Source organism: Anomaloglossus baeobatrachus, chromosome 5 (assembly GCF_048569485.1).
Source record: "Anomaloglossus baeobatrachus isolate aAnoBae1 chromosome 5, aAnoBae1.hap1, whole genome shotgun sequence".
Classification (NCBI taxonomy): Eukaryota; Metazoa; Chordata; class Amphibia; order Anura; family Aromobatidae; genus Anomaloglossus; species Anomaloglossus baeobatrachus.
Window position 1 is genome coordinate 502,565,627 of NC_134357.1, and position 72,089 is coordinate 502,637,715.

Below are 72,089 nucleotides of genomic sequence, written 5' to 3' on the forward strand. Positions count from 1 at the left end.
TTTGCACCGGTCAAATTTTGTTTAAATGCGGCTTGTACATTTTCTGTTACTACAATAAACCTCATTTCAATCCAGAAATATTACTCAGTCAATCAGTTATTAGATATATGAAACTGAAGTAGCTGTTGCAAAAACCCAAATTGTAATAAAGAAAAAAGGTTAACATTAATAGGGGTGCCCAAACTTTTTCATATGACTTATATATATATATATATATATATATATATATATATATATATATTAGTATTTATATTATATACTGTGTATATATATATGATATATATATCATATATTCATATATTTTATATATATATATATATATATATATATATATATATATATATATATATGATATATATATTACTATATCTATCTCAGAATTCCCTGCCTCACCAGCTTTGATAGCAGCTGTTTCTGCGCTAATTAGGCCTGTGACTAGTTGCAGGAGCCGTTGTTTCCCCAGACTAGTCAGCCATCTTTCCATGCGCCGCTGTGCTCACTCGCCCACACGTCCCGGCTACAGAGAGGCGCACTGAGCATGGTCAGAGGAGCAGAGGCTGTTCATCCGATCATGTAGAGTGTGCCTCTCTGAAGCTGAGACGTGTACACCCAACTTCAGATGAAGCTCAATGTGAGAGAACACAGCGGTGCATGCGCAAAATTTCCAGGGGCTGACGATGACACCGGCTTGTGGAAATCATGTTATTATGTCCACAGGGGTGTGATAACCTGGAAAGAGGGCCAACTAGTCTAAGGAAACAATGCCCCTGCGACTAGTCATAGACGTAATTAGCATAGAAACTGCTCAGTTTATAAATCCTCTTTTTCTAAACATTCATTTTAGTGAATAGCATTACACAGGGCTGGTGAGGCAGGGAATTTTAACATAAAGACGTGAATGCTGCTGGAGGGCATAGAGGACCTGACAGCAAGTTTTCCTTTAAAATGAGTTGGATGGTGGGTGAGGATGTTAAGTTCCTCATAGCTTCCGCTCCAAAATTTATTATATGGCCCTGTTATCCTCCTACCCAAACTAAAATTCATTATATAGCCCTGGTTGTGTCTTGTCCCTCCCCAAAATTCATTGTGAAGCTATTATGGACGTATGATAAATTGTAGGGGGAGGTCACATGACAGGGACTAAGGCTTTGTGCACACATTCAGTATTTGCAGCATAAAATTGTGCTGCAATTGCTGATGTATTGGCAGGAAGAAGACTGCATAAAATATGCGTTTTGCTTGCAACTGTAAAACGCTGCGTATTTTCGCTACAAAATTGCAATGTGTGCACATAGCCTTATAATTAATTGAGGGAGTGTCACATAGACTGATTAGTTTATATTTATTAGGCGACAGATTATAGCTAATGGGGGGCACAGTGCAGCTTATTTATCACCTTATATTCTGAATGTTGTGTCGCTCATTGTATAATATATAGTCTGGTGCATATTTATATTTAGGGGCACAGTGTGGGGTAAATGTAAGTATATAATATATGTGACCTTGTTATTTTCAGGGCTGCAGTGATCAATGTGACAAGAACAGTAGTGGCTGTAAGATGGCGACATGAAGGTCTGACCAGATGGAGAAGAACCAACAGAAAATAACTTACCATATGAGACATCAGCGGTAAGTAACTTTCTGAAAACATTTATTCTGTACTGTATGACTTGGAGTATTGCTGTTGTTTGTTAAATCCGTTAGGCCACATTATCACATTTCTGTGACATTTCCGTGTGTTGCCAGACTTTTTTTTATCAGATGGCACACGGACCCCTAGCGTTTCATAGATACATTCACATCTGAGAATGAGATCTGCGAGACTCGGAGCATGTAGTGTTCTGATCTGATTATGAGGAATAGGACAAACTCCATGGGTCTGTGCGGTGTCCGAGAAAAAAAAGTCAGGCAGCACACTGACACTGCACACGGATGCAGGATGCAACCTCATTATTTAGTGTACTCACTATGTAAAGCACCATCCTTAAGTACATCGTTTCTCCTTTTATTATGTATAACACTGTCCCTTATTAGCATCCTCGCTAGTTATGTATGGTGCTGTCCATTATTATATAGTGTCCTCTCTTTTTCTGTATAGCACTATCTCCTATATAGCATATTCTCGTTATTTATGTTACTCACAGCTCCCTCTCTTTATTATATAATCCTCTCTTGATAGATATAAAATGACTGCTGATGGAGCAGCATCTGACCAGAAGACCAGTCCATCAGAAAAGAAGCTTTGCCATGTTCCATCAACAGTCATGTCATTTCATATCTAACAAGAGAAGACGGTATGAAATAAAGACAGAGCTCTATAAATAACAAAAATGACAAGAGAATCCAATATGTAAGGAATGGTTCTGTACATAACAAAAGAGGACACTATGTAATATATGTATATACATATAAATCTGCAGCTTTGTCACCATAATAAAGGGAGGCCCAGGCACAATTTCTTGCACAGCTTTCAGTGTCCGCTCCTGTGCTGGAGGCAGGGGCAGAGCAGGGCTTAGCGTGCAGCGGTGTGATGAAGTCATCACACTGCTGCAGGAAAGCAGAGCCGTGGAGGTGGCGAGGACTCAGCAACCGGCGGAGACAGGTATTCGCTCTGTGAGCCGAAGACAGGTGCGGGACGATCGCTGGGGGTGTTGGAAGGGCCCGCCGACCCCAGTCCCCGCCTTGCTTCAGCTGGATGTGCGTTGGAGAGCGCAAATCCAGCTGAAATGCATTGTGGCTCAGAGAGGACGCCACTCGACTTGGGAGCCAGGGTATACAGTTAGGTCCAGAAATATTTGGACAGTGACACAATTTTCGCGAGTTGGGCTCTGCATGCCACCACATTGGATTTGAAATGAAACCTCTACAACAGAATTCAAGTGCAGATTGTAACGTTTAATTTGAAGGTTTGAACAAAAATATCTGATAGAAATTGTAGGAATTGTACACATTTCTTTACAAACACTCCACATTTTAGGAGGTCAAAAGTAATTGGACAAATAAACCAAACCCAAACAAAATATTTTTATTTTCAATATTTTGTTGCGAATCCTTTGGAGGCAATCACTGCCTTAAGTCTGGAACCCATGGACATCACCAAACGCTGGGTTTCCTCCTTCTTAATGCTTTGCCAGGCCTTTACAGCCGCAGCCTTCAGGTCTTGCTTGTTTGTGGGTCTTTCCGTCTTAAGTCTGGATTTGAGCAAGTGAAATGCATGCTCAATTGGGTTAAGATCTGGTGATTGACTTGGCCATTGCAGAATGTTCCACTTTTTTGCACTCATGAACTCCTGGGTAGCTTTGGCTGTATGCTTGGGGTCATTGTCCATCTGTACTATGAAGCGCCGTCCGATCAACTTTGCGGCATTTGGCTGAATCTGGGCTGAAAGTATATCCCGGTACACTTCAGAATTCATCCGGCTACTCTTGTCTGCTGTTATGTCATCAATAAACACAAGTGACCCAGTGCCATTGAAAGCCATGCATGCCCATGCCATCACGTTGCCTCCACCATGTTTTACAGAGGATGTGGTGTGCCTTGGATCATGTGCCGTTCCCTTTCTTCTCCAAACTTTTTTCTTCCCATCATTCTGGTACAGGTTGATCTTTGTCTCAGCTGTCCATAGAATACTTTTCCAGAACTGAGCTGGCTTCATGAGGTGTTTTTCAGCAAATTTAACTCTGGCCTGTCTATTTTTGGAATTGATGAATGGTTTGCATCTAGATGAAAACACTTTGTATTTACTTTCATGGAGTCTTCTCTTTACTGTTGACTTAGAGACAGATACACCTACTTCACTGAGAGTGTTCTGGACTTCAGTTGATGTTGTGAACGGGTTCTTCTTCACCAAAGAAAGTATGCGGCGATCATCCACCACTGTTGTCATCCGTGGACGCCCAGGCCTTTGCCCAGGCCTTTTTGAGTTCCCAAGCTCACCAGTCAATTCCTTTTTTCTCAGAATGTACCCGACTGTTGATTTTGCTACTCCAAGCATGTCTGCTATCTCTCTGATGGATTTTTTCTTTTTTTTCAGCCTCAGGATGTTCTGCTTCACCTCAATTGAGAGTTCCTTAGACCGCATGTTGTCTGGTCAGAGCAACAGCTTCCAAATGCAAAACCACACACCTGTAATCAACCCCAGACCTTTTAACTACTTCATTGATTACAGGTTAACGAGGGAGACGCCTTCAGAGTTAATTGCAGCCCTTAGAGTCACTTGTCCAATTACTTTTGGTCCCTTGAAAAAGAGGCTATGCATTACAGAGCTATGATTCCTAAACCCTTTCTCCGATTTGGATGTGAAAAGTCTCATATTGCAGCTGGGAGTGTGCACTTTTAGCCCATATTATATATATAATTGTATTTCTGAACATGTTTTTGTAAACAGCTAAAATAACAAAACTTGTGTCACTGTCCAAATATTTCTGGACCTAACTGTATATATATATATATATATATATATATTGTTTTTCCAAGAGTAGTGGCAGACTGCGGAAAGTTTGCGGGGTGGAGGCGGAGCGGGGGTGGAGCCTGGGAGGAGTCTCAAGGAAGCACCATAATTTTGCCATCATAGGGCCCTGAAATTCCTAGTGGCGGCCCTGCCCATAAGTCCGAAACGTAACATCCCAAATAAGACTGTGTCAATTACAATACACTTACCGCTTCTGGACTGCAGAAGTATGGTGATTTTATGACGTCAGGATGGACAATGTTATTATAAAGTCACTGTTTTGTTATCATTTCCAGACCTTCAAGATTCGATATTGTCAGGGAGCTGCATACCTGAAACATGTTCTGTGCATTAAGACTTAAGCAGTTACCAAAGAGAGCAAGAAAGTGTTAAAGTTAACCCCTGTCATGCTGACCAAAAACGTCTCAACACCTGTTTCAAGGATGACAACAGACAGCACACAGGATCCAAGGTGACTAATGTAAATTTCACACTGCACAGATACCAAAAGCTTATGCTATTCTTCTACAATTATGAACTTTGCATCTTTATCGACATTTGATTATGGACTTTGATTAAATATATGGACTTTGCAACAAAGAATAAAGTTTATGGATCTAACAATGATAAATGCAATAAAGGACTGTATCAAATTGATAACCATTCATCTTTTATCAAAGGATCTATTTCAAAGGACTGTGTTTATGCCGGAAATAATTAACAAACATCGGTTGATAAGGAGACACCATCCCAGATGACATCAGATAATGACCGGATCTGTTTTGCATCTTTTTAGATTTAGGAAAGTATAATTATGTATTTTCTATGATTATCAGTCACGGCCTACCATAACATGAATCCACATTATTATATTGTTGAATATACAACATGAATAATGCAAAATTGATTATTATTTACATCATTATCATTGACATTAATCCACTATTTCCAAAGAAGGAAAAAAGATCTGTTATCTTAATGATGTATTAATTTATTTGGAGGGTTTCATGTAAATTTTTCCTCCACAGGGGGGAATTGTAAAAAGTTCACATTTATCAAATAATTTATAATGCAGAACTTATTGATAACAGTACATATAGAAATTAATATTTTGAGTCTGTATTGAATATAGATAGATGCGGAGATAGTCTTGTCTAATATATATATATATATATAATACTCCTTAAATAGCCTTCTGAGCGGCTGCATTGGGCATATATGCCATGACACATTCTGGGGAGGGGGGGTCACCCTTCCTCCGGGGAGTCAAGCTGCAACATGTCAGATGCGCATGAAGACATCTGAGAGAAAGGGGGGGGGTCATCCCTGCACCAGCCGGATGCATCCATCCATCCGTCTGTCCAGGATAAAGTATGGATAATGAAGAAACTTATCTCTACTGATTTGGTAAAAAAAATGGACTATTATTGAACTCCTCACGTAAGCAAACAAAGAATACTATTTTTCATTTCTGTAATTGAACTAATGAACTGTTCTATTTTTGTCAATCATTTTTACTCAATATAAAAAATACATCTAGTTATTTTTACGTTTTTTGAAGTCTATTTCTCATGCGTCATGAGATGGCATGCAGGGCATGGCATGCAGGGCATTTATTTCTTACACTCCTGTGTGTGAATTCTGTGATGATTAACAAGATGTGCTTTCTGATAAAAACATTTCCCACATTCTAAACATGGATATGGTTTCTCCTGTGTGTGATTTCTCTGGTGTACCACAAGATTCGATTTCTTTAGAAAACATTTCCCACATTCTGAACATAAAAATGGCTTTTCTCCTGTGTGAATTCTCTGGTGCACTACAAGATTTGATTTCTTTAGAAAACATTTCCCACATTCTGAACAGAAAAATGGCTTTTCTCCTGTGTGAATTTTCTGATGTCTAACAAAATCTGATTTCCCATTAAAACTTTTCCCACATTCTAAACACGAATATGGTTTCTCCTGTGTGTGATTTCTCTGATGTATAATAAGTTTGGATTTCTCGTTAAAACGTTTCCCACATTCTGAACAAGAAAATGGCTTCTCCCCTGTGTGAATTCTCTGATGTACATTAAGTTTGGATTTCTCATTAAAACGTTTCCCACATTCTGAACATGAAAATGGCTTCTCCCCTGAGTGAATTCTCTGATGTGGAACAAGATGTGATTTCTTACTAAAACATTTTCCACATTCTGAACATGAATATGGGATCTCCTGTATGTGAGACGACTGATGTACAACAAGCTCTGATTGCTGTATAATACATTTCCCACATTCTGAACATGAGTCTAGTTTTTCTCCTGTGAGGGTGTTCTGATTTACAAGTGATTTCTTATTAAAACATTTCCCACATTCTGAGCATAAAAATGGTTTCTCCTCTTTAACAGCTAGTTCACATTCAACAGTTCTATTACTTTTGGGTTGTATATCAGTCATTGACGAAGCAGAAGAAAGGACCTGTTGAAAATTATCAGATGAAAGATTTTTTCGGAGAAGGTCTTGAGGTATATATGGGATATTGGCATGTTCTTCATATGTGTCTAGGGTAATACCATGATCATCTTCTGCAAAATCTGAAAATATCACATATCCGTCTGAGCTCTTACAGTCATCTGCCAAGAATAAAAGTGATTTTATTATTTTTCAATAATACTGCATTGAATTCATATCAACATTATATATTTTAAACATTTTCATACAAATTGTAATACAAATCAATTATCAATTGACTAAAAGTAGAGCACAAAGGAGGGATGATTAGATTAAGATGTTAGACCATCAGGTTGTGCAGTTTCAATTTTACACTTCTATGCTGAAGTCGTCTTCTCCATAGGTTCATGTTTCAATTCGCCTGTCACCAATCGTTACCAGTTATATAAGGGGTGAGGAACCTTTTTTTTCCTGCAAAGGGCCATTTGGATATTTAGGGGCTGTACAAAACTATCAACTTTTATTTGGTCAAACAGTTAATTAACTCACCCCTAGTAGGATGGCTGCAGCTACTTCTTTTTGGTGAAGCATGTGATATAAGGTGGTATTAATTTGTGTCAATCTAGAGTGGAGTCAACTTTATAGGTTTTGAAAGCAACTCAGCAGAAGGTTGTACCGAACACAAAAGTATATAACACTGCATGTCTCCTCACAGTGACAAATTCATAATAGCTCGTGTTACATTTATAGAACGTCAGTATATATCATATAGGAGACACTGACAGTGCCGTTTACATCACATAGGAAAAACCAAAACTGATATATACATTACGTGGGAATCTCCAAAATTGCTATATATATAGTACAGACCAAAAGTTTGGACACACCTTCTCATTCAAAGTTTTCTTTATTTTCATGACTCTGAAAATTGTAGATTCACATTGAAGGCATCAAAACTATGAATTAACATATGTGGAATGAAATACTTAACAAACAAGTGTGTTAACAACTGAAAATATGTCTTATATTCTAGGTTCTTCAAAGTAGCCACCTTTTGCTTTGATTACTGCTTTGAACACTCTTGGCATTCTCTTGATGAGCTTCAGGAGGTAGTTACTGTAAATAGTCTTCCAACAGTCTTGAAGGAGTTCCCAGAGATGCTTAGCACTTGTTGTCCCATTTGCCTTCACTCTGCTGTCCAGCCAAGCCCAAACCATCTCGATTGGGTTCAGGTCTGGTGACTGTAGAGGCCAGGTCATCTAGCGTAGCACCCCATCACTCTCCTTCTTAGTCAAATAGCCCTTACACAGCCTGGAGGTGTGTTTGGGATCATTGTCCTGTTGAAAAATAAATGATGGTCCAACTAAACGCAAACCGGAGAGAAGAGCATGCCACTGCAAGATGCTGTGCTAGCCATGCTGATTTCAGTAAGCCTTCAATTTTGAATAAATCCCCAACAGTGTCACCAGCAAAGCACCCTCACACCATCACACCTCCTCCTCCATGCTTCACGGTGGGAACCAGGCATGTAGAGTCCATCCGTTCACCTTTTCTGCATCACACAAAGACACGGTGGTTGGATCCAAAGATCTCAAATTTGGACTCATAAGACCAAAGCACAGATTTCCACTGGTCTAATGTCCATTCCTTGTGTTCTATAGCCCAAACAAGTCTCTTCTGCTTTTTGCCTGTCCTTAGCAGTGGTTTCCTAGCAGCTATTTTACCATGAAGGCCTGCTGCACAAAGTCTCATCTTAACAGTTGTTCTAGAGATGTGTCTGCTGCTAGAACTCTTTGTGGCATTGACCTGGTCTCTAATCTGAGCTGCTAATACCCTGCGATTTCTGAGGCTGGTGATTCAGATAAACTTGCAAATTTTTTCACACTTTGAATTTTTTTTCTGTTTTCCAGTACACTACATGGTAAAACTAATGGTTTCATTCAAAAGTACAACGCGTCCCGCAAAAAATAAGCCCTTATATGGCAAGATTAACTAAAAGATAAAAAAGTTACGTCTCTCAGAGGAGAGCGAAAAAAGACCCCCTGGAAAAATCGCCCACGAGTGAAGGGGTTAATAAAGTTGAACATATTTTTTTATCAGAAATCCTAACAGCTATTTTTCCTATTGATTATCCATTTTTGGTGGGCCTTGTTTCTCGTAGGGGTCCTTTCCTTGGAGTTTCCACACTTTTTAGGTATTTTGTTGTGTTGTTTTCAGTGCACACATTCGTGCACTGTTAGATTATCATTTTTTCATGTGTTCTGCGCTCACATAGATAGATCTGTACTACTGGTATTTGTGCTTCTTTATATCCATCTGTATAATATTGATCAACCTTTTTTTTTTCTTTTATTTATCCTTAGCATCACCAGATTTTAATATGGATTGGGAGACTAGGGAGCCTCTTGGCGGGCTCAATCTGCCAGTGTTTTTACTAAAGTAGATTCAGCCACTCCCTCTTCTGATAATTATTCTTCTCTTACCCATCAACTAATCTCTGCACATTAAACGGGAGTCTGGTGGAACATACGTGGTCTGGAGGAATACTTGAATGAAGGCTTTTTGCCACGGGGGCTTAGAATATTGATTTTCCCAGCATGGGAGTCCACCACTGCCTTCAGAGACACCTGGGAGCAGAGTATCCTGCGTTGACCCAACATCATTATTAATATGTTGTTGGAGTATGATCGTGACCTCCTAGACAGCACACGGACACATATTAGGGAACTTGAAGGCAAACTAGCCTTACACAAGGATGCCCAGCAGGCCCCCGCTTTCAGCTCTAAATTGAGAAATATCGTTGACAAATTTGAAAATGATGTTATCCAGAAGAAAAGAAAGAAATTTAATATAGAGACCGCAGTGACTTTGACAACAAATCAGCATACAAATGGAAACATTGTGGCAATCAACAATCCGCACGCCCGGAACCACCTGTTTATGAGTCAGGGTGGACTGATGTTACACGCACTGACACTGAGTCGAGTGAAGATTTTTTTATCCAGCGCCAGCAGCGACATGGACATCACACAGGCAAGAAGAAACTTGCAAACAAGAGTTCAGAAGATTACAGACAAAAACTTTGCCTACAGGGGGACTCGCAGACGCAGGTACCCGTAGAGATCATCTCAGCACAGAAAACCCATGGATCTAATGACATCCTGCAAATTATTAATTTCTCTGACAATGTACTTACTCCATGTGAGACACGGGTCCTACAGAAGGGATTAACCTTTTTGCCCACTCATGCTCTGGACAAATTCCTACTTATTAAAGATTTGTTCCTTTTTTGCAGGAAACTCACGCTTCAGGTTATCTATCGGAAACCAGAAATAATTGAGGACATGGAAAATATTTCATTCTCCACCATAACTATTTTCTTTTTGACAGTTCATTTTATAAACAAATATCGGGCGTGGCCATGGGCACACGTAATGCGCCGGCCTATGCCAATTTGTTTTTGGGGTGGAGGAATCCACTATCGTTTATTCTTTACAACAACTCTAGATTGAGCATGTTGTCTATTGGCGTTACTATTCAGACGACATTTTCGTCATCTTGTCGGGCACTGAGCAGGACTACCTCACCTTCTTTGCCACTCTGAACAACAATCCTTTGAATATTCGACTTACACTTGATATATCGGCCAGTTCGGTGGTCTTTCTAGATTTACAGGTTACACTACAGGGAAGTGGGCTGCACATGGACCTCTATCGGAATCTGATAGCCACTAACAATTTCCTCCAATATCAAAGTTTTCACTTGTTACATACTTGGAAAGGCGTTCCAACTGGACAATTTCTCCGTGTTAGGAGAATATGTTTACGGGAGGAGGACCATAGACGACAATTGAAAGGTCTAACTGAACGTCTCATTAACAGGGGTTACCCGTGTATAGTGATAGCTATGGCTTACCAGCAAGCCAAACGGGAGACACAGTTATCGCTGCTTGCATCTCGCATCCGGTCTCGGGATCAGCATACGAGATTTATCACCAACTTGAACAACCAGTGGGGCTAGGTAAGGAATATTCTAAGACTTATACATTCCATAGAAAGCATAGATTCAAAATGGGTGAGAACCTGGTGGAGAAGCCACCACAGGTTTACAGCAGCTCGAGGAGCATTGCAAAAAAGGGAGAACAAGAGCAAAATTGCTGAAAACAGTTCATAAATTTTATTGTACAAGAGTTTCAAAGTGCAATACAATAAATCACATTAATGGTAATACAAAAATGGAGGAGAAATGGGGGGCAGATGGAAACAGACAAAACAGTGGCCTGGTACGGACTCAGGAAAAAGGGAGGGTATTCCAAAATAGGATTGTAGGACCCTTAATCAGTGGCATGTAAACATCCAAATAAATTGGTAGATAGAACATATCCCTAATAGAGGTGCATATCCCTGAATCACTGGCATGTAAACAGGTGGGGATTTTTTACTAGAAAGTCAAATCACGGCTTGGGAAGGCTGGGCAATGATGACCGTGAGAGGGAACAAACTTAGCCCGAGTCTGCATTGGCCAGATACAGACAAACAGGGAAAGAATACTCCCAAACAAAGGTACAAATCCCAGATTTGGTAGCATATGATTGTGACAAATAGGCGTGGAAGAATCCCAAACAGAGATACAGATCCCAAATCACTGGCCAGTAAGCAAATCCCAAAAGGGAAGGTGAGAGAGAAAACAGACCTGTACAAATAGGCCTGCCACAGTAGGTTCTAATATATTATTATAGAGAGTACACAAAAAGTGGACAACCCCATGATCATATAACACATGTCACATGTAGAGAAAACATTAAATGTATGGAGATGGGGCGCCCAGCAGTAAGCGGTGTCCAAAGTCGCACCGTGGCAGGACTATAGGTGTAAGTAATGGCCTTAGATAGAGTACAGGCTAGTTCCAAAAAACGGGTCAAAAATCCAAGTACAAAAGGGTTTTTTTTTTTTTTTAATAAAAGCCCAAATAAGGGAATACAATTTACCTGAGTCCGGTGGTATAAGGAGGCCCGACGTACGTTTTGCGGCTTACAAGCACGTCGCTTGCCGCTTCGTCATGGGGGAAAGTGAAGAGTGGTGCACATGTTCGGTCTGTGCGGCTCATAAATACTTCCGCGGTGATTACACCGCGAATAGGATTCAGAGTTCCAGAGTCAGTCGGCGCATGCGCGGGCCGGCCAGGAACGTCCCCCGTTTCACAACCCCGGCAGTCAAGGAGTCAGGCGCATGCGCGGAAGCCCGAGCAGTGATTGCCCAAACCTCCGCGCACGCGCGGACTCCATCGAGACACCGGAGCGCGGCCAGGGAACGCAAGGCAGGCGCGTGCATGCGCACAAGACTCCGAAAACAGTGAATGGACAAGCAGAGGCGTATAATAGATAAAGAGAGAATGTGTAAGTATCTGGAAATATTATAAATAAAGTAGAACAAAGGTACAGAAGTCATTATCCATAATGAGAGCATATACCATTACAATTAGCTATAAGCCAGATTAATAAGCGGCAGTAAAAATCATCATCAGAGACTATACACAATACAAAAAGATAATAATAGTCATAGAACAAGGAATCCCAAGATGAAAAATGGGTATAATAACGTCAGTGAACATCAATAGATTTCAAGGCTGTCAAGTCCAATCCATTTCGGTAAGAGTCACAGGGGGACATGTAGCAACAATTGGTGAAAAACTAAAAGAAGAGAAAAACATAAAAGAGTATAATTAAAAACAGAAAATTCAAAACCACAAAGACCAGACACCTGTTATTGCGAATGAAACACCAAAGACCAGCATTATTAAGTTATAGTACTCATAACAGAAGTATAGCAGTAGTATACATAAACCTAGGGTGTCATTGTCAAGCTGTAATAAAGCAGAGAAAAGCGCCCACAAAGGCAAGATAACTGAAAAAGGGGGGCCTATAAAAATGAGGCAAAACTCAAAGCTTCATTAAGACCCTTGGGAGCGACTGTGTCCAAAGCCACCATCCATTTTGTTTCTCTTTGGGAAAGCATCTTTTTGATGTTGCCACCCCTTATGCCACTATGAACCACATCAATCCCCCGAACTCTCAGGGATCTCGGGTCGCAGTTGTGGAATTTTTTGAAGTGGCGAGGTAAGGTCTTAAATAAAGAAAAATCGTTCACCGTCCTGGCCGCGCCAATGTCCCGCACATGCTCCCTCACACGTATCCGTAATTCCCTGGATGTGAGTCCTACATAAATAAGAGGACAATTGCAAGTAGCATAATAGATGACATTAGTTGTGCTACAAGAAATCCGATGTCTAATCAGGTAAGTGCGTTGGGAGTCGGAACTAGTGAAGGAGCATGTGCGGAAGACATTGGCGCAGGCAAGACAGTGCCCGCAAGGTATGCATCCCAAAGTGGGGCCGCTCGAAGCAAAAGGATTGGGGCTTTTTGCGATGTAGTGGCTATGGACTAATAAGTCACTCAAATTGCGGGCTCTACGAGCCGTGACCAGAGGAGCAGGAGAAAGAGACCGAGAAAGAACAGGATCTGTTTGGAGAACAGACCTTACCTCGCCACTTCAAAAAATTCCACAACTGCGACCAGAGATCCCTGAGAGTTCGGGGGATTGATGTGGTTCATAGTGGCATAAGGGGTGGCAACATCAAAAAGATGCTTTCCCAAAGAGAAACAAAATGGATTGTGGCTTTGGACACGGTCGCTCCCAAGGGTCTTAATGAAGCTTTGAGTTTTGCCTCATTTTTATAGGCCCCCCTTTTTCAGTTATCTTGCCTTTGTGGGCGCTTTTCTCTGCTTTATTACACCTTGACAATGACACCCTAGGTTTATGTACACTACTGCTATACTTCTGTTATGAGTACTATAACTTAATAATGCTGGTCTTTGGTGTTTCATTCGCAATACCAGGTGTCTGGTCTTTGTGGTTTTGAATTTTCTGTTTTTAATTATACTCTTTTATGTTTTTCTCTTCTTTTAGTTTTTCACCAATTGTTGCTACATGTCCCCCTGTGACTCTTACCGAAATGGATTGGACTTGACAACCTTGAAATCTATTGATGTTCACTGACATTATACCCATTTTTCATCTTGGGATTCCTTGTTCTATGACTATTATTATCTTTTTGTATTGTGTATAGTCTCTGATGATGATTTTTACTGCCGCTTATTAATCTGGCTTATAGCTAATTGTAATGGTATATGCTCTCATTATGGATAATGACTTCTGTACCTTTGTTCTACTTTATTTATAATATTTCCCCCCCTTTTGTACTTGGATTTTTTACCCGTTTTTTGGAACTAGCCTGCACTCTAAGACCATTACTTACACCTATAGTCCTGCCACGGTGCAACTTTGGACACCGCTTACTGCTGGGCGCCCCATCTCCATACATTTCATGTTTTCTCTACATGTGACATGTGTTATATGATGATGGGGTTGTCCACTTTTTGTGTACTCTCTATAATAATATATTAAAACCTACTGTGGCAGGCCTATTTGTACAGGCCTGTTTTCTCTCTCACCTTCCCTTTTGGGATTTGCTTACTGGCCAGTGATTTGGGATCTGTATCTCTGTTTGGGATTCTTCCACGCCTATTTGTCACAATCATATGCTACCAAATCTGGGATTTGTACCTTTGTTTGGGAGTATTCTTTCCCTGTTTGTCTGTATCTGGCCAATGCAGACTCGGGCTAAGTTTGTTCCCTCTCACGGTCATCATTGCCCAGCCTTCCCAAGCCGTGATTTGACTTTCTAGTAAAAAATCCCCACCTGCTTACATGCCAGTGATTCAGGGATATGCACCTCTATTAGGGATATGTTCTATCTACCAATTTATTTGGATGTTTACATGCCACTGATTTAGGGTCCTACAATCCTATTTTGGAATACCCTCCCTTTTTCCTGAGTCCGTACGAGGCCACTGTTTTGTCTGTTTCCATCTGCCCCCCATTTCTCCTCCATTTTTGTATTACCATTAATGTGATTTATTGTATTGCATTTGCACTTTGAAACTCTTGTACAATAAAATTTATGAACTGTTTTCAGCAATTTTGCTCTTGTTCTCCCTTTTTTGCAATGCTCCTCGAGCTGCTGTGAACCTGTGGTGGCTTCTCCACCAGGTTCTCACCCATTTTGAATCTATGCTTTCTATGGAATGTATAAGTCTTCTAACTATTTCTGTGTTTCTCACAGCTTCTTCCATGATGGATTTTAGAGCCCACGATTCTGCGTGGCTCATACATGTTAACAATGTCCTTAAGGAGGATGGGGGTGCACCATCAGAGAATTCTCCCACCAATGAAACACGTGATGCCATTTTTAAATTTAAGGTTCTACTGAAAAAGCGTATTTGCACTTTACTCAATTGTGCTTTTCTGGATAAATACATCCAGAAAAATTTAGTTCCCCGTGGCCTCCGTGTCCAAATTTTTCCCTCGTTTGAGGTGGAGGACACCCAATTCAAGATCAAGTGGGAAGAATTTGCACACGCTTGCTCCACCGGTCTTTTGACCCTTTTACGTGACCATAATAGTTCTACCTTGCTGGAAATCGAGACTGAGATGGACAATCTTTTGTCCACTATAAAGTCCAATTCATCAGAAGATTTCTTACAGCGATTTAACGAGGAGATGGATCTTGAATCACAAAAATGTGAGAAGGAGGTGGTGGAGTACAAGTCCAAAAAGTTCCAAAGAGATCTGGCTGACCAAGCTAACAATCGAGTCTACAGATGGAAATCCAGTGCCGCAAGAGCACGATTCCAGTCCCGTGCGGGTTTTAATACCCGGTCCAGATCAACTTCTTTGAGGTCGGGCAGCTCCATGGACGATACCCGATCTGTTACATCTGAGAGTTCATATAATAAAGATGAGTCCAGGGGTATTACTACCAGGAGTGGCCCTAAGAAACCCGGACCTTCCAAACCTGGCCCTAGCAAGTCTCAGGATGGCAAATCGAAAAATAAACTTCAGGTAATTAACCTATCTAATCATCTTCTCTCGGAGACGCAGATCGAGGTCTTGTCCCTGGGTCTGTCCTTTTCCCCCACCAATTCTTTTCATTATTTCACAGCCCTAAAGGACCTGTACCTCTTTTCGAGGAAACTTGTTCTACAGAAACTTCACAATAAAAGAGACGTTGGTCTGGACACCATGACTGATCTCGAACGGGAAGCTCTTGTGGCTCTTGAAGAGTTATTGTTGGAACAAACTATTGACGCAGGTACGTCTCCCACTTTTCTCCATTCCAGGTCATCAAGGTTCCCCCCCTTGTCAGTCTGCCCGGCCGTTGAAATCTTTACGAAACTTGTTATGGAAGATTTCAGGGCAATCTCTACCCGGCGACATTTTGATAATCTCACGAGGAAACAGAGAGAAGCCCTTGTTGAACTCCAGTCATTTGATGATGTTGTTGTTTTCAAAGCAGCTGACAAGGGGGGTAACATTGTGATCTGGCCCACGGTACAGTATGAGAGAGAAGTATTTAAACAACTGAAAGATAAAGAGATGTACCAAAAATTGGACTTTGACCCCACCACCTCTTTCTCCCTTAAACTCCAACAAATTCTTTCTAAAGCCCATGATTTGGGAATTATATCCAAGAAGATGTTCGATGGTTTGATGGTCAGGTTCCCTAGGGCCCCGACGCTATATCTCCTCCCCAAGATCCATAAGGATGCCGCTAACCCTCCTGGCCGTCCGATCGTGTCTGGCATTGATGGCTTTTGTGAACCAGTTTGTAGATTCATTGATTTTTATTTGAGACCATCAGTGGAATCACTGCCATCTTATGCTAAAGACACGACGGACGTGCTCATGAGGGTTGACGGCATCTCAATGGAGTCTGATTTACTTTTTGTCACAATGGACGTGGAATCATTGTATACCTGTATACGACACGAAGATGGCGTCCGGGCAGCCCGCTTCTTCCTGGAAATGTCCGGTCGGGATCCAGAGCTGAATGAGCTAGTAGTCGAGCTGCTAAACTTTGCCCTGTCACACAATTACTTTACTTTCAAAAACTCCTTCTATCTTCAGATGCGCGGCACTGCGATGGGCGCGGCCTGTGCGCCTTCGTACGCCAACCTGTTCCTGGGATTCTGGGAAAGACAGGTCTTTGGCGACGAGGGTGTGCAGGCCGCTGCCCAGGCGCAGTGCTGGATTAGATATATCGATGACATCTTGATGTTCTGGCAGGGTACGGTGGAGCAGCTCGACTCGTTCATTCAGTATCTTAATTCTAATATATATAACATCAAACTTACTTATAAATATAGCTCGAGTCGTATAGACTTCCTGGATATTGTTCTGGAAGTTGATGGCAACCAACGTGTTCAGACTGATGTTTTTCGTAAATCCACATCAGTCAATGCACTCCTTCACGCCTCCTCGGGACATACAGGGTCTACGATTAGAGCTATTCCGACTGGACAATTTCTACGGATGAGGCGTATCTGCTCATCAGACGCCAAATTCGAAGTACAGGCGGATGACCTTAACACACGTTTTGAGGAGAGGGGATATAGCCGCCGGTGCATCAAAAAGGGTTACCTTAGGGAGAAACACACCCCTAAAATTTCACATATCCATCAGCCATCGAAACGTCCTCTTGGTGATCCAAACCCCCACTTCATCTCTACTTATAATTGTGAGTGGCATAAGATGCGGGATATTTTGGCCCGCCACTGGTCTGTTCTCCAAACAGATCCTGTTCTTTCTCGGTCTCTTTCTCCTGCTCCTCTGGTCACGGCTCGTAGAGCCCGCAATTTGAGTGACTTATTAGTCCATAGCCACTACATCGCAAAAAGCCCAATCCTTTTGGTTCCAGCGGCCCCACTTTGGGATGCATACCTTGCGGGCACTGTCTTGCCTGCTCCAATGTCTTCCGCACATGCTCCTTCACTAGTTCCGACTCCCAACGCACTTACCTGATTAGACATCGGATTTCTTGTAGCACAACTAATGTCATCTATTATGCTACTTGCAATTGTCCTCTTATTTATGTAGGACTCACATCCAGGGAATTACGGATACGTGTGAGGGAGCATGTGCGGGACATTGGCGCGGCCAGGACGGTGAACGATTTTTCTTTATTTAAGACCTTACCTCGCCACTTCAAAAAATTCCACAACTGCGACCCGAGATCCCTGAGAGTTCGGGGGATTGATGTGGTTCATAGTGGCATAAGGGGTGGCAACATCAAAAAGATGCTTTCCCAAAGAGAAACAAAATGGATGGTGGTTTTGGACACAGTCGCTCCCAAGGGTCTTAATGAAGCTTTGAGTTTTGCCTCATTTTTATAGGCCCCCCTTTTTCAGTTATCTTGCCTTTGTGGGCGCTTTTCTCTGCTTTATTACACCTTGACAATGACACCCTAGGTTTATGTATACTACTGCTATACTTCTGTTATGAGTACTATAACTTAATAATGCTGGTCTTTGGTGTTTCATTCGCAATAACAGGTGTCTGGTCTTTGTGGTTTTGAATTTTCTGTTTTTAATTATACTCTTTTATGTTTTTCTCTTCTTTTAGTTTTTCACCAATTGTTGCTACATGTCCCCCTGTGACTCTTACCGAAATGGATTGGACTTGACAGCCTTGAAATCTATTGATGTTCACTGACGTTATTATACCCATTTTTCATCTTGGGATTCCTTATTCTATGACTATTATTATCTTTTTGTATTGTGTATAGTCTCTGATGATGATTTTTACTGCTGCTTATTAATCTGGCTTATAGCTAATTGTAATGGTATATGCTCTCATTATGGATAATGACTTCTGTACCTTTGTTCTACTTTATTTATAATATTTCCAGATACTTACACATTCTCTCTTTATCTATTATACGCCACTGCTTGTCCATTCACTGTTTTCGGAGTCTTGTGCGCATGCGCGCGCCTGCCTTGCGTTCCCTGGCCGCGCTCCGGTGTCTCGATGGAGTCCGCGCGTGCGCGGAGGTTTGGGCAATCACTGCTCGGGCTTCCGCGTATGCGCCTGACTCCTTGACTGCCGGGGTTGCGAAACGGGGGACGTTCCTGGCCGGCCCGCGCATGCGCCGACTGACTCCGGAACTCTGAATCCTATTTGCGGTGTAATCACCGCGGAAGTATTTATGAGCCGCACAGACCGGACATGTGCACCACTCTTCACTTTCCCCCATGAAGAAGCGGCAAGCGACGTGCTTGTAAGCCGCGAAACGTACGTCGGGCCTCCTTATACCACCGGACTCAGGTAAATTGTGTTCCCTTATTTGGGCTTTTATTCAAAAAAAAAAACCCCTTTTGTACTTGGATTTTTGACCCGTTTTTTGGAACTAGCATGTACTCTATCTAAGGCCATTACTTACACCTATAGTCCTGCCACGGTGCGACTTTAGACACCGCTTACTGCTGGGCGCCCCATCTCCATACATTTCATGTTTTCTCTACATGTGACATGTGTTATATGATCATGGGGTTGTCCACTTTTTGTGTACTCTCTATAATAATATATTAGAACCTACTGTGGCAGGCCTATTTGTACAGGCCTGTTTTCTCTCTCACCTTCCCTTTTGGGATTTGCTTACTGGCCAGTGATTTGGGATCTGTATCTCTGTTTGGGATTCTTCCACGCATTTTTGTCACAATCATATGCTACCAAATCTGGGATTTATACCTTTGTTTGGGAGTATTCTTTCCCTGTTTGTCTGTATCTGGCCAATGCAGACTCGGGCTATGTTTGTTCCCTCTCACGGTCATCATTGCCCAGCCTTCCCAAGCCGTGATTTGACTTTCTAGTAACAAATCCCCACCTGCTTACATGCCAGTGATTCAGGGATATGCACCTCTATTAGGGATATGTTCTATCTACCAATTTATTTGGATGTTTACATGCCACTGATTTAGGGTCCAACAATCCTATTTTGGAATACCCTCCCTTTTTCCTGAGTCCATACCAGGCCACTGTTTTGTCTGTTTCCATCTGCCCCCCATTTCTCCATTTTTGTATTACCATTAATTTGATTTATTGTATTGCACTTGCACTTTGAAACTCTTGTACAATAAAATTTATGAACTGTTTTCAGCAATTTTGCTCTTGTTCTCCCTTTTTTGCAAGGAATATTCTAAGTAGACTTTAGGATATCCTTACCCTGGAGACACAGACCAATTCTATTGTTGGTGGCAGGCCTCTGCTTACTGCACGTATAGCACCCAATCTTGGTGATATCCTTACGAGGAGCCATTTTTCTAGGCCTACGTTTAGGCTATATAGGGATCAGGTTCTTCTAAGTTCCTACCCATTTGGCAATTCCAATATATGGAACTTACCAGCCACAGTTTCTGTAAACTCTTGGATTCTTCTGAACACAAGTTGGTCTCTTAGATTAACTGCAAGACCAGTAACGTAATCTATGCGTTTATGTGCCAGTACCAAAAAGGATACGTTGGACAAACATCGCAAGAACTAAGACTAAGAATACAAAAACACATTTCCACCATCAATATATCAACATCTAAATTTAGAGATAGCCTGGCTCCCCAGATTTCCTACTTTATGAAAAGGTTTCATGACTATGTTCATTGCTCATTACTCATACAACTTAGTGCCTGAATGTTTTAAGTTCCATGCTGTACAAGCTTTATTCTGTTAATGTTTGTTTCGTTGTCGTGTATAATGTGTTTATCATAAATTTGTATGTAAAAAATATTTAATAAAAATAATCTGATTTAAAATATTTTTTTAGCGATAGCCACTGAGTGTTCACTGTTAGGTTTGTAAATACAGAAGATACAACCATAAAAGTAGTGTGAAAAGATCTTTTCTTTTTTTTAAACTATTAAATCATTAAGTGTAAAATCCAGATAAAAAAAAACTCTAGAAAATTCAACACATAATTAATTGTACAATCCAGCGACTGAGAAGAATCTGTGACTTCTCTGCATTTAGTATTTACTACTCACCTGTGCAGTTATCTGTAGGAATGTCCACTTTACACCACTCATCACTCCACGCATATGTTTCTGGAGTATTAATATGGGTCAGATCTTTACCCTGAAATAAATATTATTAAAGTCACAGACAGATGGAGAACTTGTATGAAATGATTTTAAAACAGAAACAATAGTAAATGAACATGGCGACTTTAAGGGTGCGTGCCCACGATCAGTGTTTGCTGCATTTTGGACGCAGCAAGCTTCAGCTGTGTCCAAAATGCAGCGTTGTAGTGGATCCCGTATAGTGGACAAGATTTCTTGAAATCCCGTGCCCACTATGCTTGACTTTTTCCGCAGCAAAACACTGACCTGCGGTGCGTCTTTCCAGACCGCAGCATGTCAATTGTTTGCTGCGGATTCGCATGCATCCTTCGTAGGGAGAACACAACGAGGAGACCGCAGCGCACTGAACCATGATCGTGGGTCCTGCGGAGGAGACACGCGGCCCCGCAGATCAGGACTCGCTGCGTCCAGAACGCAGTGAGTCCTGATCGTAGGTACATACCCTAAGAGAACCTACTCCATATTGTCTCTGTGTATTCAACTATTCGCATAACTCTTGGTTCGATCAAATAGCACTACTGTTCAGAGAAGTTTCACATTTTTGTTCACGCCCTTAAGTTCCTATTGCCTACAACTTTTGGCGGGAGGTTTTCTTTGTGTATGTACACTATGCTAAGGCTGGGCTGTATTGATTTCCTGAGGGCTTGTAAAACACATCCTAATATTTAGAGTTCAAAAGGCATAGGGAAGTGTTGATTTCACTCACAGAAATGTACAGTGTTTTTCCAAAAATAAGACCTCCCCCAAAAATAAGCCCTAGCAGGGATTTTCAGCATTTTTGGAGAAAGGCTTAAATATAAGCCCTCCCCCGAAAATAAGCCCTAGTCGCGGATCAATAATGAAGTGTCCATGCAGCTAAAAAAGGTTACAAATACTGCAGGACACTTCATTATAGACAGCGGCACCCGTCAATTACACTCACCCGACACTGAGCGGCAGGACCTGCAGTGATCACACACATCAGCTCTCTCACACACACACACACACACACACACACAATCAGATCTCACACACACACACATCAGATCTCACACACAAACATCGGATTGCACACACAGTCAGATCGCACACATTAACATCGGATCACACGCAAACATCAAATCACACACACAAACATCGGATCACACACACATCGGATCGCATACACACTCACCTCATCCAGCGACACCGATCTCTTCTCGCCGGGAGAATCCTGAGAGGCAGTGCGGTGCAGCGCGATGAACAGGACCTGCGGCCGGACACATGACTTGCTCTCATTCCCTGCTGCCGTAAGTGCTGGATGTGATGTGTGTGTGTGATCTGCTGTGTGTGTGTGTGATCGGCTGTGTGTGTCTGCAATCGGCTGTGTGTGTGTCTGCGATCGGCTGTGTTTTTCTGCGATCGGCTGTGTGTGTCTGCGTTCGGCTGTGTGTATCTGTGATCGGCTGTGTGTGCCTGTGATCGGATGTGTGTATATGTGCTTGGCTGTGTGTGCCTGTGATCGGATGTGTGTATCTGTGATCGGCTGTGTGTGCCTGTGATCGGATGTGTGTATCTGTGATCGGCTGTGTGTGCCTGCGATCGGGTGTGTGTATCTGTGATGGCTGTGTGTATCTGTGATCGGCTCTGTGTGGCTGCGATCTGCTGTATGTGATCTGCTGTATATATCTGCGATCGGCTGTGTGTATCTGTGATCGGCTGTGTGTATCTGTGATCGGCTTTGTGTACCTGCGATCTGCTGTGTGTGATCTGCTGTGTATAGCTGCGATCTGCTGTGTGTGTATGTTCCTGCGATCGGCTGTGTGTATCTGTGATGGCTGTGTGTGCCTGCGATCTGCTGTGTGTGATCTGCTGTGTATATCTGCGATCTGCTGTGTGTGTGTGTGCCTGCGATCGGCTGTGTGTATCTGTGATCGGCTGTGTGTGCCTGCGATCTGCTGTGTGTGATCTGCTGTGTATATCTGCGATATGCTGTGTGTGTGTGATCTGCTGTATATATCTGCGATCTGCTGTGTGTGTGCCTGCGATCGGCTGTGTGTATCTGTGATCGGCTGTGTGTATCTGTGATCGGCTTTGTGTACCTGCGATCTGCTGTGTGTGATCTGCTGTGTATAGCTGCGATCTGCTGTGTGTGTATGTGCCTGCGATCGGCTGTGTGTATCTGTGATGGCTGTGTGTGCCTGCGATCTGCTGTGTGTGATCTGCTGTGTATATCTGCGATCTGCTGTGTGTGTGTGTGCCTGCGATCGGCTGTGTGTATCTGTGATCGGCTGTGTGTGCCTGCGATCTGCTGTGTGTGATCTGCTGTGTATATGTGATCTGCTGTATATGTCTGCGATCTGCTGTGTGTGTGCCTGCGATCGGCTGTGTGTATCTGTGATCGGCTGTGTGTATCTGTGATCGGCTTTGTGTACCTGCGATCTGCTGTGTGTGATCTGCTGTGTATAGCTGCGATCTGCTGTGTGTGTATGTGCCTGCGATCGGCTGTGTGTATCTGTGATGGCTGTGTGTGCCTGCGATCTGCTGTGTGTGATCTGCTGTGTATATCTGCGATCTGCTGTGTGTGTGTGTGCGCCTGCGATCGGCTGTGTGTATCTGTGATCGGCTGTGTGTGCCTGCGATCTGCTGTAAGTGATCTGCTGTGTATATCTGCGATATGCTGTGTGTGTGATCTGCTGTGTGTGTGTGTGTGTGATCTGCTGTGTGTGATCTGCGATCTGCTGTGTGTGTGTGGTGTGTGTGTGTGCCTGCGATCGGATGTGTGTATCTGTGATCGGCTGTGTGTGCCTGCGATCTGCTGTGTGTAATCTGCTATGTATATCTGCGATCTGCTGTGTGTGTGATCTGCAGTGTGTGTGTGTGTGTGTGTGTGTGTGATCTGCTGTGTGTGATCTGCTGTGTGTGTCAGCGTGTCAGCTAGCAGCAGGGTAGGACAGCGTGCAGCACCAACCGGAGATCACAGGAGGACCTGGGAACCACGCAGACGTCCTGGTCTGGTGAGTATGAGTCTCCTGGGAAGTGGGGGGGTCTGCTTTTTGGGGGGGTAAACTTACCCCCAACCGTTTTTCTCCAAGAGTAAGACCTCCTCCAAAAATAAGCCCTAGTGCTTTTTTGGGGGGCAAAAAAAATATAAGACAGTGTCTTATTTTTGGAAAAACACGGTAGCACCCAAACAGGAACCAGAAGCGCATTGTACCACCTGGATCTCAAGTGAGAGTGGGCTCTTCAGGGAAAGTGAATCTAAAAAGCTGCAGCATAATCTAAGAAGCTTATTCTTACATTTTTGCTTCACTTTCACTACGAGTTTTGTCCTTTGCCATTCCAGTGACTTATTTTACATTAAATTGTCTGCTCCACAAACTAAAGAGATACTTATGCCTTTTTTAACTGTTTACTCATGATAGGATTAGTGTGTAAGTGTGAAATATAGTGGTCTTTATATTTGGAGGATTAAGAGTGTTTCTGTGTCTTGTTTGAGTGTTGAGAACGATCGTCTGAACAGAAGGGGTATCTTGTAGTCTTTTTACTGGGATTCATATTATGTAGGGTTTGAAAGTGGATTAGTGCCTACATACACATGAGTCTAGGGTTTGAAAGTGGCTTGGTGGCTACCTACGCAAGAGAAAAGTGATATATTTTTCAAAGGTATTTAGCTAAGGTGGCTTGGAGAGCAATATGGAAATTTGCCTGAGTAGATGGAGACAGAAAACCCAAAAAGACAGCAAAGATAGTGGTCAGAGAATGTGAAAGCAAAACTGGCATAACAGTTTGTTAAATTATGTTGACAAGGCTGAAAATTCCCCAGATGGGGGTCTGAATGTATCTCAGCAGTAGCTGATCATGAGAGAGCAAGAGGTAACAAGAAAAAGTTGAGCAGTAAAAAAAATGTGACTGAGGAAGTGATAAGAATGGGAGGGGTAGCGAAACCACTGGAGGGGATATGTTCTTGCACGACTGTTTTGACAATGGACTGGACAGACTTAGGGCGGCTTTGCACGTTGCAACATCGCACGTGCGATGTCGGTGGGGTCAAATCGAAAGTGACGCACATCCGGCGTCACTTTCGACATCGTAGTGTGTAAATCCTAGATGATACGATTAACGAGCGCAAAAGCGTCGTTATCGTATCATCGGTGTAGGCTCCGACTTTTTCAAAATTACGCTGCCGTGATAGGTCCGATGTTGTTCCTCGTTCCTGCGGCAGCACACATCGCTGTGTATGAAGCCGCAGGAGCAAGGAACATCACCTTACCTGCTGCCGGCGGCTATACGGAAGGAAGAAGGTGGGCGGGATTTTTACATTCTGCTCATCTCCGCCCCTCCGCTTTGATTGGCCACCTGCCGTGTGACGTCGCTGTGACGTTGTACGACTCGCCCCCTTAGGAAGGAGGCGGGACGCCGGCCACAGCGATGTCGCAGGACAGGTGAGTGCATGTGAAGCTGGCGTAGTGATAATGTTCGCTACGCCAGGAATCAGAAGATATCGCTGCTGCGACGGGGGCGGGGACTATCGCGTGCGACATCGCAGCATCGGCTTGCGATGTCGCAACGTGCAAAGCCCGCCTTAATCAAACAGAACCATCACTATCCCCTCCCTATAATAGACTGGGAAGGTGGTCATACAAAATGCAGGATGGAGAGATAGTCAGTCACCCACACCTAAGACCAACACTCAAAGCTATTATAAGGCTTGTGGTGACCAAAATGCATGTAGTACCTGAAGGAGAAAATCTTCTACCACTCCTCACACACACTTGTCGACATGGAGAGAAGATGAGGATAAGGGTAATTCAGTAAGTGAGACTCATGAAGAGCATCCCCAACAACCAACAATGACTGAAGGGAGGAGGGAGGATACAACTGCTACACATCAGACACAAGCGATTTCCTTAAAAGGGTGACTAGTACTCTTATGCATATCAGTATTCAAACACTGGTAAAGAGGTACAGTGGTACCTCGGTTTTTGTTGATCTCGGTTATCGTTGGTTTCGGTTTTCGTTGATTTTTTCCACTAAAAATTTGCCTCAGTTTTCGTTGGTTTCTTGTTTTCGTTTGTTTTTGTCTGCATACCAACTACCAACGTAGCTACGCTGCTAATTTTGCGACAACAAAGGGTGATCCACACATTCTCCTGCTCTGTGTGACATTGTGTGAGTGTCGCCTCGCTCATCAGTTTCAAAATGTAAGATAAAATGAATTTATTTTTTACATTAGTGTTGTATATTAATTTAATATTCATTTTCTATTCATTTCTTATTCATTTTAGTATTAAACACTATCTTCTCTATAAAATGTGTTTTTTTGTATGTATTTTAGTGTCTAAAACAAATTAATTGGATTTACATTGATTCCTATGGAAATAATTGGTTCAGTTTTCGTCGGTTTCAGATTTCATTGATTGTTTTTGGACAGATTATCGACAAAAACTGAGGTATCACTGTAATATAGACTCACCGCAGCCGTACCTGCACATTACTGGTTCCTGTACAGGCTGGTATCCCTAGCTGCACAAGACCCTAATGGTTATTGCACAGACTGGCATATCCCCAGCCATACAACTAGAAACCCACAACTCAGACCTGTCTGCCTGAAAGGCTGTCAAGTTGTTTCTAGTACTTCCTGAGGAAACAGAGAGGAGGTTGCTAACATTAATCGTGCAGTGATGGACAAGGAGCTAAGGTGTGGAAATATAAAACATGTGCACAAGTGGACAAAGAGAAATAATAAATGCAAGCTAGGGTAAACTTCTAACAACCAACCTCACAGAACATAAAAGATTGGTGTAGGAAAGGAAAATAAGAAAACACGAGTCTCTGCCTTAATCTCTTAGCTGCATGACTGGAATTCCTTAGCAGTAATCCACGTAGAAATATAGCCAGCGGAGAAGAAAAGTAGCAGGAGAGAATAAATAACCCCACTTAGGATGTGATAGGACAGAGTAAATAAGCAAGTGAGAAAATGGATAATTGTAAACCAAAAGGAAAAAAAAAACAAAGGCAAAAAACCATCCTGCAGCGCTGGGCTTTGATACAGCAGAGGGAATGATCCGTAAACTTAAATTACATAACTCAGAAGAAAATGTAGAAATATATTGCCCGTTTATAGATGATTTGGATAGGCCTGAGATACTCATACTGGGAATTGCTTTTGTGTAAAGGAAACCTATTAGAGAGGGGATTGTGAAAGTATGTCCTGAGTGGAGAGGGAAGGAATCAAACCTGTTGCAGATGGGGCAGGAATTGATTCAGGCTTGAAGAAAAACAGAGTGGTGCCTTACCAGAGAACAGGGGTGAGAGAAGAAAGCAGGAGGAAAACATCAGCCCCCACTCACTCAGCAGATGGCTGTAAATGATTATTGTTTCCTGACCCTAAAGATGTGGGCAAAGCAATATCTAGCGTGTGTCCAGTTATAGTTTATAATTCTACTGGTCCTACCCCAATGATTAAATTTACTTTGCTTTGATACAAAATTTTAGCTTTCTTAATAAATACTGGGTCAGCAGAGTGTTATTAGAGATGACCGAACCCCAGGTTCAGTGTTCGTTGTTCGTATCAAACACAAACTTTACAAAAAAAAAAAAAGAATAGAGTTCGGGTGCTTTACGTATGCAAACCACTTGCACGAGCATCGCTGTACTCAGAAACACTTGGTACCTTGAGCGGCTCACCCTGGGGGTAACAACAGCGTGATCAGATGTGGTGTTCACCTAACAAAAAAAAAAAAGTAAAATGCCCTAAAACATTACATGACTCAGGACCTTTTTGGGCCTAATTTCCTACTGCAGGCCATGGATACAGTCTGCATCCCAGTTTATGCAGTTCCTGTATGATTGTCTGTCTACACACTGCTTCAATCTGACCGCAGAAGCTGAAGAAAATTTCTTACTTTCTAAAACTTTTAATTACCCCTGCCATAACTTAGGTTACTCAACTATACTACACCATTTTCTTTGTTCTGCACCGAGGTATCGGCCATGTTACTTCAGTACGTATCAAAAACACAAACAATATCAGAGAGCCTTATTATTTAGCCAGATCTTGTCACCAGGGGTGCACCCTCTTGTGTCAGAGCCATTTCTGCTGATCAAGCTATGCTTGATCAGCAAACAGAAATAGCTCTTGATTACAAAGTGACACTTTGCACGCATCACTGTATTCATGGTGTCCTCAATCAGGTACAACCTAGACATATTTCATATTGCCAGCAACTGCAATTTCAATGTGCCCTTCACAGGCCCCCAAATGAAGAAATCAAAAAATGTACAGCTATGCTTTTGTCACAGGATTCAAAAAGAGGGGAAAGATGCAGAATGCGACTTATATTCCCTAATTAAGAAAGAAATATCAGGCATATGTACACCTAATTTTTGCACTGCTCTGGAAACAGCAGAGTTTTATCAAGTCTCAGATGAGCTTATTGCTAATACAGATTGAGTTTTTGCAGATGGATCAAAATATGAAGTTGCTGGTCAATTCTAAATGGAATACATTGTGCATACACAACATGAGGCAATAAAATCCAAAACACTCCCTCCTCACCTGTCAGCACAGGAGGCAAGGCTGGAGGCACTCCCTGAGGCATGTAGAGCGGTAAAAGGGAAGACGGTAAATATGTATGTAGACAGTGCATCTTTCCTAATGTGAAATAGAAAAGCCATGGAAAACAGAGCATACAAGCCATGATGGAGGCTCTACTGTTACCAAATAAGCTTGGCATAGTGAAGATAACAGCTCACACCAATGAAGACAAAGGAAATGCTTGCACAATGCCACCATCAAGAAAGCAGCTGAGAACTTGTTACTAATACAAACCATATTTTCAGTAGCACCTTTGACTTCTAATATTCTTAAATTTTTGGAGAAGTAGGTGGCTCAACAGAGAAACCTAGTAACTGAGGAAGATCTGTGGAAGACAGGCGATAATCTCAGTCCGCGACAAAAAGAGGGCCGGTGTTCCAGCTCCTGGATAAAAGCTCCACTTTATTGAATCATTACAAAATTTATTTCCATCAATGCCTACCCTGTTTCACTGAAAATAAGACCTACCCCAAAAATAAGCCCTAGTAGGATTTTTTGAGTATGCTTAAAATATAAGCCATACTCCAAAAATAAGCTCTAATTGTGATTCCATAAGGAAGTGTCCAAGCAGCTAAAAAGTTAAAGAACACAGCAGGACTCATTATAGAAAGCAGACACTTCCAAAAGACAGCAGTCATCTCATCTCCGCGTGCAAAAAAAAAAAATAAATGTCGCAATCACCATACCCCAAACAATTACAACTGGCAAGTGATAATGGTGGATGGGCTCTCATACAGAGACCTTCATCACTGTTAGGTTCCTCGCCATTCCAGCTGCGTTATACTGCAGCTCTCACAAACAGATCAGGTACTAGCATCACTTCTCAAGAGTGAACTGCTTTCAGTCACCGTGGGAGACGACCTCCGTAGAATGCAGGGCGACCTGACAGTGACACTGATTTGTATGTGAGAGCCCATTCACTTCCCAACTCTAATTGTTTGGGGTCTGGGAAGTGCGATTCTTTTAGGGGGTGTCTGCTTTCTTTTGGAGGTAAACTTAGCAGTACATAGAGAATAATAAATTTAAGCAGGTCATTTAAATCTTTTGTAAGTATAGTATGTACCGACCACTATAGGACTGGTTTAACAGCAGGAGAAGAGCAGATCAGATAAGTAAATGTGCCTCTGAACCAGTTATAGGATTAACACAAAATGTTCATGTTCCAGAAGGTGATGACATGATTATATTTGAATTAATGTTGATTTTTGTTCAAGAATAAATGTGGATTGTTGTTCATGGAAAAATATAAGACATCCCTTGAAAATAAGCCAAAGCGCATCTTTCAGGGCAAAACGTTATACAAGATCCTGTCTTTTTTGGAGGAAACATGGTAGCAGAAAAAAAAAACAAGCTTTCTCTACCATGCACTCTCAGCTCTATGATGGTCCAAGTAACCCATGGACTAACGTATTTGTCAAAAACAGTTATGTGTGCTTTTGTACACAACATATGAGTGGCGCCAAATTTCAGTACCCAGGCAGCCAGGTACACCTAATTCTGCCTGACACAACATAGAAAAAAACTGTAAAGACCCTGCAGAAACACACCCCTCAGACGCTGTACCCATTCCAGAGATTGCAGATTGACTATATACAGCTACCATGAGTAGGTGTATATGAGTTTGCGCTTGTTTATCTTGATCTCTTTTTTTCAGATTGGCCTGAAGAATATCTGGTATCTAAAGCTATAGCTAGTTACAGTACAAAAATTTAAGAAGCATGTGGTATATAGATATGGAGGTAATAAGGTGATAAAAGTACACATCTTACAGAAGAAGTCATGAAGGAAATTTGCAGCCTCTGGGACTTGAGCAGGCTTTCCATACTACTTGCTATTCACAGAGTAGTAATAAGGTGGAAAGGCTGAATGGGACATTAAAGTTAAAAATCTAGAAAGCAATGTCATGAACTTAGTGCTTGTCGTTAGCTCCTGTCTCAATAAGATACATTACAGGTAGATTAACAGGTCTCTATCCATATGACATACTTTTTGATTCAGCACCTAGAACAAGAATTTACTTCCTAAAATTACTTCAGATGCAGCATAATAGCTTGACCAACAAGTCTTACATAATTGACTAAACAGTGTGCAAAAAAACAGGTGTATTCTTCTATTCCAGACCCTGAAGCATATGATCTCAAACCAAAAGATTGACTGATCCTGAAAAGGACACATAAAAAAGAACCTTGAGACAAGATTTGATGGGCTACACCAAATTCTCCTAACTACAGTAGCTTTGGTGAAGCTTCAGGGAAAACCCAAATGAATACTTGCCAGTCACTGCTAGCTAGCACGGCAATGGATATCGCTGCTTCATAGACTCCATACAGATGGTGCCATCTCACCAGCGCTTAACAAATACACAGCGGTGAACACCGCTTTCAATAGAGCCTTATCTTACAGCGCATACCTAATAGCGCTTTGCACATGTTCCCTACTCAAAAAATTTCTATGGTTTGAAGGCATAACTCATTTGTTGGTCATTGGCAAAGGCCATGTTCTGGGCCGAAAACGTATGATACACTAATGCACGCATCACAAGGGACGATCTATCGTGTGATCGCACGAGCGATCGTACCCGCCCCTGTCGTTTGTGCGTCACGGGCAATTAGTTGCCCGTGGCGCACAAAGTCGTTAACCCTCTGTCACACGCACTTACCTCCCGGACGACCTCGCTGTGGGTGGCGAACATCCTCTTCCTGAAGGGGAACGGACATTCGGTGTCACAGCGACGTCACACAGCGTCCGGCCAATAGCAGAGGAGGGGCGGAGATGAGCAGGAAGTAAACATCCCGCCCACCTCCTTCCTTCCGCATTGCTAGCGGGACACAGGTAAGCTGTGTTCATCATTCCAGGGATGTCACACGGAGCGATGTGTGCTGCCTCAGGAATGATGAACAACCGGAGCACAAAAGAAGAAACGACTTTTTGAAAATGAGCGACGTGTCAACGAGCAACGATAAGGTGAGTATTTTTGCTTGTTCATTGTCGCTCGCAGCTGTCACATGCTACGATATATCAAACGATGCCGGATGTGCGTCACTTACAAAGTGACCCCGCCGACATATCGCCCGATATATCGTACCGTGTGACGCCCGCATAAGACTGAATGTTTAATAAATTTATCAAGTTTTTCACTTTAATCTGGGAGTGTCTCTTTTCTATTATTACTGTAAGTAGTCACAACTCTAGATGTTGATGGTCTCAGCTAAATTGTAGTAACTAACCAACACACTAGAGGACCAGGCAATCTCACATCAAAAGAAGGTGGGCTGTCAGATGAGTCCTACCCTGTTGTCACTATATCGACCTTATGCGGAATCTCCAAGTTAGAGCTTATATATAGAAAATAGCAGAATATGAGATTAATGGTTAAAGGAACACAATACAAACCAAGACTAATGGTGGGGAGAAACACTCTCTTTCCTGAACCCAGCCATTTGGTTCAAGGGACTAAGCTGGTAACTTTTAGGGATACAGTTAGGTCCAGAAATATTTGGACAGTGACACAATTTTCGCGAGTTGGGCTCTGCATGCCACCACATTGGATTTGAAATGAAATCTCTACAACAGAATTCAAGTGCAGATTGTAACGTTTAATCTGAAGGTTTGAACAAAAATATCTGATAGAAATTGTAGGAATTGTACACATTTCTTTACAAACACTCCACATTTTAGGAGGTCAAAAGTAATTGGACAAATAAACCAAACCCAAACAAAATATTTTTATTTTCAATATTTTGTTGCGAATCCTTTGGAGGCAATCACTGCCTTAAGTCTGGAACCCATGGACATCACCAAACGCTGGGTTTCCTCCTTCTTAAGCTTTGCCAGGCCTTTACAGCCGCAGCCTTCAGGTCTTGCTTGTTTGTGGGTCTTTCCGTCTTAAGTCTGGATTTGAGCAAGTGAAATGCATGCTCAATTGGGTTAAGATCTGGTGATTGACTTGGCCATTGCAGAATGTTCCACTTTTTTGCACTCATGAACTCCTGGGTAGCTTTGGCTGTATGCTTGGGGTCATTGTCCATCTATACTATGAAGCGCCGTCCGATCAACTTTGTGGCATTTGGCTGAATCTGGGCTGAAAGTATATCCCGGTACACTTCAGAATTCATCCGGCTACTCTTGTCTGCTGTTATGTCATCAATAAACACAAGTGACCCAGTGCCATTGAAAGCCATGCATGCCCATGCCATCACGTTGCCTCCACCATGTTTTACAGAGGATGTGGTGTGCCTTGGATCATGTGCCGTTCCCTTTCTTCTCCAAACTTTTTCTTCCCATCATTCTGGTACAGGTTGATCTTTGTCTCATCTGTCCATAGAATACTTTTCCAGAACTGAGCTGGCTTCATGAGGTGTTTTTCAGCAAATTTAACTCTGGCCTGTCTATTTTTGGAATTGATGAATGGTTTGCATCTAGATGTGAACCCTTTGTATTTACTTTCATGGAGTCTTCTCTTTACTGTTGACTTAGAGACAGCTACACCTACTTCACTGAGAGTGTTCTGGACTTCAGTTGATGTTGTGAACGGGTTCTTCTTCACCAAAGAAAGTATGCGGCGATCATCCACCATTGTTGTCATCCGTGGACGCCCAGGCCTTTTTGAGTTCCCAAGCTCACCAGTCAATTCCTTTTTTCTCAGAATGTACCCGACTGTTGATTTTGCTACTCCAAGCATGTCTGCTATCTCTCTGATGGATTTTTTCTTTTTTTTCAGCCTCAGGATGTTCTGCTTCACCTCAATTGAGAGTTCCTTAGACCGCATGTTGTCTGGTCACAGCAACAACTTCCAAATGCAAAACCACACACCTGTAATCAACCCCAGACCTTTTAACTACTTCATTGATTACAGGTTAACGAGGGAGACGCCTTCAGAGTTAATTGCAGCCCTTAGAGTCCCTTGTCCAATTACTTTTGGTCCCTTGAAAAAGAGGAGGCTATGCATTACAGAGCTATGATTCCTAAACCCTTTCTCCGATTTGGATGTGAAAACTCTCATATTGCAGCTGGGAGTGTGCACTTTCAGCCCATATTATATATATATATGAGCTTCAAGTAAGAAGGAATGGCGGCAACTCACTGGTGAACGTTAACGGCAATTTTTATTGCACAATCTGCAGCATTGTTACAATGTAACCAGGGAGGGGGGAGTGCAGGGGCGCCCCTGCACTCCCCCCTCCCTGGTTACATTGTAACAATGCTGCAGATTGTGCAATAAAAATTGCCGTTAACGTTCACCAGTGAGTTGCCGCCATTCCTTCTTACTTGAAGCTCATATTGGATTTCTATACCTTGGCTGAGCACCACAGGGACCGGCTGGAGATCTGTGATTCAAGGAAAAACCACAGCCTCGTGAGTACACACCTGGGCTTGCAGTGCCTAGCCTTTTTTCTTTTTTTTTACTATTATATATATATATATAATTGTATTTCTGAACATGTTTTTGTAAACAGCTAAAATAACAAAACTTGTGTCACTGTCCAAATATTTCTTGCCCTGACTGTATGTAGCGTTAAAAGTGCTATGTTATGTTATAATCAAGGTAATCAGGTCATGGTAAAAGACTGCATGCGCATGCTGTTTTTTTTTTTGCTGCATATTGTTTTTTGGTGCAGTATGTTGCCCAAAATTGCACGTATTTCCTTCTCCCAGCAAACTCTATGAAAATTCAGAAATTATGTGTGCACATTGCTTTTTTTTTGCCTGAAGTTTGGGCTGACAAAAAACTGCAGTCTGTCAATTATTTATGCATTTTTGTCCAGCGTTTTTAAGCCCTTCCAGCAGGTGTCTTAAGAGAAACCTTGTCAAAGAACCCCTGGTTGTACAGTCATATGAAAAAGTTTGGGCACCCCTATTAATGTTAACCTTTTTTCTTTATAACAATTTGGCTTTTTGCAACAGCTATTTCAGTTTCATATATCTAATAACTGATGGACTCAGTAATATTTCTAAATTGAAACGAGGTTTATTGTACTAACAGAAAATGTGCAATCTGCATTTAAACTAAATTTGACAGGCACATAAGTATGGGCACCTCAACATAAAAGTGACATTAATATTTTATAGATCCTCCTTTTGCAAAAATCTCAGCGTCTAGTCGCTTTCTGTAGCTTTTAATGAGTTCCTGGATCCTGGATGAAGGTACCATTGACCATTCCTGTTTACAAAACAATTCCAGTTCAGTTAAGCTTGATGGTCGCCGAGCATGGACAGCCCGCTTCAAATCATCCCACAGATTTTCAATGATATTCAGGTCTGGGGACTGGGATTGCCAGTCCAGAACATTGTAATTGTTTGTCTGCTTGAATGCCTGAGTAGATTTGGAGCGGTGTTTTGGATCATTGTCTTGCTGAAATATCCATCCCCTGCGTAACTTCAACTTCGTCACTGATTCTTGCACATTATTGTAAAGAATCTGCTGATACTGAGTTTAATCCATGCGACTCTCAACTTTAACAAGATTCCCGGTGCCGGCATTGGCCACACAGCCCCCAAAGCATGATGGAACCTCCACCAAAATTTACTGTGGGTAGCAAGTGCTTTTCTTGGAATGCCGTGTTTTTTTGCCTCCATGCATAACGCCTTTTTGTATGACCAAACAACTCAATCTTTGTTTCATCAGTCCACAGGACCTTCTTCCAAAATGTAACTGGCTTGTCCAAATGTGCTTTTACATACCTCAGGCGACTCTGTTTGTGGCGTGCTTGCAGAAACGGCTTCTTTCGCATCACTCTCCCATACAGCTTCTCCTTGTGCAAAGTGCGCTGTATTGTTGACCGATGCACATTGAGACCATCTGCAGCAAGATGATGCTGCAGGTCTTTGGAGGTGGTCTGTGGATTGTCCTTGACTGTTCTCACCATTCTTCTTCTCTGCCTTTCTGATATTTGTCTTGGCCTGCCACTTCTGGGCTTAACAAGAACCGTACCTGTGTTCTTCCATTTCCTTACTATGTTCCTCACAGTGGAAACTGACAGTTTAAATCTCTGAGACAACTTTGTGTATCCTTCCCCTGAACAACTATGTTGAATAATCTTTGTTTTCAGATCATTTGAGAGTTGTTTTGAGGAGCCCATGATGCCACTCTTCACAGGAGATTCAAATAGGAGAACAGCTTCCAAGTGGCCACCTTAAAAACCTTTTCTCATGATTGAATACACCTGCCTATGAAGTTCAAAGCTCAATGAGGTTACAAAACCAATTTAGTGCTTTAGTAAGTCAGTAAAGAGTAGTTAGGATGGTTCAAATCAAGAAATTTATAAGGGTGCTCATACTTTTGCACCGGTCAAATTTTGTTTAAATGCGGATTGCACATTTTCTGTTAGTGCAATAAACCTCATTTCAATCCAGAAATATTACTGAGTCCATCAGTTATTAGATATATGAAACTGAAATAGCTGTTGCAAAAACCCAAATTGTTATAAAGAAAAAAGGTTAACATTAATAGGGGTGCCCAAACTTTTTCATATGACTGTATATTACAGACCTTCAATAAGAAAAGGTCCATTGATGCGATACAATTATGGATGAGGAGATAGGTAATTGAGGTAAAGCAGGAAGGAAAGTTTCAAGGATGCCGGTAGCGCATTCATCACCAAAACCACGATCATAACATGAATACAGAGCCAAAACTATCATCAGTACATAAATACACCACCAAATGCACAATCCTTCATGAATACAGTGCCAGAACCATCATCAGTTATGAATACAGCGTCAGAACCACCATTAGTACATAGATTACCATAACAATAAATATTTGAATACATTTCACAATGCATTATCAGTATATAAATACTTCACCAGATTCATTAGTTATACCGCAAAAAAACACATCATCAGTTCATGTTTAGTTATGCGAAGGGTTGTCATTTTACTGTATTGTTACTGTTGTGCTCCTAAAAATCAATTTTTAATTTCGCATTATTTTTTTAGTATTTTGTATACCTATCTTTGACATTCAACACTGCCTGAATCCTTCTGGAAATACTTTTGATCAGATTCAAGCATGTGTCAACCGAAATCTCTCTTCTACATGTTCACAATGATGGTGCATACTGGTCGACTCACTTGGATAGGTATACATTTTTTTCTTCAAGAAAAAGAAAGGATCCAGCATCCAAGTTCCAAATGAATTAAAATCTTTTTCTTTATTCAACAAACATAAAAAGGTTCTTCCATAATAATAAAATCCAACTTACACGGCAGGGTAGAAAAAAAAGGAACGCATTTCGGAGTGACAACTCCTTACTCAGAGTAAGGAATTGTCACTTTGAAACGTTTCCGTTTTTTCTTTTATTATGGAAGAACCTTTTTATCTTTGTTGAATAAAGAAAAAATGTTTAATTCATTTGTAACTTGGATGCTGGATCCTTTCTTTTTCTTCAATTTCAGTGATTGCCTGCAGCCCGGTCTGGCTGTTTCCTGATCCCTGCACCGTTCCTTTTGGTAGTTCTCCAGGTGGGTGAGCTGGTAATTTTTCCTTTTATTGTATCTTTTTCTTCAACTCTACTCACAACTGTTCGGTTGGGTTGAGGTTGGAGACTGTGGAGGCCAATCTAGCACCTCTACTTCATTGTCATTGAATCATTTCTTCACCAATTTAGACATGTGCTTCGGTTCGTTGCCCTGCTGGAACACTAAGTTGTCCTTTACATACCCATAGTACTCGAGTGTAGTAAGTAACTCGTCTTGAAGAATAATCACTTACAGTTCAGCTATGAGAGCACCATCGATCCTAGTCATCTTTTGGCAGTGTGTAACACTCGTGGCTGATGTAGAGGCAGCATGCGGAAGTGGACCCACTGCATCACAGGAGGACCCAGGCTTACCATTTAGTGGGAGGGGCTTAACTAAGCGACCACTGCGAGGCAGACACAAGGTAAAACTCCCAGGGTAGTGACCGGAACTGTGGCAACTGACCCCAAGGACAGGTGATGGCCTCAGGTATAGACGAGTACAGGCGGGGTGACTGAAGTAGGCTGAACAGGCGGGCAGGACAAGAAAGGTGGGTATTGGAGGGACAGACAGGTATGGGAAGGCAGGTACAGGTGACGGACAAAGGAGTAACAGGACCTGACAACTAGCTAGCAAAGGAGTATATTAACTAACTGCGTTGCGCAGGCACCTCCCCTAATGGGAAGGTGCCTCAAATACACAGTGTCTCCCAGCCATAGGCTGAGAGGCATTTCTGAGAAATAGCATGCCAGCCCTTTCAGAGGAAAGCCGGCAAGCGCCCTAAGCACATTCCTGGGAAACCTGGGCTGCACATAAAGGCCTCGGAAGGGGAAGAAGACAGCAGCACACGTGTTTGGCTGGGAGAGTGCGGGGGAGGACACGACCCGGCCGGGGCAGTAAGTCGGCGTCTTTAAAGAGACGCTGGTGGTACACTGCGAAATAACCCCACATGATCAGGCTTCCTCCACAGAATTTGACAGTTCTTTCAGTTTCTTAATCCATTTTACCTGGTTTCTTCCAAACCCATTTGCATTCAGAGCCTAATCTATTGACTTTCATCTCATTGTTCTAAATTACCTGCTTCAAATCCTCTACGGTTCACTTTTTGTACTTTTTTTGCAAACTCAAGCTGACACTTTTTATGGCAATATTGAATTTGAAGCTTCTTCACTATCTTTCGGGACACAATCCCAGATTTGTGTAATGTGTGTCGCACGATGCTTACATGGATGTCTTTGATTTCATATTAGGAAGCATACAAGCCGCCTCCACTGCAGGGTTTGTTGCGTCAGAAATCATACACCTTGTTATGAGCCAACTTGCTGATTCTCATATTTTGCCTCGACATCCGCCTCTTGGCTTTTGAATGGATGGACAGACTTCATTTCGTATTTCTCCAACTGTCATGGTCTCATATGATATCAAGATATTTGTATAGAACATAAAATATATTTATTGGAATACAACTTTAGAACACAAAAAACTAATAAATTGTAAATATGTAATACACTATGTAATATACAGTAGATTACATATATATCGTGTGTGTATATATATATCTTGTGTGTGTATATTTATATATATTACATATTGTATTACATATTTACAATGTATTAGTTTTTTGTGTTCTAAAGTTGTATTCCAATATCCAATAAATATTTTATGTTCTATCCAAATATCTTGATTATTGTATCATAAAAATAATTAAATGTCTGATGTTCACATTGTACTACAATACATTTTTCACTTAAATATAAGCATTATACTAAATATTATTTAGTAAAATATTCAGCACATTCTGCATTGCACTACTGTCCCCAATTTATTATATATTTTAGGAGTCGGAGTCGGTGCATTTCATACCGACTCCGACTCCACCACAATGAGCTCCGACTCCGACTCCACGACTCCGACTCCACAGCCCTGCACACAAGTGTGATTGGCCTATTTGCAAAATTTTATATGACTGCAGATAGCTTCACATAGCAAGTAGGCAGTTGTTTAATGGCCGTGATTCGCCAGTGTAACTACACTTAGACGCAGATATTTAAGGTGAAATCTACTCTGATTTGAGTTGTTTTCATTCCTTTATTAGGCTCCTTTCAGATTGCGTTTTTCCCTACGTCCACAGGTCCCGTCGGAGCATCCGTCCAAACCGCCCCTCCCCCACTCTGCAAAGCGTATTCCGGACGCATGCGCCCGGCAGGGCCATTCACTCATGGAGCACACTACGTTAGCGTGTGCTCTGTTTTGTACCATTTTTGCACATATACGTTTTCTGCAGAGGGACACCCAAACGTAGTGGACTACGTTCGGGTGTCCGTCTGCAGAAAACTTATTCGTGCAAAGATGGCACAAAACAGAGCACACGCTAACGCAGTGTGCTTCAATACAGTGAATGGCCCTGTAGGGCACATGCGTCCGGTACACGGTTTGCAGAGTGGGGGAGCTGCGGTTCGGACGGATGCTCCGACGGGACCTGTGGACGTAGGGAAAAACGCAATCTGAAAGGAGCCTTAGTCATCTGGTCCTGATGCCATGATGACTTTTCATATCCAGAGTTAACCTCTGTAGACTTTCCTCCTCTCTACCCTAATCAGAAAAAGACAGATGTCTCTAATAAATTGGCCATTCAGTGTATAATACTGGTGGATAAAACAAGACTGAACACAAAACCTTCACAGCCATCTACACATCATAGGGAGATTTCATGACACCTTCTCTCCATCTACCTGATCATCCTGAGCAACATCTGGAGTTTCTTGCTTACAGTCCTGTGGAAGAAGAGGACGGGGACATCTCTCTGGTGTTGTCCTCTCACTGGATAGAACTGGAGGAAACACAGGGACTGAATTCATTCCTTACATACAGATAATTATAGGCCGTGTGTGTTTAGTCCTGTCTATTACCTGGTGATGTGAGGGGCTGGGGAATCTCCATCATGACGTCCTTGTACAGATCTTTGTGTCCTTCTAAATACTCCCACTCCTCCATGGAGAAATAGACGGTGACATCCTGACTCCTTATAGGAACCTGACACATACAATGATACCGTCATTCCCCGATCCCTTCATAGCGTTACTGTATAATGTCCCAGCATTCCCAGCAGTGTCACCTCTCCAGTCAGCAGCTCAATCATCTTGTAGGTGAGTTCTAGGATCTTCTGGTCATTGATGTCCTCATGTATCAGGGGGTGAGGTGGAGGCCCCGTGATTGGGCTCAGGGGTCTTCCCCATCCCTCAGACACAGGGTCCTGACAGCGCTCACTAGAGGTCTTCTTCACTACTGTGTAATCCTGGATATGGAGAGACACATTAATAAATCTCACTACAGACATTTCCAGAGTCCTCACCTCTCCAGTTCTGTCCATCTGTTATTCCCATAGATAAGAATGATGTGATGTGACGTCATCAGAATCTCTCACCTCTCCAGTAAGCCGGAAGAGGATCTCTAGGGTGAGGTGTAATATCCTCTCCGCCATCTTGTCCCTGTCCTTATCCATCCTTGATGGGTCAATCAGGAGAATTCTCTTCTATAGAAGATCTGAGAGGATCCGATATTGTAGGGACCTGAATGGGGAGAAGATGACGATGTAACATCAGAAAGATCCCATGTAAGAAATCTCCGGAGCTGTTACCGGCTTCACGCTTTATAATGGGCTCAGCACTGAGGGGGTTAATGTAATGGGGAATCTCCACATACCTCCTCCTCCTGCAGAGCCTCACACTGGATATATGATTGAGCCTAGAATGTATGAGCTCCTTCCAGGTTAGGGGCGTGACCGGTTTGGTTGGTGGGAGTAACCATGTTTCCTCCCATCAACTATAATGTTTTTCCCTCGTAGCCCCATCAACAACTCCATACCCACGTGGAAAAAAATAATGTTTATTCTCTCTGGAAACGTCTAGTTGCAGTTTGAACACGCCCCTATCACGTGACAAATTACCTCACACCTGGAAGGAGCACATACATTCTACCCTAGATATATGCCTGTTCTGTGCTTACAGGGCCTGTGATGATGTCACATGGAGGGGAGGAGTCAGGGGTCACATGATCAGCTCCTCAGTGTGTGCAGGACTCTGCTGTGCTGGGTGAGGTGAAGTTTGTGTGTGGGGTCAGGAGGGGTTTACAGTGTGGATGTAGCCGCATGAGTACGATATGTATGCAGCATAGCCTTGTGTCTGTATCACTTATATCCCATAGTTATATCCGATGACATTGGCCTGCTGTCAGATTAGCCTGTCTTAAGTGGGCATTACACGCTGCGATCTCGCTAGCGAGATTGCAAGCGATCGTACCCGCCCTGTCGGTTGTGCGACATGGGCAAATCGCTGCCCGTCGCGCACAACCTCGCTTACCCCCGTCACACGAACTTCACTTCCCTGCGACGTCGCTCTGGCCGGCGAACCGCCTCCTTTCTAAGGGGGCTGTTCGTGCGGCGTCACAGCGACGCCACACGGCAGGCGTCCAATAGAAGCGGAGGCGCAGAGATGAGCGGGACGTAACATCCCGCCCACCTCCTTCCTGCCGCATTGCCGGTGGAGGCAGATAAGGAGATGTTTGTCACTCCTGCGGTGTCACATAGCGATGTGTGGTGCCGCAGGAACGACGAACAACATCGCTAATAAGCAGAGAACGATTTTTTGTTTCAGGACGACCTCTCCGCGGCAAACGATTTTGACCGCTTTTGCAATCGTTTAAGGTCGTTCATAAGTGTCACACGCTGTGATATCGTTAATGACGCCGGATGTGCGTCACAAACACCGTGACCCTGACGATAATTCATTAACGATATCGTAGCGTGTAAAGCCCACTTTAGTCTGAGGAGAGAGGATGCAGCAGAGGTGACATGGCCTGGGTCATCAAAAACTTTGCAGAATGCATCCAGGAACATTTGCAGGTGCAAGGTTATAAGATCTCATCTCTTCTATCCTTTTACTGGCTCCTATCCAGGCCATGGCTCCAGATCCAGCCATGAACTGCGCTCCTGGCTCTGGTCCTCGCTTGTTAGCTCCTCCACTGTTTAATGGCGATCCAAACTTATGCAGAGGTTTCCTAAACCAGTGCACACTGCATTTCAAACTTCTCTCCAACCACTTCCCCACTGACCATGCCAAAGTGGCCTTTCATAAGTCCTATCTTGAAGGAGAGGCTCTTGCTTGGATGAATCCCCTATGGGAGAGAGGCAATCCAGTCACCTCAAACCTGCAAACCTTGCTAGAAACATTTCGCAAGGTGTTCAATGAGCCGGATCAAGTCACCTTAGCGGCATCGTTGTTCATTAGGTTGCGTCAAAGAACTCTCACTGTTGGCCAGTATGCCATAGGCTTCTGCACGCTCTCTTTGGAAAAGGGCTGGAACAACGAGGCTCTTGTTGCCGCTTTCTGGGAGGAACTATCGGGCAGGATTAAGGATGAACTAGCTGGTTCTGATGTTCCAACCACTCTGGATGACTTTGCCACCTGGATTGACCTCAGGTTCCAGGAGTGATCTAGAGAGGTGTCCTGAGATGAGACCTGTGCACCTAGCACTTTCCTTTATGAAGATGCTCTTATGCACTGAGTTTCTTTGAGTTGCATCTGGTGGCAACCCGCAGCTAAAGCCAACCTCACCTCACCTCAGAGTTTCGGGGAAATACCCGGTCTGTGCTTAAGTCATGCCACTCAGGTATACTGTGTGGGTCCACAATTGCTCACCCTCGCGAGCATTACAGTTTGCTAAGACCATGGATCTCCCTGGCTCCTGTGCTGTCCTGCTTACCGGTCTACAGCAAGAGATTGTCCGGCAGTGAGCACAACAGGACCGGATTCTGACCCATCTGCGGTTGGTGGACACCCGTCTGCATGCTTTGATACAAGCATCTCCACCCACCTCTTCTCCAGCTGCAGTGTTTACTCCACCACTAAATCCAGCTCGAAGCTCCGATCCTCGTTTGTCAACTCCTCCTTGATCACGATCCCCAAAAATACAGGGGATTCATAAATCACTACTCCTTGCACTTTGAACCCTTGTCCCATCAGGTCAACCCAGACCAGGCCAAATTGGCCTTTATGATGTCAAACCTGATTGGATCAATCCAATGGGAGAGGAGTGCTCCATTCATCCTGATTCTGCAGACCTTTTTAGAATCTTTCTGTAAAGTATTCGACAAGCCAGGTCAGGTCTCCTCAGCAGCATCCTCGCACTTAGACTCCGCCAGAGAAGTCTGACCGTAGGCAAGTATGCTGACCATTTTCGCATCCTGTCCTCTGAACGGGGCTGGAATAATGAGGTGCTGGTGACTATATTCTGGGAAGAACTGTCCGGTAGGATGGATGATCAACTGACTGGTCATGATGTGCCATCTTCCCTGGAAGACCTAGTATCTCTGGCTATCCACATTAATCTAAAGTTGCAAGAATGATCCAGAGTTGAAGAGGAGAAGCGAGGTTAATGCCACACTGCTGCCAAATGAACACATTGTTGATTTTTTTCATTAATAATCAACAATTTCTTCATTTGGCGGCAGTGCGGCATTAACCCCGCTTCTCCTCTCCTGCACCGAAGATTAACCCAAGTGGGTCTATGGCAGCCGCAATTACTATAAAAGCCTTCATACGGGTTGTGACTTTCACAATCCTGATAAGTGAGTGTAATATCGTGCACCCTGCATTTTAATATCGGGTAAGACTCTATTTGCGCTCTTTTGTCCTCAGCTTTGTCAAGAATGATCCAGAGAAACAGTGACCGTAGTACCGTGACCCACTGTTCCCGATACTGAGCCCATGGAGATGGATCAGGTGCATCAGGCAAAGCCCCACCAAGAGGACTGTGGCACTGGAGAGGGGTGCTTTACTGCCGAAATTCCTCTCACCTGATCTGTTTCTGTCCTAGAAAGCCAGAAAACTGTCAAGCGTAGGGTCTGTAGGACAGGCTATCCTGGGTGAGAGCAAGTCGTCATTGCCCTTATCCATATCTGTGTCCGTATCTAGTGACAACACCCGATTCAGCCAGTCAGCCTTTGTGGATCGGTATTGGATTCCTGTCCATCGACTTCAAGTTCCCATTGCAATGTCGTCTGTGAACAGAAAACCTCTGTCCGAGGCTATACAGTTTATCACCAAGCAAATTGAGCTTTGCGGAGAATGCTGCACAAGAGGAAAATCGCTTTCTACGTGCTATCAGGGATGTCGCACCCTCTGCTATTGTGTCTGCTGTGACTCTAGAGACATGAGACTGTCTGTGATACCCTCAAATCCTCCGAGCCTGCTGTCTGCCTACTGGATGTACGCAGATGTCTTTGACAAAAAGGAGGCTGATAAGGGGATATAATCTGGTTTGTATGAGTAGACACTCATAGTACACTAGCTAAAAGACACCGACTGGTACTCTGACTTAGCACTAGGAAAAGCATATGCCTCATCCATGGAATCTAATTACACTACTGCACACGTCACAAGGGCTCCTCCCAACTAAAATTAAGCAAACAGTGATATTCAGGGATACAATTTCTGCTTGGAAATAAATAATAAAGAAACTGAAGTTATCCTGGAAAATATGTAAATATTTGCCATTATGGGTAAATCTTGCCTTTCCAGATCTGGGAGAAAATAGGTTATTACAAGAGTGGAGAAAAAAGGAATCCTCAAAGTGGCACACTTGTTACATATAGAGGAAAAAAAGATGGCTGAGAAAAGAAGAAATAATAGAGAAATACATACTGAAAAGACAACAAACGTTGTAGTATGGACAAATCAAAGGGTCAGTGATGTCTTTATTGGTATGGATAGATGAGGAGACAAAAATAATAACATGGACAACCTCCTTTTCTCATCGGAGGATAAACCCACAATTATAACACTTTACAAAGCATTTAGAACAGTATTTGTCCAGAGTGACCCGGACTTTAGTGGCTGGGTGAAACAAATAGGTGGCACTGGGAGGTGGGAGAGAAGATCTTAAGTGGATGCAGACGTCTGAGCAAAAACATTTTGAGTGAAGTATGGAGAGATTCGCAATTTCAAATAATGCACAGAACAATTATGGCTTTTAATATCCGAATCTCAGCATTGATGAGAGAGTGGAAGATTCACTGCCCGAAATGTACGCTGAGAGATGCGGATCTTTTTCAGAGGTTGTGGGAATGTCCTGTAGTAAGGAAATTTTGGGAAAGTGTGACGCGAATATTGGGAAAATTATGGAGGCGGAATTTACCTTGGGATCCTTTGTTATATTTGTTCCATTATGAGGAGGGAGGGGATGAGAGTGAGAGGTGGGCAGAAGAATCAGATTCCATCCCGCTCCTGTTTCATTCCATATACCAAGTGACCAAACGAATCATACTGAGGCACTAGATTAATGAATCGTTCCCTGATGAAGGTGAAATGTGGGGTCAACTTAAAGCCTTACTTAATTTTGATTGGTTCATGTTTTGAGGCAGAGTGTGACAAAGAGAAGGCAATACAGCCATTCATTATAAAATGGAAAATAGTTTTGTTATGCTTTCATTTGGACGCTGAGAGAATAAATTACATGAAACTTTTCACACTAATAGAACGGAACATGCTGAAAGATATAGGCGGTGCACTGGGGAAATTGAGAGTACCTGAGTGTTGCTAGTTTGACAAGCGGTTCCAAATGGTAAGAAAAGAGGCTAGGAATCTAAGGGGTACTTTGCACGCTGCGATATCGCTAGCCGATGATAGGAATGCCGAGCCTGATAGTACCCGCCCCCGTCGCACATGCGATATCTTGTGATAGCTGCCGTAGCGAACATTATCGCTATGGCAGCTTCACACGCACTTACCTGCCCTGCGACGTCGCTCTGGCCAGCGACCTGCCTCCTTCCTAAGGGGGCGGGTTGTGCGGCGTCACAGCGACGTCACACGGCAGGCGGCCAATAGAAGCGGAGGGGCGGAGATGAGTGGGACATAAACATCCCGCCCACCTTCTTCCTTCCGCATAGCCGGTGGACGCAGGTAGGAGATGCTCCTCGCTCCTGCGGCTTCACACACAGCGATGTGTGCTGCTGCAGGAACAAGAAACAACATCGTATCTCCTATTGGTGCGGCATTATGGAAATGTCCGACACTGCACAGATCACCGATTTTCGACGCTTTTGCGATCATTTATCGGTGCATCTAGGCTTTACACATTGCGACGTCGTTACTGGCGCCGGATGTGCGTCACTTTCGATTTGACCCAGACGATATCGCAGTAGCGATGTCGCAACGTGCAAAGTACCCCTAAGACTGTGCTTTTGGAAGGAGCAGTGAGTGCTATTAGGTGAAGGTGGAGAAGATGGCAGTGTGCATGGGGGAGGTGAGGGTAGTTTAAAAAAGCTTTTGATGTTGAACTAAAATACTGTGGAATTGCAAAGAAATGTAAGATAAAAAAACCAAAAAAATATTTTTTGTTCTGAATAATATATGCAACATTCTTGTATTATGTTTAATATAAAATAATAAAAATTATGGTTTTAAAAAAAAAAGGAGGCTGAGACACTTGCGCCACATAGGCCGTATGTTTGCGCTATCGACCTACTTCCTGGTTCCTCTCCTTGCCGTAGTTGAATTTACCCTGTCACAGGTGGAGACAGTAGCCTTGTCAGAATGCGTCAAGGAGACCCTTGCAAGGGTATTAATCCAGACTCCTCCTCACCGGCTGGAGCCATGTTCTTCATTGTAAAAAAAAGCATGGCTCCCTGTATCCCTGCATTGATTATAGGACACAACCAAATCGCGGTCAAAAATCAGTGTCCGCTGCTGCATATACCGGAGTTGTTCCACCATCTCCTAGATTCTAGGATCTGGTCTAAGCTCGACTTCCGGGGATGTACATTCTTGTCTGGATAAGTTTTGGAGATGAATGGAAAACTGTCTTTATTACCATAGACGGCCACTGTGCATATCGGGTGATGCCATTAGGGCTTAGGAATGCTCCACCAGTCTTCCAGAAATTTGTGAATGATATCTTACAGAATCTTCTCTACTCATGCGTGGTGGCGTACCTGGATAACATTTTGGTGTTCTTTCCCGATCTGCCAACCCACAGGAAGAATGTTTGCATGGTACTAAAGTGGTTAAGTGAGAATCAGTTATACGCCAAATTCGAGAAGTGCAAAAAGAAATGTGTTCTAGCTCACTGCTCTGGTGTGTAAGTCTGAGGAGTAGACCAGCTGATCCTGCACGGAAATCCCAGGCACAAAGGGATAATAGCAGATACAAGGTAACGAAATCCAGCGGTTCACAGGCAGATGAATTAAAAACTTCCCTTTATTTTCATCACTTTAAAAATGGATAGACAGCATCCACAAGGCACAGTTCATCCAACTCGTTTCGACATAACGCAGTGTCGTTAGTTCTTATTCATGGATAAGAACTAACGACACTGCGTTATGTCGAAACGCGTTGGTTGAACTGTGCCTTGTGGATGCTGTCTATCCATTTTTAAAGTGATGAAAATAAAGGAAAGTTTTTAATTCATCTGCCTGTGATCCGCTGGATTTCGTTACCTTGAATTCCAGAAGTGCCTCTTTGATCGGACTTCCCTTTTCTTCCTGGATTACAAATCTCAGACACCGGCTTCTGGATGGATCTAGAGAAGTTGTCAGCAGTTCTGAAGTGGCCTTGTCGTGTTGGAGTGAAGGCGATTCAGCGGTTCCTGGGTTTCTCCAATTACTAACGTCAATTCATTCCACATTGCTTGTCTCGGATTCTCCCTATCATGGGCTTCACCCGCAAGGGGGTAAAGTTGGACGTCTGAAGCCGAGAGTGTGTTTATATCCCTCAAGCAGGCCTTCTCATCAGCTTCGACATCGGATAGACCAGAGATTAACAGACAATTTTTCTTGGAAATGGATGCTTCTTTCTCTGGGGCTAGAGCCATCCTTACACAGAAATCTGCTTCTGGTAAGATGGTAACCTGTGGTTTCTTTTACAGGGCCTTCTCTGTTTCTGAGTGCAACTACTCGATTGGCAACCGAGAATTGTTGTCAATCAAGATGCTTCTGTAGGAGTGGCAATACCTATTGGAGGAGGCAGTGCACCAAGTAGTTATCTAAACTGACCACAAAAACTAGGCCTACTTACATTCGGCTCAGAGAGTCATTTGTCACAATGACTCTTGGATAGTGGGGAAAAAGACCCCTTAAGCTGTCCATAAAGCTAGGGGGCCCTATGTTATCCCTATTCTCAGTGATAACCCTAATGGTGGGGATGCCTGAGTCTCCTTCCTGGCCCTACTCCTGAGCAGCCCTGATCTGTTTCCCCCTCCCTCCAGGGAGGGACAGAGCAGGAGTATAAAGAAAGTCACAGACAAGGGGAAAAAAAACAAAACTCTGTCACACAGCGCACACACAAAGATAAAACAATAAGAGATTCAGGAGGAAACACAAGAGAAGGAAGGAAGTTACAAAACAACAGAGGTAAACTTAACATCCACAATAAGCCAATAGCACAATCTATAGCTGGCATGGGTAGAAGATATCATCCAGCTTAAATAGAAGGGGAGCAGATGTGATTGGCCTCCCCACCACATGTGATAAAAAAAAATTAACAAGCAGAGATTAACTCTTGCTAGGCTGCCTATGATTCAACACTCAGCAGGTCGACACCTCAGTCTACCTGTGATTATCCCAAACACCAGAGAAATCATCGCGTGGAGTGTCAAAATCTGCAATGTGAACCAAGCCTGACACCACCATGACAGTCGGCAAAATTTGTGCAAAACTCTGTGTGACACCATCACCAGCACCGCCTACAAGGGAAATACGGTGATGTCTGGTGACAGACACCGAAGTAGCAGGAGCAGGCTATGGTGGAGAAGTGACATGTCTCCTTTTCAGCACATATCAATTTATTTAATCACCAACCTGCCGAGGTCCTCTGATTGCTCCTTCATCTGCTTAGTAGTGGACAGGTTCTCTAAAATGGCCCATTTCACTCCTGTGTCTGGTTTGCCTTCTGTGCCAGTGGTCACTCAGGTAAAGTATATCTTTGTACCGTGTTAGCCAGTAGAGATAAAAAATTGTTTAGAAAAACTGAAGTCCTCAGTGGTTGATACCTTTTAATGGCTAACTGTAAAGATGGTAATAATAGCAAGCTTTCGAGACTGCTCAGGTCTCTTCTTCAGACTCAATATAACACAAAATCTGAAGAGTCACATATTTATACACTACAGGACATAGAATGGGGCAGTAAATAAAAAAAGTTATGTGTAGCAGATCTATCAGTATGGCAAGAGGACAAACTGTTGTAGCCATAAATATTGCTGCAGTTAAGTGTGAAGGTTTTATTGTCCTCTGATTAGGATCTGGTCTGGGCAGTGCTCACTCAATACTTTATTCAGCACATTTTCCACCTGCATGGTTTACATCTCCACATTGTGTTCGATAGAGGTATCCAATTCACATCTCGGTTCTGGAAGGCTACCTGTAAATTGCTGGATGTCACCTTGGACATCTTGTTGACCTACCATCTGCAGTCCAATGGCCAAGTGGATCAGGTCAATTAGATCCTGGCGAATTTCTTCTGTCACTTAGTCAGCAAATACAGCGATTGGATCAAGCTTCTTCCATGGGCAAAATTCTCGTACAATAATCACATGAGTGAGTCCTCCACTAACTCTCCATTCCACAGAGTGTATAGACAGCAACCCAAAATCCCTTTCCCTGTGGCTATCACCTCTGGCAACCCTGCGGCTGATGGCCTTGAAAAGAAGTTCTCCAAAATCTGAGCGGAGACCAAGTCCTCTCTGGAACAGTCCTCCACTGTTATAAAGAGGCATGCAAATAAGATATGCCTTAACCCTCCTTCATTCCAACCTGGAGACAAGGTATGGCTCTCTTCTAGATATGTCCACCTCAAGATGCCTTCCTACAAGTTGGGTTTCTGCTTTATTTGTCCTTTTGAGGTGCTCCAGCAGATTAATGCCATATACTGCAATCTAGAGCTTCTGGCTTCCTTGAGCATACCCAAATTGTTCCATGTATCTCTCCTTATTCCTTTTATTCTGAGCCGCTACTTTAGGAATCCAGGTACCTTGCCTCCACCAGTCAGTGCTGAAGACATCTTTGAGGTGAAATCCATCCTTGCCATAAAACAGATATGAGGAAAAAACCCTCTTAGTGGATTGGAAGGATTTTGGGCCTGAGGAGAGATCATGGAAGAGTGAGGAAAATATTAATGCCCCTCTTCTCCTTAACAGATTCCTGAAAAAGGGGGGGTGTAAAGAGGGGTACTGTAACGCTGTGACTGGCTTCCCCCCACACTGTTCTTTTTCCCTCCCCCCCAATGGGGATGCCGTCACACTCACCCTCCTGGCTGCTCAGCAGCGGCTTCTGTCTCCCTAGCCTCTGCTGCTTGATCTCAGGGTCTCCGCACGCCGCACAAGTTTTCTGCGAGCACACTTAGGGTGTGCGCACCATCCCTTAAAAGGCCAGTGCACCCTTACCTGGAAATGCCTCTCAGTGTATGGCTTAGAGGCACTGCATATTTAAGGCATCCTCCGCATGGAAGGTGTCTAGGCAACGTGGTCTATAATATAGGAACACGTTGCTAGTTGTCAGGTCCTCTTGCCTTATTGCTAATACTCGTCTGTGTTCCAGTATCTGCCATACTGATGCTGCAGCTATCCATACCAGCTGGACCCGCCATACCTGCTGCTTCCTCTATTCGTACCAGCCTGCCGAATCTGTCTACATCAGCCATCCCGACTGCATCTGCCATATCTTAGACTGTCAGTGTCCATACATCTGGGGCCAATTGTCGCCACACAGAGTCTCCCTGAGTGGCACCTGGTGGCTATCAGCAGCCAAACCTAACCTCACCATCAAAGGCTCTGTTGAATACCCGGTGTGCGCCTAAGTCACGCCCTTCAGGTGTACCATGTGCTGTGGCCCAATGGATCCACTCTTGCTCTCACCTGGGAGCATTACAGTTTGCACATGTTGAGCATTTGGTGAATTTTTAACGTCAGTATTTGTAAGCCAAAATGAAAAGTGGGTAAAAAATACCGAAGTGGTGTCAGTGTTTCTATTATACTTTTCTGATTGGTGCCCTTCTGGTTTTGTCTTACAAATACTGAGGTCAAAAACTCACCAAACACTCATTGTGGGCACGTGGCCTCCAAATAAATATGCAAAGTAGACTTTTAAAGGGAACCTGATAGAAGATACATGCTGTCGGTGGATCGGGCAGCTTGTATTGTATCAGACTATGGCTCTATGATTTCAGCCACATATGTTCTGAATGAGTATGAACCACCGTGAAATCTCATGTGAGAAACATCCAAGAAATGGTCTTTCAGAAGTGGACCAATATACAGTACAGACCAAACGTTTGGACACACCTTCTAATTCAAAGCGTTTTCTTTATTTTCATGACTCTGAAAATTGTAGATTCACATTGAAGGCATCAAAACTATGAATTAACACATTGGGAATGAAATACTTAACAAAAAAGTGTGAAACAACTGAAAATATGTCTTATATTCTAGGTTCTTCAAAGTAGCCACCTTTTGCTTTGATTACTGCTTTGCACACTTTTGGCATTCTCTTGATGAGCTTCAAGAGGTAGTCTCCGGAATTCGTCTTCCAACAGTCTTGAAGGAGTTCCCAGAGATGCTTAGCACTTGTTGGCCCTTTTGCCTTCACTCTGCGGTTCAGCTCACCCAAAACCATCTCGATTGGGTTCAGGTCTGGTGACTGTGGAGGTCAGGTCATCTGGCGTAGCACCCCATTACTCTCCTTCTTAGTCAAATAGCACTTACACAGCCTGGAGGTGTGTTTGGGGTCATTGTCCTTGTTGAAAAATAAATGAGGGTCCAACTAAATGCAAACGAATGGAATAGCATGCCGCTGCAAGATGCTGTGGTAGCCATGCTGGCTCAGTATGCCTTCAATTTTGAATAAATCTCCAACAGTGTCACCAGCAAAGCACCCCCACACCATCACACCTCCTTCATGCTTCACGGTGGGAACCAGGCATGTAGAGTTGAATAACCTAGAATATAAGACATATTTTCAGTTGTTTCACACTTTTTTAAGTATTTCATTCCACTGTTTTAGTATATAGTTGTGATGTGTTCAATGTGAAAATACAATTTCACAGTTGTTTCACACTTTTTTGTTAACTATTTCATTCCACATGTGTTAATTCATAGTTTTGATGCCTTCAATGTGAATCTACAATTTTCAGATTAATGAAAATAAAGAAAACTCTGTGAATGAGAAGGTGTGTCCAAACTTTTGGTCTGTACTGTACATACACCGATCAGACATTACCATAAAACTACTGGTCTAGCATTATATAGGCCTTATGTTAAATATTAATTAACTCATATCAAATTATGGATTTGCAATCCAAGTACATTGCGTCACTCATTGTAGCAGGTTCTGCTGACATACATGTAATATTTCTGTGCACTTAGCTTGGATAATGTCATACTATAAGCTCAGAATGCCAGAGATGGACACAGGGCCAGACTGGGACTGAAAATCAGCCCTAGCACAGAAACCAAAGAAGCCCACACTCAAAGCGCTGTTTTATAAAAGGGAGTGTATCTTTTCAATGCAACCTTTTCTGTACAGTTTGATAAATCAGAAATATCTGGGAATTCTACAGTTCCACAGGAGCAAATATCACACAAAACAAATTTCTTTAGAGTAATAATCCTCCAGGATAAATACACTACATATTTTCTGTTGCAGATTTGCGTGTCATAATTCTGCTTCATATAACTGCACTAGCAAGGTGGATTGAATTAACTTAAATCAACCATAATACAGAGTTACCATTTGTAATTATATCAGCAGTATGGAAAAATAAGTGTAGGAACACATACGGGTCCAGTTGAAACCATAAGTTTCCATACACTATCTAAAAAGACACTTCTGCATGTTTTTCTCACTATCTGACATGAATTCAGAATAAACCTTTCCCATTTTAGGTCAATTAGGAACTAAAATTATTTCTATTTCACAGATGCCAGAATAATGAGAGAGAGAATGTTTTAAGGCATTCCTATTACTTTCTGCAAGGTCTAAAGTGTACATACATTTCATTAGTATTTGGTACCATTGCCCTTAAACTGTATGGCGTGGGTAATACATTTTGGCTCTCCTTCTACACGCATCTCACAATAGTGGTTAGGTATTTGGGCCCATTCCTCCTAATAGAACTGGTGTACCTGAGCCATGTTTGTAAGTCGCCTTGCTCGCACCGGCCTTTTCAGCTTTCCCCATACATTTTTAATAGGATAGAGATCAGGGTTTTGTGATGGCCACTCCAAAACATAGACGTTGTTATCCTTCAGCTACTTTGTAACCAGTTTGGCAGTATGCTTCAGGTCATTGTCCATTTGGAAGACCGATTTCCACCCAAGCTTCTGGCTGATGTTGGAGATGTTGCTTCAGCAATCTTCTTTCCTCATGCTGCCATGTATTTTGTGAAGTGCAGCAGTCCCTCCTGCAGTAAAACAACCCCACAATATGATGCTGCCACCCTCATGTTTCAGAGTTGTGATGGTATTCTTAGGGGCCCTTTGCACACTACGACATCGCAAGCCGATGCTGCGATGCTGAGCACGATAGTCCCCGTCGCGATATTATGGTGATAGCTGCCGTAGCGAACATTATCGCTACGGCAGCTTCACATGCACTCACCTGCCCTGCAACGTCGCTCTGACCGCCGACCCGCCTCCTTCCTAAGGGGGCGGGTCGTGTGGCGTCACAGCGACATCACACGGCAGGCGGCCAATAGAAGCGGAGGGGCGGAGATGAGCGGGACGTAAACATCCCGCCCACCTCTTTCCTTCCGCATTGCAGATGGGACGCATCTAGGAGATGTTCCTCGCTCCTGCGACTTGATACACAGCGATGTGTGCTGCCGCAGGAACGAGGAACAACATCATACCGTCGCTGCAGCCAAAATAATGAAAATGACCGACACTACACCGATCATATGATACCGATGCTTTTGCGCTCGGTGGTTAAAACGATTTACACACTACGATGTCGAGAGCGACGCCGGAAGTGCGTCACTTACGATTTGACCCCACCGACATCGCACCTGCGATGTCGTAGTGTGCAAAGGGCCCCTTAGGCTTAAAAGCTTCTCCCTTTTTCCTCCAAACATAACGAACGTCATTATGGTCAAACAGTTTAATTTTAGTTTTGTCTGATCACAGGACATGTCTCCAAAAATTATGGTCTTTGTTCCTGTGTACATTTGCAAACATTAATCTTGGGTTTTTTTTAATGTTTCTTTTGGATTAAAGGCTTCTTCCTGGCAGAGGGGCCTTTCAGCCCATGGTGATACAGTACTTGTTTCACTGTAGATAATGACACAGTATTACTAGCTTCCGCCAGCATCTTCACAAGGTCTTGGGTTGATATGCACATGTCTAAGCAAAGCACGTTTATCTCTGGTACACAGAACCTGTCTCCTTCCTGAGCGGTATGATGGCTGGACATTCCCATCTTGTTTGTGCTTGCATATAATTGTTTGTACAGATGAGCAAGGCATCTTCAGGTATCTGATAATTGCACCCGAGGATGAACCAGATTTGTGTAAGTCCATAATTCTCTTCCTGAGATCTTGGCTGATTTCTTTGGACTTTCGCATGATGCTAAACAATTATAGTTTTATAGTTTTTAAGGTTGAAGGGAGACTCTTAAGTCCATCTAGTTCAACCCGTAGCCTAACACGTTGATCCAGAGGAAGGCAAAAAAACCCCAATGTGTCAAACAGCTCCAATGGGGAAAAAAATTCCTTCCTGACTCCACATACGGCAATCAGACTAGTTCCCTGGATCAACACCCTGTCATAAAATCTAATATACATACTGGTAATATTATATTTTTCAAGAAAGGCATCCAGGCTCTGCTTAAATGTTAGTAGTGAATAACTCATTACAACATCATGCGGCAGAGAGCTCCATAGTCTCACTGCTTGTACAGTAAAGAATCCTTGTCTGTGATTATGATTAAACCTTTTTTCCTCAAGACGTAGTGGATGGTCCCGTGTTCCAGTCGCAGGCCTAGGTGTAAAGGTATCTTTGGAAAGGTCTCTGTACTGTCCCCTCATATGTTTATACATTGTGATTAGATCCCCCCTAAGCCTTTGTTTTTCCAAACTAAATAACTCCAAGTTTAATAACCTGTCTTGGTATTGCAGCCCACCCATTCCTCTAATAATCTTGGTCACTCTTCTATCTACCTGTAAGATTATGCTATTTATAACCTTCTATACTTTTGCTATCAAGAAAAGCATCCATTCCTCTCTTAAATTCCTTCAGTGAGTTGGCCATCACCACTTCCTCAGGAAGAGAGTTCCAGAGCCTCACTGCTCTTACCGTGAAGAACCCTCTTCTATGCTGATGTAGGAATTTTCTTTCCTCCAATCGAAGAGAATGCCCCCTTGTTCTTGTCATAGTCCTTGGTACAAACAGATCATGGGAGAGATCTCTATATGGCCCTCTGATATATTTGTACATATTTATTATGTCTCCCCTAAGTCTTCTCTTTTTTAGAGTAAATAGACCTAATTTTGATAACCTTTCCATGTATTGTAATGCAGCCACTCCATTTATTATTTTAGTAGCCCGCCTCTGAACCCTTTCAAGTTCAGTAATGTCTTTCTTGAGCACCAGCGCCCAAAATTGCACACAATACTCCAAGTGTGGTCTGACGAGTGATTTGTACAGAGGGAGAATGATGTTTTCATCTCGTGCCTCCAGACCTCTTCTAATGCATCCCATCACCCTATTTGCTTTGGTGGCTGCTGCCTGACACTGGGCACTCCAATTTAGCTTCTTATTGACTAAGATGCCTAAGTCTTTTTCCATGTCTGATTTCCCCAGCAGTTTCCCATTTAGTAGGTAATCGTAGCATCTGTTTCTCCTTCCCATGTGCATAACCTTACACTTATCTGTGTTAAACCTCATTTGCCATTTTTCAGCCCAATTCTCCAATTTACTCAAATCCATCTGTAGTTGCAAACTGTCCTCCTTTGTGTTAACTATCTTACATAGTTTTGTATCATCTGCAAATACTGATATTTTACTCTGTAAACCATCCACCAGATCATTAATACATATATTAAATAGTAGGGGGCCCAATACAGACCCCTGTGGCACCCCACTAGTAACTCTGGCCCAATCTGAGTATGCGCCATTAATAACCACTCTTTGTTTTCTACCACTAATGAAGCAGTGTGTTTCAGGTGTGCATTAAAATACATCCACAATTAACTCAGATGTTACCAATAAACCTATCAGAAGCTTCCAAAGACATGACATCATCATATGGGCTGTCCCATATTGTTTAAAGGCATAGTACTCTTAGTATATAAACTTTTAACTTTGCCGAAAGTAATAAAAATACCTTAAAACCTTATAAACCTTATAAAGTTATGGTTTCAACTGTATATATCATTACATGACACATGAGGTTTCAGAGAGACTGCAGTTGGGGGCTGCCACAAGGTCTCTGCTGCATCTGGACTCTGATTATCAGGGGTTCGTTCACACCACCATATAAATCGGATAAGTACACGCCGATAATAAAAATGTATTGCACTCACACCAGTGTTATTCAGTGAAGCAGGGCTGATGACGTTTTTTTCTCATACTGATTCAGGCCTGCAACACACATCCGTTTAAAACGTGCGTGTTTGGTCCGTTTCCGTACATACCGGAGATACGACAAAACGTGCACATATGTTGTTCTATGGTAAAAGACACACGTGCGTGTTATTTGATCTTCCGTGTGTTCGTGTGCGTCCCACGTTTTTTGCTCCGTTTGGCACGGAAGCATGTTCGTTTTTGGGACGGAGCACACACACACGGACATAATGTTAGCCTATGGGAGTCCAAATAAAACATTCCTTGCACGGATGTGTGTTTGTGTTGTCCGTGTGGAATGTCTGTGTGTGATGCAAAATGTCGTTACTACATGTCGGAAGACAGAGTAGCGGGATGAAAATGAACTCGGGTGAACTTCACCCGACTTCATTGTCATGCCGCGGCTCTGTCTGTGTGCCGTGTACTGATTAGTGGTCACCTGTGAAGGATTCACCGGTGACCGCTAATCCCCCGAGTGACTGAAGTGTCCCCCCTGCTCTCATACCCCCCGATCACCGGCGCTGCACGGAGTTCACATTGCTCCGGCGGCTTTTTCTAGTTTGAAAAAGCTGTCCGCTCATTAAACAATCTCGTATTCCCTGCTTTCCCCGCCCACCGGTGCCTATGATTGGTTGCAGTGAGACATGCCCCCACGCTGAGTGACAGGTTTCTCACTGCACCCAATCACAGCAGCCGGTGGGCGTGTCACTATGGAGTATAGAAATAAATAAATAAATAGTTAAAAAAAACGGCGTGCGGTTCCCCCCAAATTTAATACCAGCCAGATAAAGCCATACGGCTGAAGGCTGGTATTCTCAGGATGGGGAGCTCCACGTTATGGGGAGCCCCCCAGCCTAACAATATCAGTCAGCAGCCGCCCAGAATGGCCGCATACATTAGATGCGACTGTTCTGGGACAGTACCCGGCTCTTTCCGATTTGCCCTGGTGCGTGGGCAAATCGGGGTAATAAGGAGTTATTGGCAGCCCATAGCTGCCAATAAATCCTAGATTAATCATGTCAGGCGTCTCCCCGAGATACCTTCCATGATTAATCTGTAAATTACAGTAAATAAACACACACACCTGAAAAATCCTTTATTAGAAATAAAAAACACAAACACATTCCCTGGTTCACCAATTAAATCAGCCCCAAAAAGCCCTCCATGTCCGGCGAAATCCAGGATGGTCCAGCGTCGCTTCCAGCTCTGCTGCATGAAGGTGACAGGAGCTGCAGAAGACACCGCCGCTTTTGTCACCTCCACGCAGCAAATGAAGAGAGCCGCGTGATCGGCTGAGTTGTCACTGAGGTTACCTGGATCCAGTGGTGGATGCAGTGGTGGCCGCGGGTAACCTCAGTGACAGCTCACGACATTTTGCATCACACACGGACATTCCACACGGACAACACAAACACGTCAGTTAAGTTTCACACGCACACACGGACATTTCACACGCACATACGGCTAGCATACGGGATACATACGCAGGCCACACATACCATAAAAACGGACCTAAAAAACGGAAAACGGACCCGAAAAACGGCCCGTTTTACACGGACGTGGTTTTCACGGATGTGTGTTTTAGGCCTCAGAGTGAGAAATAAAATCACAGCGTGCTGCAAACGTCCTCTGACATTGGCTGAGACTCCCCATCCAAGTGTACGGGTGTAAGAAAAAACTCGGATGCTATATAAAGTCACAGCACAACATCCGATTTTTACGGATACATTACAATTCTGTAACATAGGAAACTATGAATGACCCGGTACATGATTAATAGCTGCGGAGTAAAAAACAGATTGCACATGGATAACAAGTCAGAAAAAAATCATCCAACTTTCCTGGATGAAAATAGGACCAATTTTTTATATGATCGTGTGACCCCAGCCACAAACTGCTGAGACAAGCGTTCCATTCAGGATACAGAAAAAATGATAGATGACATACCGCCTTCTACCAAATTAATGGACCTACCATGGATGAATGGACTATTGTAACTTCTACACATCTGTCTTTTTCTACAATAAATACATTATGAAGAGAATCCAATAAAACTCAATTACTTTTAATAAAAATTATTGTGACTTCCTCCTTATATCAAAACTGGTAAGAAACCTGTAATAAATATGTAGATTTAGTAATTGAGAACGGTGCATCCATATTGCTTAACAGGTCAAATCTTCTTTATTACAGTTCCATTAGAAAGATGTCAGACATATTGAAATGAATAAAAAAAAAACCAAACATATCCAAATATATATGTACCAAGATGATACCTTCAATGACATAGTTAACAAAGGCTGACAAGTCATCTCTAAAATTGAGGAGATAATTTGTCTCCTAATTTAATTGTGAATAAATAATCCGGAAAAACATGGTTGAGGGTAAAAGGTTTCATACAGTAGGTGTGGAGGTCATAGCTGGATATCTACAGACATCACACCTAAGGCCTCTTTCACACGTACGTGCCTCCGGTACGTGTATGGTCCGTTTCCTCACGTACCAGAGACACGTACACACGTAGACCTATGTCTTTCTATGGTGTCAGACACACGTATGTATTTTAGCATGGAACGTGTGTCCGTTCTGTACATACGTGTGTCAGTTTGTTTCTCACGCTGACATGTCTGTTTTATCTCCGGCATCATGAGTGTCACACGGAATGCAATTTGGTCACACATAACACACACGGATGTGCTCCGTGTGACACCCACCGGAGAAAAGACGTGTCTGTGAGAAAAAAAAAACATTACTCACCTTCTCCTGCCCTCCTGTCTCTGCCGCTGCTGTCACTTGCTGCCGACCGCCGCTCCTTATGCTAATTGAATATTCACTTCACTGCGGCCGGAAGCAGCAGCAGTGGGGAGTCGGCAGGATCGGAGACCGAAGATCAGTACCACGGACAGCGACGCCAGGGACAGGTGAGTAGAAAGTTCCGTTCTCCGTGTGATATCACGGATAACACACAGAGAACACATGTAGGCCATGCACACAGCACACCGAGGGCAATACGCACCTTTGGCACGTCCGTGAAACACGTGCGTGATTTTCATGGATGCGTAAAAGAGGCCTAAAGGCCCTGTCACACACAGAGATAAATCTGCGGCAGATCTGTGGTTGCAGTGAAATTGTGAACAATCAGTGCCAGGTTTGTGTTTGTGTACAAATGGAACAATATGTCCATGATTTCACTGCAACCACAGATCTGCCAAAGATTTATCTCTGTGTGACGGGGCCTATAGAGAAAGGAATATATGTATATTTATATTGTGGTTGGCAATTATGAATTTAAAGAGGTCAAAGATAGTTTAATAATATAGATATGATTTTTTTAGCATTATTATTATTCCCCCCCCCCAAAAAAAAAAATGTTTATTTACGATTCAAGTATGATCTATCTAAATAGTGGACAAGTTGTAGTTTTCTGTTGTTTGGATAAATATTACCCCTTTAATTCAATGACTCAGATGAGTATATTTATCTTTTTGTATTTTGTATCCTGGTCTGTAATGGGTTAAATTGTATTCAGATATATTTGGACAATGCTGTTTTTAAATGTTCCCATGATTCTGTGTGTTTAGACTATGACTAAGAGCACTTTGTTATTACATACATGATATATATATTTAAATATACACTGCTCAAAAAAATAAGGGGAACACTAAAATATCACATCTTAGATCTCAATGAATTAAATATTCCAGTTGCAAATCTTTATTGATTACATAGTTAAATGCGTTGTGAACAATAAAACATAAAAATGATCGATGTAAATCAAAATTAATATCACATAGTGGGCTGGATTTGGAATGATACTCAGAATCAAAGTGTAAAATCAACTTCAGTGGAAATGTCTCAAAACAAGGAAATCAGACTCAGTAGTGTATATGGCTTTCACATGTCTTTATGATTTCCTCACAATGCCTGGGCATGCTCCAGATGAAGCAGCAGATATTCTCCTGAGGGATCTTCTCCCAGACATGGATTAAAGCATCAGTCAACTCCTAGACAGTCTGTGGTACAACGTGGTGTTGGTGGCTAGAACGATACATGATATCCCAGGTTTGATGATTGGGGTCTGGTCTGGGGAGTGGTCAGGCCAGTCCATAGCATCAATGCCTTCATCATGGAGGAACTGCTGACTCACATGATCCACATAAAGTCTAGCATTATCATGCATCATAAGGAACCCAGGGCCCACTACACCTACATAAGGTCTCACAATAAGTCTGAGGATCTCATTTCGTTACCTTTTGGCAATCAGGGTACCTCTAGCTAGCACATTGAGTGCTTTACAATCCTCCATAGAAATGCCTTCCCACATGTACAGATAAGAAATCTGTGGAGAGAAAAGCGCATATAGGGTCTTACCCCAGTATATAAGGGGTGGGAGGAGGGTGAAACTACTCACCAGATGTCGTTGTGAGAGTCACAACAACTGTATTCGCATGTAGAATCTGATCCAAGGCTGCAGCCACCCAATTGGCAGATAACAGAGAGCAAAAGAGAAGGGTGTTTGATACTGCGCCAAAGGATCACAGGAACAGATGTTTAGATTAATGCATCTTTATTTCATCCAGGTCTACGCGTTTCCGGAGCCACTGCCCCCTTCCTCAGGACCGTCAGGAAAGACAAAACATCAAAAAATCCCACATGTAAAAACATTAAATATTATTAATACATCTAGATATCAAACTTAGAATAATAGGACATATTGAGTATATATGCTGACAGTCTTGTCTATATATATATATATATATATATATATATATATATATATATATATATATATATATACATACACTACAGACCAAAAGTTTGGACACACCTCATTCAATGAGTTTTCTTTATTTTCATGACTGTGAAATTGTATTTTCACATTGAAGACATCACAACTATATATTAAAACAGTGGAATGAAATACTTAAAGTGTGAAACAACTGAAAATATGTCTTATATTCTAGGTTCTTCAAAGTAGTTACCTTTTGCTTTCATTATTACTTTGCACACTCTTGGCATTCTCTTGATGAGCTTCAAGAGGTAGTCACCGGAAATGGTTTTCAAACCGTCTTGAAGGAGTTCCCAGAGATGCTTAGCACTTGTTGACCCTTTTGCCTTCATTCTGTGGTCCAGCTCACCCCAAACCATCTCGATTGGGTTCAGGTCTGGTGACTGTAGAGGCCAGGTCATCTAGCGTAGCACCCCATCACTCTCCTTCTTAGTCAAATAGCCCTTACACGGTCTGGAGGTGTGATCGGGGTTATTGTCCTGTTGAAAAATAAATGATGGTCCAACTAAACGCAAACCGGATGGAATAGCACGCCGCTGCAAGATGCTGTGGTAGGCATGCTGGTTATGTATGCCTTCAATTTTGAATAAATCCCCAACAGTGTCACCAGCAAAGCAGTCCCACACTATCACACCTCCTCCTCCATGCTTCACGGTGGGAACCAGCCATGTGGAGTCTATCCGTTCACCTTTTCTACAAAGACACGGTGGTTGGATCCAAAGATCTCAAATTTGGCTCATCAGACCAAAGCCCAAATTTCCACTGGTTTAATGTCCATTCGTTGTGTTCTTTAGCCCAAACAAGTCTCTTCTGCTTGTTGCCTGTTCTTAGCAGTGGCTTCCTAGCAGCTATTTTACCATGAAGGCCTGCTGCACAAAGACTTCTCTTAACAGTTGTTTTAGAGACGAGAAGGTGTGTACAATCTTTTGGTCTGTACTATATATTTGCCTGGAAGGTTCTAGTGGGTTTTACTTCATGCGTACAGCAGAATTCTTTTATATGGACATTGACTGTTGCATTTGGAATCTATATATACTATACCATAAAACATTGAGAGGAACTTCTCAGGGGGAGAGACCGGAAGGAGAGGGGGATCGTCCCTGCAGAAGGTCGCATGTTGAAGCTGCTCGGCCCTAAACCATCCACCCATCCAAGATGAAGCAACACATGGGGACAGGTCTCCAGCATGACCTAACCCATTCAAGAATCAGGGAAAGATGAATGAAGAATAAGACTTCTATTATATTTAGTAAAGAAATGGACTATTATTGAACTCCTCACGTAAGCTAATGAAGAATACTATTTTTCATTTCTGTAATTGAACTAATGAACTGTTCTATTTTTGTCAATCATTTTTACTCAATATAAATTATATCAATTTATTTTTACATTTTTTGAAGTTTATTTCTCATGCATCTTATCATGTATTTAAAGAAAATATATTTAAGATATATATTTTTAACATTTGGCGAGTCAGCTTAATTGATTGACAGAGCTGTTTTTCCCATTTTGACATGTGTGGTCATTTTTCATTTTGTCGCTGGCTACTGATGGTTTTTTTTTGTTTTTCTCTCACTTCCCTAAACTTTTTGTACAAAGGGGGGGCAGTGCTGATGAATAATGATCTTGTCCAAAAGCTTCAGAGAATTGCACAGAACTGTGTTTAAATCAAACGAGAACCTCAAAATACGGATGAGGTTTCAAGTCATATGAGTTTGTTTAAATAAAGATTGAAGAGTCCGCAAAGCCACAGAAGATCATCTTTTGACGTGTCTTTGGAGGAAAAGGCGAGTCAAGTCACAAAATAGTTATAAGCCAAGGTAAGACAATGGATTTTATCTCTTCTTTTTCTAAACAAAGTATACTACAGTTCACATACTCAGATATTTCTAATATAGAGGAGCTCTTGGTAAGCCTTTATGAGGAGTGTGAACTTGAGAATTCACGTGTAGAATGTACAAAGTCTTTTAATAGAGAGAAACAAAAAATTAGAAATGTCTTTCATGCCACTGCAAACGGAAAGCACCCGGGACCTGGAAACACACTGGATGAAGGGCAATCACCCATTTCTTCACAGCAGAAAATATGCCGTATGCGCAGAAGCGTCATTTACGAGAAAACAAAGGGGTAGCTATATTGATCAATAAGCATATTAGTCATGAAGTTCTGGAGGTTTCAGAGGACCCTATGGGGAGATTATTATTAGTGAAAGTGAAGATAGAGGCAGGGCCGTATTTGCCACTAGGCACCCGTGGTCCCGTGCCTAGGGCGGCACGTTGCGAGGGGCGGCACTTTCTGGCAGTAAAAAAAAATTATAATTTTTTTTTTTTTTTTTTTTTTACAATCCCCGCCCCCCGTCCCTCCCTCCGTTACACTCGGCTGTGTTCGGGGAAGGGGGGGGGGGGGGTTGAGAGGGAGGAGAGGCGCACTCCTGTCTATTTAAATGCATGGCGGGCGCCAGGCATAGTGGGCTGATTAACCCCGGAAGTTCCATCGTCTGCACTTCCGGGGTCAGAGGCGCGCGGGCGCGACAATCAGCTGACTGCCTCGTGCTGCAGCGTCCAATGCTGCAGACGACACACGCCGCGGAGGAGGACGCGTCTGAGGCTGGAGCCAGCCAGAAGAGGAGCCAGCCAGAGCAGGGCGGCGGGCACCGGAGCAGGTAAGGCAGAGGCAGAGCCTAGAATGTATGGGCTCTTTACAGGTTAGTTGATGATCGTGGCGATGCCTCTTTTTGTCCACTATAATCATGCAAGGGGAGGCTGGGGGAAGAGAGGCTGAGGCTGGGGGAGGCTGGGAAGAGAGAGAGGCTGGGAAGAGAAAGAGGCTGAGGCTGGGGGGAGGCTGGGAAGAGAGAGAGAGAGGCTGAGGCTGGGAAGAGAGAGAGGCTTAGGCTGGGGGGAGGCTGGGAAGAGAGAGGCTGAGGCTGGGGGGGAGGCTGGGAAGAGAGGCTGAGGCTGGGGGGAGAGAGGCTGAGGCTGGGGGAGAGGGAGGCTGGGGGGAAAGAGACGCTGAGGCTGGGGGGAGAGAAAGGCTGAGGCTGGGGGGAGAGAGGCTGAGGCTGGGGGGGAGGCTGGGGGGAGAGAGGCTGAGGCTGGGAGGAGAGAGAGGCTGAAGCTGGGGGGGGGGCTGGGGGGAGAGAGGCTGAGGCTGGGAGGAGAGAGAGGCTGAAGCTGGGGGGGAGGCTGGGGGGAGAGAGAGGCTGGGGGGAGATAGGCTGAAGCTGGGGGGAGAGAGAGGCTGAGAGGAGAGAGGCTGAAGCTGGGGGGAGAGAGAGGCTGAGAGGAGAGAGGCTGAAGCTGGGGGGAGAGAGAGGCTGAGAGGAGAGAGGCTGAAGCTGGGGGGAGAGAGAGGCTGAGAGGAGAGAGGCTGAAGCTGGGGGGAGAGGGAGGCTGAGAGGAGAGAGGCTGAAGCTGGGGGGAGAGGGAGGCTGAGAGGAGAGAGGCTGAAGCTGGGGGGAGAGAGAGGCTGAGAGGAGAGAGGCTGAAGCTGGGGGGAGAGAGAGGCTGAGAGGAGAGAGGCTGAAGCTGGGGGGAGAGAGAGGCTGAGAGGAGAGAGGCTGAAGCTGGGGGGAGAGAGAGGCTGAGAGGAGAGAGGCTGAAGCTGGGGGGAGAGGGAGGCTGAGAGGAGAGAGGCTGAAGCTGGGGGGAGAGAGAGGCTGAGAGGAGAGAGGCTGAAGCTGGGGGGAGAGAGAGGCTGAGAGGAGAGAGGCTGAAGCTGGGGGGAGAGAGAGGCTGAGAGGAGAGAGGCTGAAGCTGGGGGGGAGGCTGGGGGGAGAGAGAGGCTGAGAGGAGAGAGGCTGAAGCTGGGGGGGAGGCTGGGGGGAGAGAGAGGCTGAGAGGAGAGAGGCTGAAGCTGGGGGGGAGGCTGGGGGGAGAGAGAGGCTGAGAGGAGAGAGGCTGAAGCTGGGGGGGAGGCTGGGGAGAGAGAGAGGCTGAGAGGAGAGAGGCTGAAGCTGGGGCAGAGGCTGGGGGGAGAGAGAGGCTGAGAGGAGAGAGGCTGAAGCTGGGGGGGAGGCTGGGGGGAGAGAGAGGCTGAGAGGAGAGAGGCTGAAGCTGGGGGGGAGGCTGGGGGGAGAGAGAGGCTGAGAGGAGAGAGGCTGAAGCTGGGGGGGAGGCTGGGGGGAGAGAGAGGCTGAGAGGAGAGAGGCTGAAGCTGGGGGGGAGGCTGGGGGGAGAGAGAGGCTGAGAGGAGAGAGGCTGAAGCTGGGGGGAGAGAGAGGCTGAGAGGAGAGAGGCTGAAGCTGGGGGGAGAGAGAGGCTGAGAGGAGAGAGGCTGAAGCTGGGGGGAGAGGGAGGCTGAGAGGAGAGAGGCTGAAGCTGGGGGGAGAGAGAGGCTGAGAGGAGAGAGGCTGAAGCTGGGGGGAGAGAGAGGCTGAGAGGAGAGAGGCTGAAGCTGGGGGGAGAGAGAGGCTGAGAGGAGAGAGGCTGAAGCTGGGGGGAGAGAGAGGCTGAGAGGAGAGAGGCTGAAGCTGGGGGGAGAGGGAGGCTGAGAGGAGAGAGGCTGAAGCTGGGGGGAGAGAGAGTCTGAGAGGAGAGAGGCTGAAGCTGGGGGGAGAGAGAGGCTGAGAGGAGAGAGGCTGAAGCTGGGGGGAGAGAGAGGCTGAGAGGAGAGAGGCTGAAGCTGGGGGGGAGGCTGGGGGGAGAGAGAGGCTGAGAGGAGAGAGGCTGAAGCTGGGGGGGAGGCTGGGGGGAGAGAGAGGCTGAGAGGAGAGAGGCTGAAGCTGGGGGGGAGGCTGGGGGGAGAGAGAGGCTGAGAGGAGAGAGGCTGAAGCTGGGGGGGAGGCTGGGGAGAGAGAGAGGCTGAGAGGAGAGAGGCTGAAGCTGGGGCAGAGGCTGGGGGGAGAGAGAGGCTGAGAGGAGAGAGGCTGAAGCTGGGGGGGAGGCTGGGGGGAGAGAGAGGCTGAGAGGAGAGAGGCTGAAGCTGGGGGGGAGGCTGGGGGGAGAGAGAGGCTGAGAGGAGAGAGGCTGAAGCTGGGGGGGAGGCTGGGGGGAGAAAGAGGCTGAGAGGAGAGAGGCTGAAGCTGGGGGGGAGAGAGAGGCTGAGAGGAGAGAGGCTGAAGCTGGGGGGGAGGCTGGGGGGAGAGAGAGGCTGAGAGGAGAGAGGCTGAAGCTGGGGGGGAGGCTGGGGGGAGAGAGAGGCTGAGAGGAGAGAGGCTGAAGCTGGGGGGGAGGCTGGGGGGAGAGAGAGGCTGAGAGGAGAGAGGCTGAAGCTGGGGGGGAGGCTGGGGGGAGAGAGAGGCTGAGAGGAGAGAGGCTGAAGCTGGGGGGAGAGAGAGGCTGAGAGGAGAGAGGCTGGGGGGGAGGCTGGGGGGAGAGAGAGGCTGAGAGGAGAGAGGCTGAAGCTGGGGGGAGGCTGGGGGGAGAGAGAGGCTGAGAGGAGAAAGGCTGAAGCTGGGGGGGAGGCTGGGGGGAGAGAGAGGCTGAGAGGAGAGAGGCTGAAGCTGGGGGGGAGGCTGGGGGGAGAGAGAGGCTGAGAGGAGAGAGGCTGAAGCTGGGGGGGAGGCTGGGGGGAGAGAGAGGCTGAGAGGAGAGAGGCTGAAGCTGGGGGGACGCTGGGGGGAGAGAGAGGCTGAGAGGAGAGAGGCTGAAGCTGGGGGGAGGCTGGGGGGAGAGAGAGGCTGAGAGGAGAGAGGCTGAAGCTGGGGGGGAGGCTGGGGGGAGAGAGAGGCTGAGAGGAGAGAGGCTGAAGCTGGGGGGGAGGCTGGGGGGAGAGAGAGGCTGAGAGGAGAGAGGCTGAAGCTGGGGGGGAGGCTGGGGGGAGAGAGAGGCTGAGAGGAGAGAGGCTGAAGCTGGGGGGGAGGCTGGGGGGAGAGAGAGGCTGAGAGGAGAGAGGCTGAAGCTGGGGGGGAGGCTGGGGGGAGAAAGAGGCTGAGAGGAGAGAGGCTGAAGCTGGGGGGGAGGCTGGGGGGAGAGAGAGGCTGAGAGGAGAGAGGCTGAAGCTGGGGGGGAGGCTGGGGGGAGAGAGAGGCTGAGAGGAGAGAGGCTGAAGCTGGGGGGGAGGCTGGGGGGAGAGAGAGGCTGAGAGGAGAGAGGCTGAAGCTGGGGGGGAGGCTGGGGGGAGAGAGAGGCTGAGAGGAGAGAGGCTGAAGCTGGGGGGGAGGCTGGGGGGAGAGAGAGGCTGAGAGGAGAGAGGCTGAAGCTGGGGGGAGGCTGGGGGGAGAGAGAGGCTGAGAGGAGAGAGGCTGAAGCTGGGGGGGAGGCTGGGGGGAGAGAGAGGCTGAGAGGAGAGAGGCTGAAGCTGGGGGGGAGGCTGGGGGGAGAGAGAGGCTGAGAGGAGAGAGGCTGAAGCTGGGGGGGAGGCTGGGGGGAGAGGGAGGCTGAGAGGAGAGAGGATGAAGCTGGGGGGAAGGCTGGGGGGAGAGGGAGGCTGAGAGGAGAGAGGCTGAAGCTGGGGGGAGGCTGGGGGGAGAGGGAGGCTGAGAGGAGAGAGGCTGAAGCTGGGGGGGAGGCTGGGGGGAGAGGGAGGCTGAGAGGAGAGAGGCTGAAGCTGGGGGGGAGGCTGGGGGGAGAGGGAGGCTGAGAGGAGAGAGGCTGAAGCTGGGGGGGAGGCTGGGGGGAGAGGGAGGCTGAGAGGAGAGAGGCTGAAGCTGGGGGGGAGGCTGGGGGAGAGGGAGGCTGAGAGGAGAGAGGCTGAAGCTGGGGGGGAGGCTGGGGGGAGAGGGAGGCTGAGAGGAGAGAGGCTGAAGCTGGGGGGAGGCTGGGGGGAGAGGGAGGCTGAGAGGAGAGAGGCTGAAGCTGGGGGGGAGGCTGGGGAGAGAGGGAGGCTGAGAGGAGAGAGGCTGAAGCTGGGGGGGAGGCTGGGGAGAGAGGGAGGCTGGGGGGGAGGCTGGGGGGAGAGGGAGGCTGGGGGGAGAGAGAGAGGCTGAGGCTGGGGGGGAGGCTGGGGAAAGAGAGAGGCTGAGGCTGGGGGGGAGGCTGGGGAGAGAGAGAGGCTGAGGCTGGGGGGGAGGCTGGGGGGAAGAGAGAGAGGCTGAGGCTGGGAGGAGAGAGGCTGATGCTGAGGGAGGCTGATGCTGAGGGAGGCTGATGCTGAGGGAGGCTGATGCTGGGGGAGGCTGATGCTGGGGGAGGCTGATGCTGGGGGAGGGTTGGAGGAGGGAAGCTGATGCTAAGGGAGACTTGGAGGAGGGAGGCTGATGCTGGGGGAGGCTGGGAGGAGGGAGGCTGATGCTAAGGGAGACTTGGAGGAGGGAGGCTGATGCTGGGGGAGGCTGGGAAAAGGGAGGCTAATGCTGGGGGAGGCTAGGAGGAGGGAGGCTGATGCTGGGGGAGGCTGGGAGGAGGGAGGCTGATGCTGGGGGAGGTTGGGAGGAGGGAGGCTGATGCTGAGGGAGGTTGGGAGGAGGGAGGCTGATGCTGAGGGAGGTTGGGAGGAGGGAGGCTGATGCTGAGGGAGGTTGGGAGGAGGGAGGCTGATGCTGGGGGAGGCTGGGAGGAGGGAGGCTGAGGCTGGGGGAGGCTGGGAAGAGAGAGAGAGGCTGAGGCTGGGAAGAGAGAGAGGCTTAGGCTGGGGGGAGGCTGGGAAGAGAGGCTGAGGCTGGGGGGAGAGAGGCTGAGGCTGGGGGAGAGGGAGGCTGGGGGGAAAGAGACGCTGAGGCTGGGGGGAGAGAGAGGCTGAGGCTGGGGGGAGAGAGGCTGAGGCTGGGGGGAGAGGCTGGGGGGAGAGAGGCTGAGGCTGGGAGGAGAGAGAGGCTGAGGCTGGGGGGGAGGCTGGGGGGAGAGAGGCTGAGGCTGGGAGGAGAGAGAGGCTGAAGCTGGGGGGGAGGCTGGAGGGAGAGAGAGGCTGGGGGAGAGAGGCTGAGGCTGGGAGGAGAGAGAGGCTGAAGCGGGGGGGGAGGCTGGGGGGGAGAGAGAGGCTGGGGGGAGATAGGCTGAAGCTGGGGGGGAGGCTGGGGGGAGAGAGAGGCTGAGAGGAGAGAGGCTGATGCTGGGGGAGGCTGGGAGGAGAGAGAGGCTGAAGCTGGGGGGGAGGCTGGGGGAAGAGAGAGGCTGAGAGGAGAGAGGCTGATGCTGGGGGAGGCTGGGGGGAGAGGGAGGCTGGGGGAGGAGGCTGGGGGGAGAGAGAGAGGCTGAGGCTGGGGGGGAGGCTGGGGAGAGAGAGAGGCTGAGGCTGGGGGGGAGGCTGGGGAGAGAGAGAGGCTGAGGCTGGGGGGGAGGCTGGGGGGAGAGAGAGAGGCTGAGGCTGGGAGGAGAGAGGCAGATGCTGGGGGAGGCTGGGAGGAGAGAGGCTGATGCTGAGGGAGGCTGATGCTGAGGGAGGCTGATGCTGGGGGAGGCTGATGCTGGGGGAGGGTTGGAGGAGGGAAGCTGATGCTGAGGGAGACTTGGAGGAGGGAGGCTGATGCTGGGGGAGGCTGGGAGGAGGGAGGCTAATGCTGGAGGAGGCTAGGAGGAGGGAGGCTGATGCTGGGGGAGGCTGGGGGGAGGGAGGCTGATGCTGGGGGAGGTTGGGAGGAGGGAGGCTGATGCTGAGGGAGGTTGGGAGGAGGGAGGCTGATGCTGAGGGAGGTTGGGAGGAGGGAGGCTGATGCTGAGGGAGGTTGGGAGGAGGGAGGCTGATGCTGGGGGAGGCTGGGAGGAGGGAGGCTGAGGCTGGGGGAGGCTGGGAGGAGGGAGGCTGAGGCTGGGGGAGGCTGATGCTGGGGGAGGCTGGGAGGAGAGAGGCTGATGCTGGGGGAGGCTTGGAGGGGGAAGGTGAGGCTTGGAGGAGGGAGGCTGATGCTGAGGGAGGCTGGGAGGAGGGAGGCTGATGCTGGGGGAAGCTGGGAGGGTGAGGCTTGGAGGAGGGAGGCTGATGCTGAGGGAGGCTGATGCTGGGGGAGGCTGGGAGGAAGGAGGCTGATGCTCGGGGAGGCTGGGAGGAAGGAGGCTGATGCTGGGGGAGGCTGGGAGGAAGGAGGCTGATGCTGGGGGAGCCTGGGAGGAGGGAGGCTGATGCTGGGGGAGCCTGGGAGGAGGGAGGCTGATGCTGGGGGAGGATGGGAGGAGGGAGGCTGATGCTGGGGGAGGCTGATGCTGAGGGAGGCTGATGCTGGGGGAGGCTGATGCTGGGGGAGGCTGATGCTGGGGGAGGATGAGGCTTGGAGGAGGAAAGCTGATGCTGAGGGAGACTTGGAGGAGGGAGGCTGAGGGAGGAGGGATGCTGATGCTGGGAGGAGGGATGCTGATGCTGGGAGGAGGGAGGCTGATGCTGGGAGGAGGAAGGCTGATGCTGGGGGAGGCTAGGAGGAGGGAGGCTGATGCTGGGAGGAGGGAGGCTGATGCTGGGGGAGGCTGATGCTGGGGGAGGCTGATGCTGAGGGAGGCTGATGCTGAGGGAGGCTGATGCTGAGGGAGGCTGATGCTGGAGGAGGCTGGGAGGGGGAGGGGGAGGCTTGGAGGAGGGAAGCTGATGCTGAGGGAGACTTGGAGGAGGGAGGCTGAGGGAGGAGGGATGCTGATGCTGGGAGGAGGGAGGCTGATGCTGGGGGAGGCTAGGAGGAGGGAGGCTGATGCTGGGAGGAGGGAGGCTGATGCTGGGGGAGGCTGGGAGGAGGGAGGCTGATGCTGAGGGAGGCTGATGCTGAGGGAGGCTGATGCTGAGGGAGGCTGGGAGGAGGGAGGCTGATGCTGGGCGAGCCTGGGAGGAGGGAGGCTCATGCTGGGGGAGGCTGGGAGGAGGGAGGCTGAGGCTGGGGGAGGCTGGGAGGAGGGAGGCTGAGGCTGGGGGAGGCTGGGAGGAGGGAGGCTGAGGCTGGGGGAGGCTGATGCTGGGGGAGGCTGGGAGGAGAGAGGCTGATGCTGGGGGAGGCTGGGAGGGGGAAGGTGAGGCTTGGAGGAGGGAGGCTGATGCTGAGGGAGGCTGGGAGGAGGGAGGCTGATGCTGGGGGAAGCTGGGAGGGTGAGGCTTGGAGGAGGGAGGCTGATGCTGAGGGAGGCTGATGCTGGGGGAGGCTGGGAGGAAGGAGGCTGATGCTCGGGGAGGCTGGGAGGAAGGAGGCTGATGCTGGGGGAGGCTGGGAGGAAGGAGGCTGATGCTGGGGGAGCCTGGGAGGAGGGAGGCTGATGCTGGGGGAGCCTGGGAGGAGGGAGGCTGATGCTGGGGGAGGCTGGGAGGAGGGAGGCTGATGCTGGGGGAGGCTGATGCTGAGGGAGGCTGATGCTGGGGGAGGCTGATGCTGGGGGAGGCTGATGCTGGGGGAGGATGAGGCTTGGAGGAGGGAAGCTGATGCTGAGGGAGACTTGGAGGAGGGAGGCTGAGGGAGGAGGGATGCTGATGCTGGGAGGAGGGATGCTGATGCTGGGAGGAGGGAGGCTGATGCTGGGAGGAGGGAGGCTGATGCTGGGGGAGGCTAGGAGGAGGGAGGCTGATGCTGGGAGGAGGGAGGCTGATGCTGGGGGAGGCTGGGAGGAGGGAGGCTGATGCTGAGGGAGGCTGGGAGGAGAGAGGCTGATGCTGGGGGAGGCTGATGCTGGGGGAGGCTGATGCTGAGGGAGGCTGATGCTGAGGGAGGCTGATGCTGAGGGAGGCTGATGCTGGAGGAGGCTGGGAGGGGGAGGGGGAGGCTTGGAGGAGGGAAGCTGATGCTGAGGGAGACTTGGAGGAGGGAGGCTGAGGGAGGAGGGATGCTGATGCTGGGAGGAGGGAGGCTGATGCTGGGGGAGGCTAGGAGGAGGGAGGCTGATGCTGGGAGGAGGGAGGCTGATGCTGAGGGAGGCTGATGCTGAGGGAGGCTGGGAGGAGGGAGGCTGATGCTGGGCGAGCCTGGGAGGAGGGAGGCTGATGCTGGG

The 72,089-nt window shown here is 45.6% G+C and overlaps 1 protein-coding gene across 1 annotated transcript; it reads right to left on the reverse strand.

The window, feature by feature from the left end:
* Nucleotides 1–5,420: 5,420 nt before the first annotated feature.
* On the reverse strand, nucleotides 5,421–39,946 carry LOC142311940 (uncharacterized). The gene is made up of 4 exons (XM_075350810.1): nucleotides 39,836–39,946; nucleotides 39,659–39,756; nucleotides 20,813–20,903; nucleotides 5,421–7,064 (listed from the first exon to the last, which is right to left on the reverse strand). Exons 1-4 carry the CDS (start codon nucleotides 39,918–39,920, stop codon nucleotides 6,064–6,066), a joined length of 1,275 nt encoding a protein of 424 aa, XP_075206925.1. The 5' UTR covers nucleotides 39,921–39,946; the 3' UTR covers nucleotides 5,421–6,063.
* Nucleotides 39,947–72,089: the final 32,143 nt, after the last annotated feature.

What these genes read in the sequence shown, in the direction of transcription:
- LOC142311940 (XM_075350810.1), bottom strand. Translation starts at nt 39,920, where the DNA reads ATGGAGGAGTGGGAGTATTTAGAAGGACACAAAGATCTGTACAAGGAC. An exon ending in CCAGCCCCTCACATCACCAG is followed by an intron (nt 39,757 to 39,835) that starts GTAATAGACAGG and finishes TGTTTCCTCCAG; the next exon opens with TTCTATCCAGTGAGAGGACA. An exon ending in ATGTTGCTCAGGATGATCAG is followed by an intron (nt 20,904 to 39,658) that starts GTAGATGGAGAG and finishes TATTTATTTCAG; the next exon opens with GGTAAAGATCTGACCCATAT.